General features: G+C 44.9%; 1 protein-coding gene across 2 annotated transcripts; it reads right to left on the bottom strand.

Annotated features, from left to right (window-relative positions):
- Nucleotides 1–15630: 15630 nt before the first annotated feature.
- LOC147424887 (GTP-binding protein At2g22870-like) lies at nucleotides 15631–70742 on the bottom strand. Of its 2 annotated transcripts, none has more exons than XM_086500528.1 (5): nucleotides 69785–70741; nucleotides 35328–35397; nucleotides 17541–17703; nucleotides 17230–17461; nucleotides 15631–16145 (listed from the first exon to the last, which is right to left on the bottom strand). In XM_086500528.1, exons 1-4 carry the CDS (start codon nucleotides 70329–70331, stop codon nucleotides 17249–17251), a joined length of 993 nt encoding a protein of 330 aa, XP_086356654.1. In that variant the 5' UTR covers nucleotides 70332–70741; the 3' UTR covers nucleotides 15631–16145; nucleotides 17230–17248. The 2 variants fall into 2 exon arrangements, with proteins under 2 accessions (XP_086356654.1, XP_086356655.1); XM_086500529.1 differs by lacking the exon at nucleotides 15631–16145 and adding an exon at nucleotides 16172–16290 and having other exon boundaries at nucleotides 69785–70742.
- Nucleotides 70743–72089: the final 1347 nt, after the last annotated feature.

Here is a 72089-nt window from a genome sequence, read left to right as displayed (position 1 = left end):
CACACGGTACAAATTGTATGGCCCTGATTTCACCCGTGGGTGTCAATCTCATGGCCCCCATTGATCCCCTCCCAATCATGCATGTGTCAACCTGAGCACTAAAGACAACAGGGTCTCATTGAAGCTAGATTGGTGGGATCTACAATGAGAAGTGCTAGCATGAATAGCAAGCAAATCGTGGGCGTACAATTACATTGAAATAGACAAAAAACATTTCAACTCTGACAACAAGGCCATGTTCAAGTTAACTATTATATGCATGTGTTTCTGCACACTTACCATGTAAGTATGTGGGCATACTGGTAGCATGCTAGGCTCTCACGACAATGGTCTGGGTTTGAGACCCAATCTAGGCAAGGGAGCTGCATTTTTTTGGGCCCTTAAGAATCTTCAAGATTCATGCAGGTACCCAGATGTTGTTGATCCCACCACCCACGGGTCCTAGGGTAGAGGAGCTAGTTTAGAGATACTTGGTTAAAAAATAGTAATTTTGTGGGGGAGGGATTTTGCAAATACAATCATTTTTTAATGTGAAAATTATGTTGGATGTGTCATCAAAAGGCAAATCGAAGATTGATATTTTTTAGAGTTCATATCCATGCTCTATTTTAATAAATTTGATTTTTAGGATTCTTGTGGCATTAATGACACTTTTTAGCAAATTACAAAGTGACACATAGGAAATATTCCAAGAATATTCCAAATTTGTGTCTCTAAATTGGGTGTGGGTATGTTTCCACTATTATAGCATGTCTCATAATTGGCTCCTCTACCTTAAATACACCACGGGCTTTGGAAGATGAGGGGTGGAGAGGGCCTAAAGTCCTATTATTTGATTATTTTCCTCAAAATTTTCATTGGAAGGAGTAATCCTAATGTTGGGGAACCTTTTAAGGAGAGTTTTTACCTGCTCCCATGTAGACCTCTTTATAGAAGAATCTTTCCATTTGACGAAACACTCTTTATATATTACATGTCTAGTTCTCTTTTCTTTTCTTGAGTGTTTTCTCTGGCTCGTGAGAAGAGACTATCTATGAGTTCCACAATTTGATCATCTAGGACCAAATTATCACAATTCCCAAGTATTTTCTTAAGCATGCTAACGTGAGAAACTAAGTGGATTCCACTTGTCTCTGGTAATTGGAGCTTGTAAGCTCTCTGTGCTATCTTCTTAAGTATTGTGCATGGTCCATAATACCTAGGAGATAACTTTGGACATAGTCCACTTTTCATAGTTTTTAGTTTTTTAGGAACTTTAAGGTAAACTTGTTCTCCTTCCTGAAGGTGAGAGGTCTTTGATCAGATTTAGCATAAGCTCTAGCTCTATGTTGAGCCTTTCTGAAAATTGTTCATCAAGTTTAATCATTTCATTTATATCTTCTAGGAAGTCCTTTGCTGTCTAAATTTTCTCTTTTTGCAGTCCATACATCAACATGAATGGACTGTAGCCCTTGGAAGAGTGCTTGGCACTGTTATATGCAAAATTTGCTATAGGTAAGTACTCTTCCCAATTATTTGGCCTTTTACTTATAAATACTCTTAGCTTATCTTCTAGGATTTGGTGAACCTTTTCAGTCTGACCATCTGTTTGTGGATGATCAATTGTACTCATGCTAAGCTTGGTCTCAAGTCTAGCAAAGATAGTTCTCCAGAAGTGGCTATTAAATTTTCTATCATGATCTAAAACAATGTCTATAGGCAGACCTTAAAGTCGGTATAGATGCTCAAAAAATAATCTATCCAATTCATGAGCCTTAACATCTAGTGTGATAGGAATACTCTTCCCAATTAGATGGACTTTTACTTATAAAGACTCTTAGCATATCTTCTAGGATTTGGTGAACCCTTTCAGTCTGACCATTTGTTTGTGGATGATCAGTTGTACTCATGCTAAGCTTGGTCTCAAGTCTGGCAAAGATAGTTCTCCGGAAGTGGCTATTAAATTTTCTATCATGATCTAAAACAATGTCTATAGGCAGACCTTAAAGTCGGTATAGATGCTCAACAAATAATCTATCCAATTCATGAGCCTTAACATCTAGTGTGATAGGAATAAACCTTTCCATTTTGGTCAACCTATCAATGCTTACCCACACAGAGTTGTGCCCCTTTGTGTCCTAGGTAATCTAATAATAAAATGCATAGAGATACTTGCCCATTTCCCTAAAGAAATGTCTAATGCGTGGAGAAGACCTCTAATCTTTGACCGTTCATCTTTATTGATTTGACACTTTGTCAAAATTTGTAGCATAGTCAAGGGTGTCCTTAAGTACTCTTGACTAATAAAGTTGTCTTTCAATAGCACGTGGGTGTCCCGCACTAGGGCTACCATGACACTCGTAGAGTATTTGATGCCTTAATTCTTGATCCATTGGAACACATACTCTACCCTTGTAGAGTAAATAGCCACATCATCTATGGCAAGATTATTCCACTTGAATCCATTATGAGCATCCATGCTTCAATCTCATCGGAAACCTCTTCATTTCGATCCATTTTAACAATGGTTTCCCATACTTAGAATATGCAGGATCATCGTGACATTTTCCCTCGATTGATTCAAGTAATTCATTTGCAAAATAAGTGAAAATTAACTCATTTACCATAGGCATTCTACTAAGGGAATCTACTATTGTGTTGTATTTCCCTTTTTGATATATAAGATCGTAATCAAACTCTTTGAAGATTTTAGCACATCTGGCCTTGTGGCCTTTGAGCTCTATCTGATTAGAGAACCACTAGGGAACCACTTAATGCTCTCTTGATCAAAACCTAACATTACTTTGGTGCCATATGAATAGTGTCTCCACTTCTTCAAAGCATACACAATAGCATACAATTTCCTTTCATAGATTGAGTAGTTTGTTGTGTACAATCTAGCTTTTTGCTTTCAAAGGCAATGGACGACCCTCTTGAGAGAGAACCACACTCATAGCAAAATTTTCAGCATCTGTCTCCACCATATATGATTTATTGGGATCCAAAATAAATAAAATTGGAGCTAGCTATAGCTACTTTTAATTGTTGCATGCTTCTTTTTTGGTCTTCACCCCACTCAAGTATTTTCCCTTTATCATTGAGTTAGTTAGTCATGGGAACTGCTACCATGGCATAATCTCTAATGAAGATCGATAGAAACCAAACATTTCTAAGACGATCTATAGCTTTTCTAATTTTTTTGGATCTGACCAATTTAGGATAGCCTTCACCTTGTGTGGATCCACTCAAATCCCATCACAAGAGATAATATGTCCGAGATATTTCAGTTCTTGTGTAATGAATTCACATTTTGATTCTTTACCATAGAGTAAATTATCTCTTAGCAATTGGGAAATTTTCCTTACATGTCAATCTTACTATAGATGAGGATATCATTAAAAGAAACCACTAAAAATTTACCTAGATATGGTCTTAAAACATCATTCATTGATTTCATGAAGGTGGTTGGATCATTGGTAAGGCTAACGGACATTACCAAAATTTCATAAATGACCATATCTACTTCTAAATGTTGTTTTAAAAACATCTTTGATTCTAACTTGATGATATCTCAACCTAAGATCAATTTTAGAGAATTATTTAGCTCTTCTCCATTGATCAAAAATATCCTTCATGCATGGCATAAGAAATCTTTTTCTAATTGTGAGATTATTTAATGCTTTATAGTCAACACATAGTCGCATAGAGCCATCTCTTTTCTTTACTAACAAAAGTTGGGGATTCCCGTGGTGAGTTTCTTGTCTTAATGAAGCCCTTATCAATGTAATCTTTTAGTTTTTTTTCTACCTCTAGATGTTGTGCTTCTCCTAGTCTATAAGGTGGTTTACAAATAGATTTAGCATCACTTATTGAAATCAATAACATGATTAATGTCATCTATTTTTGGAGACAAACCACAAGGTAGATCAACAGGAAAAATATCTTCAAACTCGTCTAACTTTTGCTTATACTCGCAATCATTGGAAACAAACGAAAAGGAAAGATCTTTCTTCATTTCAAAAACACTAGAAGATTGTATGAAACACTAAAAGACAAGGATGACACCAAACCATGTACAACTCACAAGACTCTCTTTTTACAAGCTTTTGAAGTTTCAAAGAACATATCAAAGGAGAGATAGGCACATCATGTTCACCTTTAATAACATAGGTCTTGCCTTTATATTCCAATGAGTTTTGTTGATTAATGGAACTCCACATATTGCCTAAAAGATTGCCAGTATGAGTACCGTCATCATGCAAAACCTCTATTGGTTTATACTTTTCATTACATGGTAAAGAAAGGGTTCAAATAACATGGATTTGATTATCTTTTTTACCCTTGTCAAGGTTTTTTTCCTAATCTTTATCCCTTTTTTTGTTTTTGGGGCAGTTCCATGATGCAGAGTGGTTTGGAGACATATGAAACAAAGGTTTTCTTTCTTTGTTCTCTCAAAGTATTCTTGACTAAGCTTAGGGACTTGATCATCTTCCGAAAAGGTGGTTTCTTGTCCTTTGAAAAAGAAAATTTTCTTTTTCCCTTCAAACATGGCCTTGAAGTGCCAGTTTTCTTACCTTTTGGGCTCACCAAATTAGTGGGGTCTAAAGTGCCTCCTAAACGAGTGTGGCGTTCATAAGTTTGGGAAAATTTAATTGCATCTTCTAGTCTTAAGAGCACTCCTTTTTACTTCTCTTTTAAAATGTTTATCCAATCCCTTGATGAAACCTCCCGTCTTATGAAATTTGTCAATACCCTTAAGTTTAAGGATGATTTCACAATTTTCAGCTATGTAAGTGAGCAATAGCCTGCCCCTTTACAAAGCCTTAAAATGTTTTATTTATCTTTTAAAATGTTTATTCAACCCCATGATGAAACCTCTTGTCTTATTAAATTTGTCAATGCCCTAAAGTTATAAGGATGATTTCACGACATTCAGCTATGTAAGTGAACAGTAGCCTGCCCCTTTACACAGCCTTATCCCAATCATCCAAGTTTCCTTTTTGCAAAAATATATTTTCAATTTGAGTCCAATCTTAAGGAATTTTACTAATTTCTTGAGGCTAGTCCCACCATTTATAGGCTTTCAGGCCTAAGTGTAAGGTGTGAGCTTTGTCCTAGAGTCATAGAGTATGATTCAAGGAGAGAAAAGGTGGAATTATCCCACATGTATTGATGCAAGGCTGTAGAGCTACTTAAAGCTCATTTCATGAATGAATAAACCAATTCCATTCTGCAACACATCTCTCTTGTTTTTGGTGATCTTGTGATGGCTTAGCAACAACTCGAGACCATGTTTACGAGTCCAAGTTCATTGATCTTGGAGTCTAATTCGCTTGAGTGATAATCTAGCCAACACACACTCACTTGTGTGCACGATGTTTGTCTTTCATCCATCCTAGCTTATGATCCCATTTTCATCAAGTGGTATCAGAGCATGATTATGCTAGCTAGGTTCATTATTATGTATTTGCATGTTAGTATGATTAGAATTTCTTAATCATCATTAGCTAGATCCATTAGGTTTGCTCTTATGTTGCATATCACATGCCTAATTAGTATTCCATTGGCTAGCATGAGCATGTTCTTGAGTTAAAGACTCTTGGGCCACTACTCACTGGCTAATTGGAAGCCTAATTAGCATTAGAGTTCATTAATTTTCCATTAAGAACTTGCATTTACATTCAATAGTTGTTCCTCACTTTAGCAAAATTGGTGTTTTCAGTTGGTGTGTGTGTATGTACCCCGTCTCGAGAGCTTTCAATCAAGCCCATCCACACCAACTTCGAGCTAGGCTTCGTCAATTAATGCTTTGAACAAACCTCAAGCTTGCCAAGCTCCATTCTCTGTTTTTCCAGCACATCTGAAGCTCCAAAACGTGTGTGTGTGTGTGTGTGTGTGTGTGTGTGTGTGTGTGTGTGTGTGTGTGTGTGTGTGTGTGTGTGTGTGTGTGTGTGTGTGTGTGTGTGTGTGTGTGTGTGTGTGTGTGTGTGTGTGCGCGCGCGCGCGCGTGTGCGTGTGCGTGTGCGTGTGCGTGTGCGCATGCATCGAAAGGAGCATTCAATGCTCACCATACCCTTGTGGAGAAGAAGTTTCAAATTAACCCCAAAGATAGCCTTACCCGTGGTGGGAACACCCTATTCTTAGGTTCCTTGATCACTTTTTTGAGGGGCCACACAAAAATCCAATCGGGCACCCATTGGGTGGATCTGACAAACACGGCCAAGCATATTGCATACCATTTCTAGTCCAAACGACTACTCTCACCGGCCGCAACTCGCCCGACTATCGTCCGGTGGTTTTCTGTTGCTGCCTGCCAACCGACCTGACCACATGCTTTTCCTGCTTTCGGCCCGCCTGATGGACCTCTTCTTGGCGGTAAGTCAAACTAAACAAGATTTTTTAGTCCGCTCATATAGGGCCTTCCTTCCCATGGTAGTGCTGCTTGCTCAAACTACATGCGTTGGGCTAGTTCCCACGCCCTTTGCCCATTCTCTCAAGGCATTTTAGGTCCATTCCCGTGGCCAATGCTCAGCTCCTTATAAGGCCCTGATCTCGCAAAACTTATGCAAACATCTCTAGAGCCCTAAGCCATTCAAGGCCAAGGCAACCTCAAAGCTCCAAGTTTGCTCCTAGATTGGAGTGCGGCTCCTGGATTGGAGTGTTATGTTTTTTGTCTCTTGGATTGGGGATGTATGTTGTATGTGCTTCTGGATTGGAGTATTGTCTTTCTTCATCAAGTTGTAGCCGAAAATTCAAGGGGAGGATTCATGTGTCATCCTTAGTGGAAAAAGAACCTTCATTGTATCTTCCTAATCCAAACCTCAAGGGGAGGATTGTAAGGTGTGAGCTTTGTCCTAAAGTCGTAGAGTATGAGTCAAGGAGAGAAAAGGTGGAATTATCCCACATGTATTGGTGCAAGTTGTAGAGCTACTTAAAGCTCATTTCATCAATGAATAAACCAATCCCATTTTTCATTACATATCTCATGTATATGGTGAGCTTGTGATGGCTTAGCAACAACTCAAGATCGTGTTTATGAGTCCAAGCTAATTGATCTTGGAACCTTATTCTCTTGAGTGATAATCTAACCAACACACACTCACTTGTGTGCACAATGTTTCTCTTTCATCCACCCTAGCTAGAACAATCCCATTCCCATCACTAAGGTGAGACATGCCTCAAGTACTTGGTACTCTAGAAAAGTATTTTTAAGCCTATGTAAGTCTTGCCGAGGAATCCTAAACCTCGATCAAGTCCTTACGAGTGATCTCAAATCCGAACAAAACTGAGGAAGTTAAAACTTAGGAAATTACAAAGCACTGAGAGTATTTTTCAACACTTGTGCACATTATAATAAGAGTGTGAAAGTATGTGTTTCTATATAGTTCAAACGTCGTAATATCATGTTATACTTTCAATCGTGCCATTACAGTGTGTATGAAGCTTTGCTACAATTTATGCATTATATCTAAACTTTTATTCGTGTTCGATATGGCTTCTCTACCTTTAAAGCACTCGCCATGTGAAGAGAAAAATATTTTTTTTTTAATGAACAAAACGTGCACACCCACATCACCAATATCTTATATACTCATGCATTAGCTCAAGTTGTACATGTAGACAACCTACATCACCATTATCTTACATACTCATGCATCAGCTCAAGCTTTACATGCCTTGTCTTTGCTATATAACACGCTCCTTGTGCACTTGCATACCTACTCAACCTATTGAGATCCACAATTGGCATACATATAGACTACAGCATCCATGAACAATGCCATTCTTACTCAAGGAGGTGAGATACCATCACCACAACATCCGCACATAGGTCACTTCATCTGGAAGGATTCCTTTACATGACCTATTGTAGATAGTAAAGACCTTGCAAGGCTTGTGATTCTAGTGGTAGTTAAAGAGTTTAGAAAGGCTTTAGATTTTGGTGGTAGTTAAGGGGTCACTTTATTTGCAGGTCCGGGCTAGGGCGGGGCAATGCAAGGCATGAAATCCTCCCCTATCATCTACAGTGGCTACACCCATCAAGAAGATGGTCCATCCGGTCGTAGGCCCAATTAATTGTTGATCCTCTTATGGAATGATGAGATGAGCAACATGCTCCTCTATTAAGGGACGTGGTTCCCCTATGCCTTAGATTAGGAAGGGCATCGATGGGGTGTAGAAGGGTCTCTTTATTTCCATGAGCTTATATAGGTGATTAAAATTTTGACGAATAGGTGTATGCCATGTGTGCAAGAATGGTGGGTGCGTAAGAGATGTGTAAGAGTGGTCAAAGGATGCACTTTTTTCCCCAAAAAGGAGGTGGACAATTTTATGTTTTTCGGCCTTCTATAACTCCCACATATGATCTTTGGTTTGAGTGAAGATCATAGATCTGCAATCTACATGTTGAGCTCTTTCCATAGATATGCTAGATGATATGGTTTTACCCACTAGATTTTAAATTCAATTTTGGGGGGAAACTTTAAATTCAAATAAACTAGCCGTTTTTGCCTATTTGAATTCAAAATTTGTCCTTTGATTACTTTCTTAATACTAAAGGTTTGACTTCCTTAAACTGTCAAATAAAGAGGCCCTCCTAGACCCCATTCTCTTCCTAATGAACATAAGCTACTTCCCCTCTCAATGCATCCTCCCTCTCATAAAGCTCCTGCTCTCATTTTGGTCGTAGACCAACGTGCTCCTCTACGAAGAAACGTGGTCTCATCTGCACCTCCATATGATCTACTCCACCGCTTGTATGCATCCTCTTACTCCTACTTTCATAAAACTCTTGTTCTTGCTTATGTGTGATCGTGCAACCGATAGGCAGTCATAGGAGGTGACATGCGGTTTGGTTCGTTCTCTTGCTCTCATAACGCTCTTGCTCTTGCATGCTTATATTACGTGTGGTCGTGCTTGGCTCCTACTCGCTGGGCATTACTGCTGCCTTTGCGCTCCTATGAGAAAATCTTTTACACATCGTGGTTGGCTTCTGCTCGTCAACTTTCAAAGAAATAGAACCCTTGCTTTTTGCTACTATTAAAATTCTAACAAGCCAATTGGCACGGAATGTTCTGGATCCATTTTTAGCCAAAAGGCTCCTAAGTTGCGATGACAGGCGAAAAGTTCATCAATAGTCAAAACCTCACAAGACTGGGAAATTTGGTAGTTAGTAGATGTCAAGTGATGAAATTTTGAGCTATGACTTGAAAGGTCATGAGAAATGTAATACATGCGCTCATGCTTGTGTTCCAGGAAAAGAAAAAAATTGTACATAAGTATGACAGGAAGGTGGCACCATCCTCACCCATGTATTATAACTGGTAGGGAATTTGTCCTTCTCCCATATGCTTGTTTTCTCCTCAAGCATTGAAGGGTTACAATATGCTCCTCCTTCAATGTTGGAGGGTTATGTTTGCTTCTCTTCCTGTACAAGAAGGCCACTTTTTTTTGCATTTGCAATGCATTGGGAGAAATTCATTACCTTCAAGTTTCAAAAATAGTGATGTCATGATTATCATGTTGCAAAATGGTACACCCTACGAGAACCCAAAAGTGTGATAGGTACAATCTGCAATGCCTCTTATGTCCATGCTCTTGTCCCCGACTTCGCCCCTTGCTTTTCCAATGAAAACCTAGTGCCTTTTCTATCCATGCTCTTGTCTAAGCCGGTCCCTTGCTTTCCCAATGCAAAGTTGGCTACTTGTTCACTTGAAGTACACTATATTTCCTTCATATTTTGACATGAATATTCCACAAGAACCTCAACTCTTCCATGCATTTTTATCAGGCAATCAAGAAAACTCATTGGATGTTCCTGCAAACAGGTCCACACAACCAATCAGCTTATGTTTTCCTAGTTTCCCTACATAAACATCGCACATGAAGACTTGTGCATTTTTAGTGTTTTCTCTATAATCTAACACAGATATTCCATAAGTAAACCACATTTTCCATACAATACATTTACGAGTAGGCAACTATGCACTCATTAATAAATAATAAAACCTTATAGCAAGTATGCTTTCTTTCTTTCCACTCTCTCATTGTATTTTTCAACAATAGATAAAGAGATACAAACGACAAGAAACTTATAGGTTTCATACATGGTTGTTGTCACATAAATCAAAGGCCATATGAAGATGTATAGTCTGTGTGTAGCTTTTCCTTCATGACGTTGCCCAAATTCACCTAAGCTAAATCCTGATTCTTGGTCATGAAACATTCTTATAGTTCCTTCATAGTCGGGAGTCGAGGGGCACGCACCTTGGGCCGTACATCTACTTCTTCTTCTAGAGCAAAAATTTTGCTACACTTGACGAATGCCAACCACGCCGGCAGTCAAAAGAAATTGCAGACGGCGTTCTGGCTCCTCCAAACATCACGCGCCAACTCAGCAACAGGAACGCTGCCAACTCAACACCCATAATTTATGTGCAGTGGCTCACTGTCACCGCAGCATGTCCTCAATGATGTCTGTTGACCCCCCTCCTCCCGACTGTGGAGGTCGGGAATGCTCCCTGAGTGACCATTCCCTGTAATACTACGACCACATGGCTTGTTCCAGTATTCATGGGAATGGTCACTCAATGACCATTCCCTACACCGTCAATAACATGATATCGTCCATCAAAATGCAACGTCACCCCTAATTAACCATTCATTTGTTGTATCTTTGTAAACTTTACTATCATCTCAATCTTCAACTGCAACTTCATCAAAATTCTTTTCGAGTCTCAATACTAGAGGTTACTTTCTTTTCAACCGTCAACAATTGTTGCTCGATGAACATGCAATACCTTTGTGGTTTCCAGCACACATAGGTGCTTGCGTTATATACTACTATGTTCTTCTTCATAATCACTTTCTCAACTATTCCAAAACCACTTATAGGGTCACTTGTTTGACCTTTAGAACAAACACAGTTTAGAGCTTGCTTGGCCAGCCATGCTCCAATGTTGACCGTCATTGTCATATTTGTTAGCACATCCATTGTATCTATGCATGCGATCATGATGTTTTTTGTGAGTTCTTCAATCACCATCTGTGTGGCTACGATCTCTTTTATAGTCATCCTCTCTGTTATGGTTTCTTCGTCGTTCATACCTTCTCTCATGTTGATCTCTTGCTTCCACGTGTTGTTTCCTCTTGCGCGCAAGAGGACGCTCCTACTCACTCATTGAACACTTCTCCTACATTGCTCTTACTCGGGTGGCTTCCACCCGTGCAACATCATCATTGTCGTCACTGCCAACATATCCATCGAATCATGAGTGGGATCTTCATGCTCTTTGTGAGTGTTTGGATCACCATCCTTGTGGCTAAGATCCTTTCTATATTCATCCTCTTTGTCATAGTATTTCCTTCATACCCTCATGTGCTAGACCCAAGTGACTACATGCATTGATTATATTAGCAAAAGCAAATGCAATTGGGGATCTGATGCCGTCTTATTGCAACAATAAACACAATCTAGAGCTTGCTCTGCTAGCCTTCCTCTAGTCTTCGCATATATCATTGTCATCATTGTGATGTATCCATTCTATCTACGCATGCATCATCATGCTCTCTGTGAATCCTTTGATTACCATCCCTATGGCTATGATCCCTATTAGGGTAAAGGTGCTACACCTCTACCCACAGCTGGCAGTCTCTTACTTGTGGTCGAGGGCAACCGGTCGTCCGCCCATTGTGTGTACACCCTTTTTCCTTAGTCTTCATATACCAAAAATAATAAAGAGCTTCTCTTCTACTTGAGGGAAGCTCCACCCACACACTGTTTTCTTTACTCCATCTCCCCTTTCCCACACCCACCCATCCGTGCACTTTCAACTTGTATTAGAGCCTTGGTGACGACGACGGTCGGATAATTTTTTGGGAGCTTCACGATAACTCTTTGCACACGATCGATGGCCACGGAGCTTGATGTTTTAGCTTGCAAATTTGGATGAGATCAAAGCGGGGAGAACTTGGCTTGACCTGCCTTTCCAGTGCATGCACGGATTTCTTGAGGCTTAGAACTTAGAGGAGGTGAATCTCCATATAGAAAGCAGGCAAAGGAAGGTGATGAACAAGCAGTAGAGAATTGAGTAGCAAAGCTTTGTAGATCTTGGGGGAGTGGATATTGTGAGCACTAAGGCTCTCTAGAAGCCTTTACAATAGTCAGCTATGGAGGATTGTAGCTTTGAAGGTGGGTTGTAGATCTGAAGCTTGTTTTGGGCCTGGCCATGGCAATATCTGAAGCAAGTATTGATGTGACCAGGGAGAAGCCTTACGGCCATTGAAGAAATAATGCCACTATGGAATCTTGTAAGATCATTAGAAGTTTAAAGATTTCATATTGAACGAGTCCAAGCCCAAGGCCTCCACTATTAGAAAACCCTCTATTTCACGTGCGTTCAAGCAACACTTATATAGCTCTTCTTCACATACATATTTTCATGAATTAAATGATCACTCCTAGTTAAGATGTTATACTACAAAGACCATCTCATTAGCATCTCAATGGATGGAATTTTGCAAAGACCTGGATACATGGACATATGTGTGATGTACCATGCTAGAGTAGATGTTGGTTAGCTTAGAGAATCATCACAATCATACCATGGAGAATTCCTGACAACACTTGCTAAAGTGGAGGCTTATGTGACAACGGAGCTTTGAGAACAATGGATCCAAAAAGAGAACGCCTTGAAGGTCCGCATTGGAGGGCTACATGTGACATAATCAAAGACGACTTTGTAGGGTGATCTCAATAAGTCCATACCAAGTGGGCATGTCATTCTCAAGTTCAGGAATATCTCAAATTACTCCAACAAACACGTCTTTTCAAAGACACCAAGTTTTTGATTGCAGAGGAACTACTTCGATACAACTAAAATGCAAATGCGAAGAGCTCAAGAAAGTACGCATAGCATGTGCCCAAGGAAATCAAGCGGTATATCACGACGGGAAGGCAATTTTACAGGAGTTTTGTTCTCCTAAGCCTTCTAGAACGCTATCAAACACCACCGCTTAGCTTGTAGTTTTTATTTTCCTTGTTTTGTAATTCTAAGGTTGTTTCCATTCAATCACTAGGATCTTTCTAATCATACCAACTTTCAAGTTTTGGGTCTTGGACCCTATTTAACAACCATTTCCCTCTTCATGATAACAGGAGATACTGTGTATGCATGTTTTGGTCCCATGGGTCATATGTGACCTCCCGAGGACGATAATTTAATATCTCTCTCTCTCTCTCTCTCTCTCTCTCTCTCTCTCTCTCTCTCTCTTCCGAAAACACGCATTTTGCAACAAAATTGTTTCTTTCAAAAGATGCCTTTAATTAGGATCTTTACAATACTCCAATATGACATAGCCATCAAGAGAAGCATGGGCTCTAGGAGGTCCATGTAATTATTGGGGTTATAAAACTTGGGGCAAATTGGAAAGCAAAGGTGGATGTTTTTTGTTAAAAGCAGCATAACGTCGCTATACATGCTCCTCAATTTGAAGTCTGCATGCAAGATGTTTTGGTTGATATGTTACATGAAATAGCTTTTGCGGAAGAATACAAATGATACACATAGCATGCATGCTTGACCACCCCTTTATATCGATATGCAAAATCTTTTGACTTTTTCAATTTCATGAAGCTTTTCATTTCCTAGACTTGCCTTTCACTTATGCATTTGAGATTTTTTCAAGGGATTTTTCTTCTTTTGAAATTGTGGAGACGTGATACTTTAATCTAAAAATCTCTCAGTGTAACATCAAAAGCATCCTCTACTTGGGTTAATCACATGGAGAAACTTAACATGTGGGAATTCTTCCACTGCAGGACCGCCATTTGGATGTTGCTAATATAAATAGGTTTTCGGAGTTGCATGGTGGGTTATTTTCATGCTTTTTCTTAAGATGACAGAGATCTATAATTGTCATGTTAAACTTTTGGAAGTAAATATAATAAATAACCCCATAGCAAGTTGTGATGTATAAAAGATGTCTAGATGAGGTATTGAGGAGAATCTTGCTCCCTTAGGCTATAGATCTTTTGGGACTTTGAATGTTCATACTTTAAAACTTCTTCATTCTTTTGTTTGGACATAGTTATTTTGTGCTTTTATATGTTCTTTTCCTTAGGAATTGAATTTATAGACATAATTTTTGGCATGTTAGAGCATTCTTTATAAGAAGAGGGAGAATGGTGTAGATGTTTTTTTGGTGTGCCTTTGTTTAGGTAGTGAATGGCCCCTTCATTAAAGGGCCACAATGACCTTTACATTATGTTTTGAAATGCATATGTGAGCTTTACCTTGTTTTATACATATAAATGAATCTCCTTCATAAGCATGCATGAATTTTCTTCTATTATGGCCCAAATAGTGACCTTATTATCTTAGGTTCAACGCAACACTCATCAGAAATACACTAAAATTATTTTCTTATAAGGCCTAGGCATTGACTTGTTACACATCAAGTAATGCTTGTCTTATAAGTTGACTATTGGATGTTTTAATTCTCCACTATTTAAAGTTAAGGTAAGCTTGTATATTTACCTTATCTTGAATGGGGAATCATGAGTTATCTACTTTAAAAAGTGTATGATGTGAGTGCTACATTTAAAGCATATATGTAGGATGATCTAGTGTTTCATTGTAGTTGCTTGAGATACATGTATGCAATGAGATACATGTATGCAAGAAACATGATGAGTTTCTGATTTGCCTTAATGTGGATAAATACACAGATGCCTCAATTTCACGATTATAAGTCGAGGTGTCTGTTTTAGGCTGTGTTCAAGATTACAAAGGCATATTTGGTTAAACTTAAAAGCCTATTTAAAGGCACCATGAAAGGAAACGTGTCTGAGAAAAGGAGAGAGAGAGAGTTTTGCTTCCATCTGATCATTGCCAACTTCTCTTAGCATGCCCGGTGGTTGCTTTTTGCAAATTAACTCTCAAACGAGATTTTAGGTAGGGAAGGATGGGGCCTTGCAGGGCCACTGGATTTTGCAATTTGAGGAGTCAGAGGATTTGTTCTAAGAAAGCATGATAGCTTCTGAATTTGAACAAGCATAAGCTGGCTATTTTTTTGAATTCTTTACCATTCTCTTTTTAACACTTTCTTTTCTTTAAGTTTCCTTGCACTATCTTTGTGCTGAATGTTTTCTTTGTTGAAGCCATTAGTACTAAGAACACATATCATGAATTGTGAAAGGGCTAAACAAGGGAGATAAATGTGATAACTAGTAGAATACTAAATAATATACATTCAAAAGTCACAAAAGTCTAACCTTATGAATTGTAAGACAGGCTAAAAACTCACTTAAAAACACAAAAAGCAAGGCACACAATAAAATGATCACCATACATGTTTTTAAACAACTAGGTGAGAGAGAGAGAGAGAGAGAGAGAGAGAGAGAGAGAGAGAGAGAGAGACAGAGACGTCCATCCTAAAATTTAAAAAAAAAGCAGGCTGTCATGAGGACACCCCGTGGATAGTTTAGATGAGCTTTGTTGCAAAAATTGCTCTTACGCTTCCCATGTTAGAAATATATAAAAACTCGCTGTCACTAGCTTCAAAATATAAAATAGTATGTTTTTAAAAGTAAAAATGTAACTAGGCTCACATTGGTTTGCCCCCGCTATCAAACTACATAAGCCATTGCACTAAACAATAACATCACACTCCATTGCAAAAGGTTACAAGAAGAAAAAGGCAGCCAGGCCCCTTCCTTTACAACATTAGCATTGAAAAAATTGAAGACGCATTTTAGCTTCAAAATCTTACATGGGCTGATAGATGGTTGGCACACGGGTCTGATAAATTCCCAACGCTATATATGATACACGTGGTGCTTTTTGCCTCCAAACTGTTTCTCATATTGATAGGCCTTCAACCTGATATACTAATCGACCACTTAATTACATAGCTCTTGAAAATAAAAATTCATCATGGCCCTCCTAGTTACCATGTCTGCAAACCAATATATTCATCCGCCACTTCATTAAATCAATCATGCAGCCCTTGACAAAACAACACAGTAGCTCAACTCTCATGATGTAGAACGCTCAAGACCGTATACTGCTTGTAGCATGCTAGAAAATCGTCGATTCATTTGTGCAGCTCTTGGAGCCATACAAATACCGAACCCAAAGTTTCTCTGATCTTAATGATGTCATAACCTGATAACAGAACATTTTAGCTTTCAAACTAGAAGTATCAAGTATGTCAACAATATCCATGATGCATTTCATATAACGTCCATACATGCATGCATGCATCATTCGTATATGAGCCTATACATGTGTAGCCCCTCGGGGAGTTCACCTACAAAAATGTACGTATACCACATGAGTTCAAAATAAGGGGTATTTCATGCTGCAAAATATTTAAAAATTTATACGATTGCATTTACAAAAGGTGGTTCTTATAACATTTTGAAAAAAAAAAACTTAACAAAAAGGGGTCATTTATCACCTCATAACATGTTACGTTTAGATGTTTTTCTGATATCCTTTGAATCCACGTGATATAGACAAGTTCATATATGTGAACCCCCCAAGTGTATCCCATCCATGCAGACATGAACATATGCAAATCTAAGGATGTTGTTGGCCTTGCCCTCATGTAAATTTGTGATAGGGTATAACTTGTTTAAGTAAAACCTTAATGTGCACCACTCCTAAAGCATCCTTCAGCAAGTGCTAGTACACTGTCGAAGTATCCTCAAACACGGTCACGGTATCATGGATGCATTAGACTAGATTCAACCAATCCTTATAGACCCAACAAAAAAGAAAGAAAGAAATAAAGAGTGCAGCTGTACATGGTCCCTAGAAAACATATTACTAATAATCTTACATTGGTCCCTGAGAAAAATATTACTATTCATACACTATGACATTAGTATAGTATGAACCATTATATATATATATATATATATATATATCGCGATTGATATTTCATCTAGGGATACTAGCACTTGATCATTGCTCTGTTTGTGTTAGCCGTTTTGAATGCGTATGATACTAGGATGGGATACTAGCACTTGAACATTGCTCTGTTTGTGTTAACCGTTTTGAATGCGTATGATACTAGGATATTCGTTACTGGTGGGAGACCAGTACTTTAGCCATTCCATTAGTCCTAAATTACTTTTATTTCTATTGATAATTCCTATTTTAGAATGCAAGAACTTTGATTGCTGATGAGCCTATATCCTTATGTAAGTTTGAAACAAACAGCCTTGTATAGAAAAAAATCTACCTTTCTTTAGCATTTGTAACTATTCACTCCAGTAGTTCCGCAAGGTATGCAAGTGCTGCAGAAGGGAATCTTTTCCATGATTTGTAACTGTGCTTGTCATTATCCATGGCGGCATCTGATCATAAGACTTCCTCAATAATCTTAAAAACTCTCTCACATTGTCCTCAAGTTTCTTGCCATCGATCTTTTTGCGAGTTTTGTCGCACTTTGTGAAGACCACAGTTATGGGAACCTGTTTGATAGAGTTCCACTGAGGGTCAAAAAACAAATAACATACCAATCATCCTCTGCAAATATATTTCTGGTTATACCTTGTTTTGACCAAGCCAATCAGCACAATCAAGATCGATCGATTGTGGCGGAATACTTGCATCAATGAGAAGAAGAACACAGACAAGGCTATCTGAGCGAAGAAAGTATCCCTTCGTGAATGTATTCCAAGTACTTCGAACATCCGTGGGAACGTTTGCAAAGCTAGACAAAAATGAGAGCCAAATATCTATTTTTAATCAGCTCTCAAGAATGCAGTCGGAAAGCACCCACACTTCATTAGGTACTAAAAAAATCGCCTCTGTTGATCAAGAAGTAAGCCAAATACAGAACCCATGCAAAAATGTTTGTGATTTACATACCTAGATGAATCCAGAATACGCCCAGATTCACCTTTAAAGGAAAGTGCAAGGTATAGACTCATGGTAGTCATCCACAAGACAACATAGCCATCAGCTCGATCATGCATAGTATTTACTAAATACTACAACATCCACACTAACGTCGTCAATGCCCAATAGTGGGGGTAGAACTAGGTACCAATATATGCTACCACACACCAACACCACACACACGCGCGCACGCAAGGAAAGCACTCACACTTTATTAGGTGCTTAATTACAAAATGCCTCCTTTGATTGAGAAGTATTAAGGCATGAATTGATGAAAAAAATATAGTAGCCATGCAAAAATATTTGTGATACTCTAATCACCATTTTCTGATCTACATGATGTACTTACAGTTGAGGCTATTCAACACCAACAAATACCTTGTGAAATATTCTTATGATCCGAGAGCGAATACATCTGTGGGTAGCTGCAATCACACCCTCATCCTTACCTGCAGCAGATCGACGCCTACATGCAGAGAACTTGATCACCTCTGTAACTACTTTATGTTCTTAATGAGATGTCTCGTTATTCGTGGCCTGTGGGTAACATCTGCCACCTCTATATGCAGAAATTCAGTTAAAGCCATACATTTCGAGTCAATTCTCCCTACCTGCCATCCCCCTCACGCTGCCCCCCCCCCCCCCCCCTTCTTCACATGTTGTCTGCCCACCCCACTCCTTCCTTGCTTCGCTTTGCCCCCTCCCCACATCGCAACTCCCTTCCCCTACGGCCCCCGTACTCCCTTCACCCCCGTGTTATCTGTGGGCTGAATTCAGCCTCCTGGTGGCCTTCGCCGACCATTTTGCCTTCTTTTTTCAGCAGTAGACACAGAGTGGCGGCCCCTACTTCACCTCAAATGGACTCTACTAAAGCCCCCTCGTCCGACAACACGGAGCCGACCCTTCGACTTGCTCTTTCGCCAAAAGAGCAAGCGAACTTGATGGCCAAGGTAGAACGGCTTCAAGCCACCTCGGTCATATGCAAGATCGTTGGCACACGGGCACTAGAGCAAAGTTCGGGACTTGCTCCAGGCCCGACTCCTCACCGAAGTGGGCAAGATCATTGATGTGCGGGTTCTCGGGGGAGGATACCATCATATAGAGTTTAAGTCTTCAATGATGGCAGCCAAAGTGATTTTGATGAGCCCGCTCGGCATTCGGGCGGCTCGAGCTTATTTCAGACAGTGGCACCACGGCTTCGGCCCGACACTAGATGTGCTAGAGGAGGAAGCAGATCTTCCTATCTCAGTATGGCTGCCATTCTTTCTTCGTATTCACACTCTATGGCTGCCCTTCTTTCTGTGGATTCACGATCTATGGCCGCCATTCTTTCTGCTTTTCTTGCTTTGCGGTCTAACTCCCTATCCATCATCATCTTGTCGAAAGCCTCCATAGGAGTTAGTGCAATCCTTGTCGTAGATGGGGAAGGGGGAGGGTAGGAAAAAACTCATGGTGGGAAAAATTCTTAAATTCTTCTTTGCCACCTCCATGCTCATCACCTTCATGCAAAGTATCCATACCGCTTTGGGCGATGACCATCCACTGAAGTCGTGGGTTCTTGTGGTCTTGGGTTCTTAAGTTCACGAGGAACTTGGATTCTTGGGGGTCTTGGTTCTTGGGGTTCTTGAGGGTCTTGAGGTTCTTGAGGTTCTTGCGGTTCTTGAGGATCTTGAGGTTCTTGCGGTTCTTCTTTCGCTTGCAATCTGTGTTAGAGAAGGATCTTCTCTTCACCCGAGTTCTCCTCTTTTCCACGGGTGCACCCCTTGGCGGCCTTGCGCTCACACCAAGGTTGCGTTTTCCCACCTCACGTCGATTGGCCGGCCGCTAAGTACACGGTTCGCTCTGAATGAGTGAAAAGGGACAAGGGGAGGCTGGACAAGCCCTTCTTTCTTGGGTTTCTTGTCACTCTTCAAAAACACGATTAGGAATCGACACGCCCTAGAAGACTTGGGTTACGTGAGACCGCAACAAGCAAAAAAAAATATGTGGTTCTTGTGGTTCTTTCCTTGAGTGATACAGAACATTGTCAAAGCTCTGATACCAATGTAAGGTGCAACGGACGTGAATGTTGAACTTTGCTCAAGATAAATGCTTCGAACTGTGCTCAAGGGTTCCTTTTACTTACGGAAGGGAGAGCCTTCCGTTCCTTTAGTGAGAGAGTGCAATGGACACAAACAAAGTGGTGAACACTGTGAATGAAAGTACTGAGACTGAGAGATAGAGAGAGAAGAATACGACACCAGAATGTTGTCAAACCCTCCTCCGAAGGCCCCACTCTCTACGGCGAGAGCGGTCTACTATTGATTGCACAAATCTCTACAATGCTTGTTGGGGTATAAAGCCCAATGTGGTCGCCCAGGTAAGTGGGCGGGCCGCCAGGTATGTACACATATTCTTTTGTAAAAACCTAATAAGAACTCACTATGCTCTACACATTACAGTAGAGCGAGTTCACCATATCGTCGTGCTCTTCTTCTCGCACTCTCTCTCGCGTCGCACTTCCGCTCGTACTCCTTCAACTGGTATCAGAGCTCAGATCGAGGCTCGGGACAGCACTGCAGGAGGCTAGAGTCACCAGCTCAGATTGAAGTGAAATTCGACAGGCGAAGACACGGCCCCAAATCCTGTGGGATAGCCTGAAGGGCTTGGTGTTGTCAGAATTTCATTCTAAGGTCATCTCGGCCACCGTTCGGCTTCGACAAAGGTCTGCGCAGGCCATTTTCGACTACGTGGTCTCGATGGGTGCAGATCCGACTCTGCAAATTTGGGGTTTTCGGCCTACGACTGCAGGTGCTGAGGATATCGACACTCCCAGAGTGTTGATTTGTGGCTGTCTACACATCGAAGGACGGCTCACAGTTCTTGGAGGTGTGTCACATACGACACGGGCGCATCTACACAGAGACTGTAGGCGACATCCACTAGTTCATCAGGTAGCTTGTGTTTGCTGCTTGATATTCCAGATTTCATCCTGACATTGCAGGTACTTCCACATGGGATGTATTGTCAGAGATGATGTATGTCTGTTGAGGGTTTGCTGGCTGTGAGTCACGCAACAAACAACCGCCGCAGCGGTTACAGCATACAGTGGGAAATTTGTGGATGTATGACTTTGTGGGAAGTCTATGTACTGTCAAACTTACTGCAGCCTTTGTTGAGGGTCGAGTGAGGTTTTATTGAGCTGGGGGATTCTCGAATGTTGAGATCCTTTCGGTGATTCAGGTCTTGGAGCGATCCCTCGAGCACCCTTAGATAGGCAGCTAGGATGTATTGACTGTGAGTTAGACAGTTGGGATTGCATCTTTGCTTTACTGCCATTGAGGCATTGTCGCAGTCTATGCTTATACGACAGTGACAGGACAGTGAGAGATAGTACAGGTGCAGGACAGGTTTACCCGCAGCTTACAGTGTCAGAGAGACAGTGTTTTTTGAGCTGTTTTTTGGTCTGTTTTTAGTACACCGGAGCCATTTTACAAACGAGACTCTGCCCAAATTTATGCAGAATCTGAAGCTTTCTTGGTTCATTTGACAAGTTGATATTGGTTCAGAAGTCAGTTTACAGGGGAAACTCTGCCGAATTTTTCCCAGGAAAGTAAACCACTGTGAAGCGTAGCTATGGCTGGATCACAGGACACTGCTCTTTACAATATCAAGAAGCTGGATGGAACCAATTTCCCATTGTGGAAGAAGCAGATTTGGCACGTGTTGGTACAAAAGAAGCAGATAAAACCTATAAAGCTCAAGGGGATAAAACCAGAAGATATGGACGAAGATGAATGGAGCGAAATGGATGAATTGGCACTTTCTACCATTATGCTGACTTTGGCAGAAAGCGTTTACTTCAATGTAGCAGACGAGATGTCGGCTTATCAAGCATGGTTAAAGCTGAGTGATCTTTATGAGAAGCAGAGTGCAGCTTCACAGGTATACTGGCTTAAGAAGCTTGTTGACTTGAAGATGAAAGAAGGGACACCTATGTCCAATCATCTGAATGAATTCAACACAATCTACAATCAGTTGTCAGCTCAAGGTGTCAAGTTTGATGAACCTGATAGAGCTATGTTCCTGTTGATCACATTGCCGGAAAGTTGGGACACTTTTCGCACAGCTTTGAGTAATTCTGCACCTCCAGATGGTTTGAACATAGCAGGTGTAGAAGGAAGTCTGCTTACTGAAGAAACCAATAGAAAGACAATGGACAAAGGCAAAGCAACAGCCTTAGTTGTCAGGGGAAGGACCAAAGAAAAGTACAAAGGTGGAAAGAGGAATCAGTCTCGTAGCAAGTCCCGCAGTGCTAAAGGCAAGAGTGACATAGAATGCTACCATTGTGGCAAGAAGGGTCACATGAAAAGAGACTGCAGAGAATGGAAAGCAGAAAAAGGCAAAGAGAAAGCTGAAGACCATCGTGAGAAGAACAAGTCCTCAGCGAAGATTCAAGAAATAAATGTGACAAACACTGTTGCAGAGGATGACAGTCTAGTGTCAGGAGACATCTACTTCTTGAAGAATACAATGGACTCAGCTCTTCTTACAGCATCTGATGGAAATGCACTGAGTGACTGGATTATAGACTCAGGGGCATCACTTCATGTGTCTCCAAACAAGGAGTGGTTTACCTCTTATGTGACCACTAAAGATCATGTTCGGCTAGGCAATGGGCAGACATGTGAGATCTTAGGTGTTGGAGATGTTCAATTGAAGTTTCAGAATGGCTCTTCTTTCACGCTGAAGAATGTGAGACATGTTCCCGCAATTACAAAGAGCTTGCGTCACCACTTTTGGACAGAACATGTGGAAGATATCCAAGGGTTCTATGACAGTAGCACATGGAGTAAAGTCTGGAGGACTTTACATGATTTATGTATCAAATGTCTCTAAAAATGTAATCAATGTAACCGAGCAGCCGAACGTTTCTTTGTGGCATAGCCGGGTAGGACATATGTCCAAGAAGGGAATGGAAATCTTGTCTCGTTCTGGTTATTTGCCTGGCTTTTCATTTAATGATTTTGAATTCTGTGAACATTGTCTGTATGGTAAGCAAACACAGCAGCCACATAAGCATAGAAGCAGTAGAAGAGATACACAGTTGGCACTTGTTCATAGTGATTCGTGTGGACCTATGCCTAACCTATCTCTAGGGGGAGCTTCTTACTTTATGACATTTATAGATGATTACTCGAGGAAAGTATGGGTTTACTTTCTCAAGCACGAGGATGAAGCGTTTAGTGTTTTCAAAACGTTTGTGACACTTGTGGAGAATCAGAGTGGCAAGAAGCTTAAATGCTTACGCACTGACAATGGTGGAGAGTATGTTTCAAAGGCCTTTCAGGACTTTTGTGAGTCAAAAGGTATAAAACGTGAACTTACTGCTCCTTACAATCCTCCTCAAAATGGTGTTGCTGAGAGGATGAATAGGACCATACAAGAGAAGGTCAGAAGTATGTTGTCTAATGCACAGCTGCCAAATGGGTTTTGGGCTGAAGCTGTATCAACAGCTGTTCATCTTGTAAATAGATCTCCTAGCAAGGTTTTGCAGAAGGATTCAGTACCAGAGATGGTATGGTCAGGCAAAATGCCCTCATACAAGCATCTCAGAGTCTTTGGCTGTGAGACATATACTCACGTTCCAAAGGAATTTAGGAACAAACTTGAGCCAAAGAGTAGAAAGTGCATCTTTCTAGGCTATGGTAATTCTGGTGAAATGGGGTACAGACTTTGGGATCCCGAATCCAGAAAGGTTGTCCGCAGCAATGATGTTCACTTTAATGAATCCAAATATCATTCTAAACCAGAGAGGGTTGAGGAGATTAGAAGAGTTGTCTTCCAAGAAGATGGACCTGCACGTGCAAGACAAAATGTCAGGGCTCAAGAGGAGCAAGGACAGGATAGAGTGGAACCACAGGTTGTGACTGAGCCTGAGCCACCTATTGTGCGTAGATCTGGACGTATCACGCGACCTCCTGATAGGTTTGTTCCATCTATGAACTATGTCATGTTAACTGATTGCAATGAGCCTTCATGTTACAAGGAAGCAGTGCAAATGAAGGACTCCGGGAATTGGCAATTGGCCATGCAGTCAGAGATGACAGCTCTGCATAAAAACCAGACATGGAAGCTAGTTAAATTACCACGGGGCAAAAAGGCTCTACCCTGTAAATGGGTTTACAGGTATAAGATCACCGCTCATGATAGTCAGCCAAAGTACAAAGCAAGACTTGTTGCCAAGGGCTTTAAGCAAGAACACGGCATTGACTTTGATGAAGTCTTCTTTCCGGTGGTCAAGATGACTACATTGAGATGCTTTCTTGCATTGGTTGCCATATTAGATTTGGTGTTGCACCAAATGGATGTCAAGACAACGTTCTTGCATGGTGATTTAGATGTGGAAATTTACATGCAGCAGCCAGAAGGGTTTGTTGAGAAAGGCAAGGAAGATTGGGTATGCCAGTTGTTAAAGAGTCTTTATGGCTTAAAACAATCACCGAGGGCATAGTACCATAAATTCCACAAGTTTATGCTTTCTCAAGGCTACAAACGTAGTGAGTTCGATCACTGTCTATATACAAAGAAGGCTAAGGATGGCAGTTGGCTGATCCTTATTTTGTATGTGGATGACATGTTGATTGCTGGCAAGCACTTGGAAGAAATTTCAGCTTTGAAGTCAAAGATGGCAAAATCGTTTGACATGAAAGACATGGGTGAGGCAAGTCATATACTTGGTATGCGCATTGAGAGAGACAGATCAAAGAAGTTGATTTGGTTATCTCAAACAGAGTATATTGACAAGGTTTTGCAAAGTTCCAATATGGAGAAGGGAAAGGCATTGAGTGTTCCATTGCCACCATATGTGAAACTTAGCAAACAAGATTGTCCTGTGTCTAAGGAAGAACAGGCTGAAATGGATAAGATTCCATATGCGTCTGCAGTGGGTAGTTTGATGTATGCAATGATTGCTACTCGCCTAGACATTGCATTTGCAGTGGGAGTAGTAAGTCGATACATGTCAAACCCAGGCAAGAAACATTGGGAGGCAGTGAAAGGAATATTGAGATACCTGAAAGCTACAAAGAGTATGCGTATATGCTATGGGAGTCAGGAGCTAAGTGTAAAGGGTTTTACAGACTCAGATTATGCAGGTGACTTAGACAACCGAAGGTCTACGTCAGGGTATGTCTTTACATTGGCTGGTGGAGCAGTATCATGGCGTTCTAGATTACAAGATTGTGTTACTCAGTCTACTACAGAGGCTGAATATGTTGCAGCATCAGAGGCATGCAAAGAATCAATTTGGCTTAATCGACTAGTAACAGATTTGGGAATCAAAGAAGAGATGCCTGTGTTATATTGTGATAGTCAAAGTGCTATACAATTGGCTCGCAATCCAGTTTATCACTCAAAGACAAAGCATGTGGATGTGAAGTATCATTTCATCAGGGAAATGCTCGAGGATAAGCAACTTCAGCTTGTCAAAGTTCACACCACAGAAAATCCTGCTGATCTACTTACAAAAGGACTTCCCTCAGAGAGCTTTGCGCATTTTCGCAAGCAGTTAGGTGTAGGGTAGTACATCACTTCTCTACATCTCTTGTATATTAGCTTGTATAGTAGCTTCTCTCACACTTAAAGTACCACATTGGACTTTAAGTGGGAGGTTGTTGAGGTATAAAGCCCAATGTGGTCGCCCAGGTAAGTGGGCGGGCCGCCAGGTATGTACACATATTCTTTTGTAAAAACCTAATAAGAACTCACTATGCTCTACACATTACAGTAGAGCGAGTTCACCATATCGTCGTGCTCTTCTTCTCGCACTCTCTCTCGGGTCGCACTTCCGCTCGTACTCCTTCAATGCTATGGACTTGCCGACGATGTCGACGACAATGAGGACGACGACGAGACGGGCTGAAATCTGAAAACGCTAATGGATGAAATCTGCAAATCTTTATCTGCTGAATTCTGACTCTATGTCGATGATGATGTCGATGGCGACGATGCGACGACGACGCGCTAAAAACGCAGATGCTGAAATCTGCGAATAGCGGGCTGAATCTCCAAACACTTGCTGATCTGACTGCGCGACGAGGATCTGCAATGGGAAGGTGAGATCTGCAAGGTTCGGGACTTGTTCTACAGTGTGTATATGCTGAAAACTGAAAACGCTGATCTATTTGCTGGTTCTGAAATCGCTGAAATGGCTTGCTTGAAAACGCTGGTACAGGGGCTGCAATAGCGCTGACCAAGGGCTGAAAAACGCTGATGCCCCAATGCTGAAAACGCTGTGGACTTGGTGGGGTGGTTCTTGCTTGCGAAGGTGCTCGAGAGGGCCTACTGCACTGGGTGCCTGTTGCTCTCCTTCCTCTTTTGCCAGAAAGTGCTAGCGCTAGGTTTCTTATATACAAGCTTAGCAAAATTGCCCTACCTGGTTTCCAACAAAAGTCACTTAAAAATAATAATTGAAAAATGTCAAAAATAGGGAAAATAGGTCTATGCACTGTAAAAATGCTCCTGATGGGTTCTGATTGGAATCTGATGATCATGCTGTGTGCAACTAGAGGATATGCATCTAATCTATGTGTCTGGACATGCACGGTCTGCGAACAGACTCACAAAAGTGCTAGATCACTTCCTATTCTAGACTGACTTGACTGAACTGAACTCATGTCATGAAGTAGCATGTTCACGTACGCATAGGGTTAGATGTGCACGTGACATCCCCTCCTTTTCAAAGTGAGGTACTGGTACCGAACTGTATGGCGTCGAGGGAGATCGCCAATAGCGTCTGGAATCCTTGGAAGGACTCTTCGCCGGCCCACTCTGATGCGTGGGTCATGAGATACTTGAACTTCATAAAGGTCTGCAACGCTTGCTTCCTTGGGCCGCGCAGAAAGCGACACAAAGTCTTCTGTGGCTCCTTCAATGCTTCAACTTCGTCTATAGTCATGCATCTACCTTCTTCAAGAATCTCCGAGGCTGAAAATTCATGAAACCACTTTCAACACAAAAACATGAACATACCCATTCCATGTAAAGTGACTGGAAAAATACTATTCTGCTTTAAAGACTGTGCATGCAATGCAGATGAACAAAGAGACGAAGTGTCAAACCATTCACCAAAAACACCCAAACAATGGGGTTGAATCTTGACTTTCTTATCTAAATCAATCAACTATGGCAAATCACAATGAAAATGCCCATGCTTGATGCTCAATCCTTCTTGTGCTCTTTCTGATACTGTTTCATACCAAGGAAGAGACATGGGATGTGAATTCCTTGAATGCAAACATTTCTTCTTTTCTTAAATCATCCGCATACATCCGTGCTCATTCATGAGTGAATCGTGCTCAACGTACAATATGGCATGCCTTTGGAAAGGGATCACATAAAGACGCGGACTAAAATACAAGAAACGATAATGAAATAAACACTCGAACAACGCGTGTTGACTACTCATACGAACACATAGTACTTCTTGTGAGGGTTCTTTGGACCATGCTTGAGAGCCAAGATCAGTTCTTCAAGATTGATCGAATCTTCCTCTGGGGGTGCTTTGGACCACGACTGGAGAGCCAAGATCGGTTCTTGGTGATTGATCGAATCTGCAATGAGGTTAGCTTCACTAGAAAAAGCATCAATTAACCCATCATTCTTGTGAACAATTCCTGCAGATCATCATGCTCGTGAGAAATCATATCTTGATCATGCAAATCATCATGCTTATCAATATCATGCAATTTATCATGCTTGTCATTATCATTCAATTCTTCATGCTTATGATCATGCAAATCATGTGTGTCATGCTTTGGAGAAGAAGAGACTGAGAGAGTCTCCTTTTCCGGAATCTCTTGCATCTGTGCCTGCACTTAAGAAAAGAGTCGCAACATCTCTTGCATGTGTCGGTCGTTCATTGCTTGTCTTGATTTGTTCTCGCGATCAAATGCTGCTTGTCTTTCTTTGTTCTCGCGATCAAATTCTGCTTCTCTTTCTTTGTTCTCGCGATCCAACTTGCTTCTCGTGCTTTGGCTTCCAAGCGTGCTTGCTCATGCTCACGCTCTATGGCTGCCCATTCTTTCTTCATATTCACACTCTATGGCTGCCCTTCTTTCTGCGGATTCACGATCTATGGCCGCCATTCTTTCTGCTTTTCTTGCTTGGCGGTCTAACTCCCTGTCCGTCATCATCTTGTCGAAAGCCTCCATAAGAGTTAGTACAATCCTTGTCGTAGATGGGGAAGAGGGAGGGTCGGAAAAACCTCCTGGTGGGGAAAATTCTTCTTCGCCACCTCCATGCTCATCACCTTCAAGCAAAGTATCCATACCGCTTCGGGTGATGACCATCCACTGAAGTCGTGGGTTCTTGTGGGTTCTTGTGGTCCTGGGTTCTTGAATTCACGAGGAACTTGGATTCTTGGGGTCTTGGTTCTTGGGGTTCTTGAGGGTCTTGAGGTTCTTGAGGTTCTTGAGGGTCTTGAGGTTCTTGCGGTTCTTCTTTCCCTTGCAATCTATGTTAGAGAAGGATCTTCTCTTCACCCGAGTTCTACTCTTTTCCACGGGCGCACCTCTTGGCGACCTTGCGCTCACACCAAGGTTGCTTTTTCCCACCTCATGTCGATTGGCCGGCCGCTAAGTGCAAGGTCCGCTCTGAATGAGTGAAAAGAGACACAAAGGGAGGCTGGACAAGCCCTTCTTTCTTGGGTTTCTTGTCACTCTTCAAAAACACGATTAGGAATCGACACGCCCAAGAAGACTTGGGTTACGTGCGACCACAACAAGCAAAAAAAAAATTGTGGTTCTTGTGCTTCTTTCCTTGAGTGATACAGAACACTGTCAAAGCTCTAACAATGTAAGGTGCAGCGGAAGTGAATGTTGAACTTTGCTCAAGATAAATGCTCCGAACTATGCTCAAGGGTTCCTTTTACTAACGGAAGGGAGAGCCTTCCGTTCCTTTAGTGAGAGAGTGCAATGGACACAAACAAAGTGGTGAACACTATGAATAAAAGTACTGAGACTGAGAGATAGAGAGAGAAGAATACGACACCAGAATGTTGTCAAACCCTCCTCCGAAGGCCCCACTCTCTATGGCGAGAGCGGTCTACTATTGATTGCACAAATCTCTACAATGCTATGGACTTGCCGACGATGAGGACGACGACGAGACGGGCTGAAATCTGAAAACACTAATGGCTGAAATCTACAAATCTTTATCTGTTGAATTCTGACTCTATGTCGATGACGATGTCGATGGCGACGATGCGACGACGACGCGCTAAAAACGCAGATGCTGAAATCTGCGAATAGCGTGCTGAATCTGTAAACACTTGCTGATCTGACTGTGCGGTGAGGATCTGCTGCGGGAAGGTGAGATCTGCACGGTTCGGGGCTTGTTATGCGGTGTCTATATGCTGAAAACTGAAAACGCTGATCCATCTGCTGGTTCTGAAATCGCTGAAATGGCTTGCTTGAAAACACTGGTACAGGGACTGCAATAGCGCTGACCAAGGGCTGAAAACCGCTGATGCCCCAATGCTGAAAATGCTGTGGACTTGGTGGGGTGGTTCTTGCTTGAGAAGGTGCTCCAGAGGGCCTGCTGCACTGGGTGCCTGTTGCTCTCCTTCCTCTTTTGCCAGAAAGTGCTAGCGCTAGGTTTCTTATATACAAGCTTAGCAAAATTGCCCTACCTAGTTTCCAACAAAAGTCACTTAAAAATAATAAGTGAAAAATGTCAAAAATAGGGAAAATAGGTCTATGCACTGCAAAAATGCTCCTGATGGGTTCTGACTGGAATCTGATGATCATGTTGTGTGCAACCCGGTCTGCGAACAGACTCACAAAAGTGCCAGATCACTTCCTATTCTAGATTGACTTGACTGAACTGAACCCATGTCATGAAGTAGCTTGTTCACGTATGCATAGGGTTAGATGTGCACGTGACATAGACGGGTACCTCTTCTGAGATAGGTGCTCAGGGTTGGCAGCACGTTCGTGGCCGGTGCTGTCGGGGACAGGCACGCCAATCTGGCGCCCCAGGTGGTCGGCCTGCACCAGGCCAGCAGCAATGGATTCCCACAAGAAACCGTTTTGATCCTCTACAGCACGATGAGCCGGCCGATGCCCCTTCCACTTTATCTTCGCCACCCGCCTACCATCCCCACTTCTCCGCCTCCACCTTCACCTCCTCCACTAGCCCCCTCCGCCTCTCCCATCCCTTCTGCTAGTCCTTCCGCCCCGTCACCTACTAACCCCTTCTACGCCCTACCGTTGGCCCACGTAACAAGCCACTCTTCGGCAGATCGAGGTCTCTTGGTAGTGCATTTGCCACGAGCCGCTTGGCACGAGAGGAGCCCCCCTACCGACAGACGCCCTTATCGGTGCAGGCATCGCCTTTTGCAGCAATCCCTCTTGGGCTGACCAGTCTTGATATTCCTCGCCGTTGGGACTTCTTCGACTACAACTTTACACGTTTTCTCAGCGACTCTTCTCCTGACCTTGAAGCGGCTTGTTTTAGAGTAAATGTTCTCTTTCTAATAGCCAAAGGGCAGAGGCCCTGGACATGGCGGTTGGTTTTTCCTTCCCATTGTGTGGCAAGGATCACATTGAGTGCACTATGCATACAATGTTGGACTGGCTCCATGTTCATGCTCTCGAGTTCTCTCACCACACAGGAGACTTGGGGGTGACACACAAACTCTGTGGCCGTTGCCAAGTCTTTTGTGACAACACCAAATGCAACTGGATGTAGACACATTGTGGTATACTTTTTTGCAAACATTCAGAGTACACCTTGCTATGTATATGTTTATGAGGACTCTTAGAAAGAGGATGTAGCTCTACTAATTATATGACCTGCTTGGATATGGGTCCGACAGACACTCCAAACACGGCTCTCTCGAGGTCACTCGAATTACTCCCCATCCAAGCCTGCCTCGAAGATTGCGAGATTGGTTGCAATGGGAGCATCGGTGCCCAACCATGCGAGTGCATGGGCTTACTTTTGGTCACATCTGGTGGAGTCCCTACCTCATGTAGAGTAGTGGTGCATTTTGGGGGGGGGGGGGGGGTGTTCAACATGCTTGATGACCGTGTCACAAACTGCTGACGTGTCAAAGCCCTGAAGAATGGAGCCAACTTGCAGATCCTCGCCGAGGGGCCTAAACCCTAATGAAGTCCTACCAGCTTATGGGGACCCCCATCCGATGGGGCCCCAGTGACATAAAGGAAGTAAAATAAAGCAAGACCCACACACAAACTCACGCAAAAACTGATGACGTGGCAACTGTACGGACGCTCTGCGTTTTGCGCTGACTGCTGACGTGGCAATTGTACGGAATTCCGCAAAACGCACTGGCAGCTTTTTGGCATTGCTTTTGGACGTGAAGCTTTTGAGTTTTGAATGCTTTTCACTGTAACTGCTTTTCAGGCCAAGGGCCTTTAAATATGAGGCTAGGGCTCATTCCTCGCATGCTTCCTCGAGAAGGTGCAGAGTTTGGAGTACCAGCTTGTACTGTGTTGATGCAATATAAAGAAATATCGAAAGGGGAGCCAAGGTTTGGGGCCAATACTCTCTGAGGTGGAATTCCGCCACTCCTTGTCGCGTGTCGTCTCTCTCTCTCTCTCAGTTCATTTGTTATTGAAGTGCTTAAAATCTGTTCAGTTTGTTCTTTCTATTGGCACCTGGTGCCCGTCTTGTGACAGACCCTTTGGACAAGATTGGGGGCAGCCATGCTACTAAATATGGGGCTGAGTTAGCTGCTTGGGGACAGCTATGTATGGCTTTGCACGGCCCTCAAACAGCCTCTCGTTTGCCTGGTCTGACCGCAGAGAGTAGGAGGAGTGAATCTATCCACGATAAATTGTTTCTATGCTAGTGATCACTTATGTGACTTGGGTGGTGCAATATGCATTTTGGTATGAACTACTTTCTCTAGTCACGCGCCAGTGATCCTTACTCTGTCCGACATGTAGAGGTGTGACAGTGTTAGGTTACGCATTCCTAAGAGGATTTTGCTAGATACAGAGCTCAGAGAGAAGGTTGTTGCGCTCTGGACCGACAGTATAGATACACGGGGGGGACGGCTGCTAGAGTGGCCAATGGCCTTAGGGAGCTTAGTCGCCTCTTTCTCAAGGAGTCGACAGCGCGATTGGCTACGGCCCAAGAGGAGGAGAAGCGGCTACGTCGGGGCATTGCCTCCTTATTGAGGATGCAAGAGCGGCACCCAAGTAGTCCCGGAATGGAGGACCAGATGCAGCAAGCTCAACAGGAGCTGATCACCATCAAGGAGCAGCGCCATGAGTTTGCCTACCACCGTCAGGCATCTCAGTGGACCCAAGTGGGCGACAGAGTTACTAGAGAGTTTTTTGAGATGGTGGGTCCTCGCCATGCGCATACCAATGTTCGCCGATTGAGGAGATAGGATGGCTCGGTTTCCACAGAGCCAGAGGACATACGGGCAGCTACTGACTTTTACCGTGAGCTGCTCTCAGCTGAGCCGCACTCAAAAGTGCAGGGATGTATGCAGAGAGCAGGTGTGGGCGTAGATGCCTGGCCTTGTCACTAAGGAGATGCAATAGATGCTTGAGCCCCCTCTTGCCAGAAGAGCTTCAGGAGCACATTTTGTGCACTGGGGAGATGCCTAACCATCCCCAAGGAAAGGGGATCTCCATATCAGATTCGGCAATGGCTGCCCATCACTATTCTAAACTCAGCCTATGGCTCTGAGTGCGAGAATTCAGCCACTACTTGAGAGCCTCATACATGAGACTCAGACGGTCTTTCTCAAGGAGTGCAGTATCCTTGACAACATCTTCACCTTTTGGGAGGCGACTGCCCTCGCCCGCCTGTGAGGAGAGGATCTTGTGGTGCTTCTTCTCGACTTTGAGAAGGCCTGCGACAGAGTTGACTGGGACTTCCTTGAGGGCACTATGCGCAAATGGATTTTTCAAATGCATGGATCAGAGGGGAGACTGCTCTCTACAAGTGTGCTCACAGTCGGGTGTTGCTGGGAAGAGGTCGAGGAGAACGATCCATGCTTACACACTTAGTACGGCAAGGCTGCCCTCTTGCCCCCTTCCTGTTTCTTTTCTACGCAAAGGCGATGAATGGATTTCTGGCCTCACAAGAGGTTGGTTTGCGTGGCCTATAGTTACCCATTCGGGGAGAGGAGCTATTGGACACTGAGTTTGTTGATGACTCGGGCATGTTTTTGGAGTGCTCTGAGACCAATTTGCACAACTGTGAGCAGGCCCAGGAGATGTTTTGCTATGCGTCAGGAGAATAACTGGCAAAAGACATTGGCTTTTTGGGTTGGTGATGCTCCCACGCCTGGTTGGATGCCTGGAGAGGCCTTTTCATTGGATCTCTCCAGGGACGCCCGTTCACTACTTGGGCTGCCAAGTTGGCTTGGACTTGTCACCAAAGCAGCACACTGCTCCTCTCCTCCTAGCAATCAGGAGGAAGCTCTTGCATTGGAACTCGGGGTGGCTATCTCTTGCTGGCAGGGTTGTTGTGGCCAACTAGGTACTCTTGGCCACCATGTGGTACATCACATCTTGTTGGATTTTCTCGAGTTCTTGCATCAGCCAGCTTGAGAGGCTGATCAGGAACTTGCTGTGGACAGGGAGAGACACGCACTTGGCTTGAGCCAAAGTCTCCTGGCAGGTCATCACCCTACCTTGCTCTCAGGGGGGGTTGGGTATCATCAATCCAGCACGGCAGAGTAGAGCCATCCTTGGGAAGCTCATTGTCAGAGGTCGTCTTCCAAGGGAGCAGCCCTTGAGAGAGCTTTTGCTACACCGGATTAGAGGCCGAGTTCCACAGATAGGTGGGCCCTTGGAGCCCCTCTACTCGTTGGATTTTCACAGAGATGCACAAAGCGGGCTTGAGCAGGAGATGGAAGGACCGTTTCGTTTTGAGCATACTTCGGTCTTGGGAGGAGCGGATGGGGGGGACTTGAGCAGCATCAGCCCACATGCATTGAGGAGTGCTTGAGGCAGCCTCTTATAGGGAACCCGTTGGTCAGTACACAACAAGGTCACATGGTTGGCAGTAGACTCCATCGTCGAGGCTCTACCAGCAGAGTGGCACACGCCTCTCAATCCAAAGGCTCCCAGTTGGATGGGGGCCTTCACTCGCCTTGATGTCCTCATCGCAGTTAGGGCCTGCTCACACTCGGAGCTTTTCATGTTCTTTGAGATTCAACGAGAGGGTAGCCTCCACAGTCATTATTGAGGCACCAAAGGTAGCAGAGGGTTGTTTCCAGCGGATTCGAGTTGTGGGCATCAGAGGGAGGATCTGTGTGCTAATTCCTGACCCGATACATCTTGAGACTGGACATTGGAGGCTTTGGGCTTGGGAGAGTCACCCTTTGGCATGAGTGCAGTGGGACCCTTGGGAGTGGTTTTGGCGGGACCCTTTTGCTTCAGCTGATCACCCAAGGATCCCTTTCTTCCAGTACACAGCACGACTGGAGTGTCACATAGTGACTGCTCGGAGAGAGGCCCGTCCTGCTGCAGCAGGTCACTGGCAGGAGAAGGGTCTCACAGCTGAGTTCCTGACAGGAATTTGGGAGCGCTTGTGGGACAACAGACAGCCGAGGAGAGTCACATGTTCCAGTGGCTAGTCACCCATCAAGCTACTGCAGTTGGGAGTTGCTTGGTCTCTAGTGGCCACCCGGCAGGGTGTGCTGCTTGTGACCACCCACTTGAGTCACAGAGGCATTGTCTATGGGATTGCCCCATGGCGTAGTAGGATGGGCTTTGGATTCTACAGCTGATGCCAGCCTTGTCGTAAGCTAGGCAGTGCACATGGGGTGCTGCTGCTTGGTCCATCCTCACAGGCTCAGCACTTCGTTTTGAGCTGTCCTCAGATAGCAGGATGATTGTGATACAGGAGGCCCGGCCTACACTCCAGCCTGCCACAGAGCTTACGCCTCAGGAGTGGAGAAGTGATAAGAGAGCTTTGTTGGGAGCTTATCTGCAGCCTGACTCTCTGGTTTATATGGAGAGCCTATTGCTTCCGCATCTTCGACGCCCGCCCCATCCCACCGGTGGAGACTGTACAAGATATATGGTTGGAGCTGATCCATACACTTCGGGTCAGTTCGAGAGGCTGCAGGGCAGCTCCGACAGTTCTGTGGTTCTTAACTATTTTGTCCCAGCTTCCCAATGTAGGAAAGTGTTACATGCTATCAATCATGGTGGACGACTGCCTTTTCTCTTGCAATATTGTCAATTTAGACCCCAATTCCGAATTATGTTAGTGTATATTGCAGGTCAAACCACTTCAAAAACAAAGCTAGATACTTATGCTGAGCAAGCCAATCCAATGTAAACAGCATCAACGTTCAAGAAAAGGTCATGAAGCGCTTTTATCAGTGTAGGAAGCTCACTCTGTTGAAGGAACAACCAACAAGCATTGATTTTGTCTATTACCGGTCAAAAACCTTACCCATAACCAGGAAGATCAACAAGGTACCAGCTTTTATTGACTAAATAATGGTTGATGACTTGTGTTTTTCCTGCAAAATTTAGAAAGAAGATACTTAGCTTTGGATTGCTGACACTAAATCTCAATAAATTTGCAACTGTGTGAGAATCATAGACATGGGACTTTTTTGGAGCCTAAGCTCAAAGGCTATTGTAAATGTTCTTTTTGGTCAATGAACTGCGGCAAAAGCCTGCCTAAATATGCAATCACAACTGAATGTGAAAATTTTCAAATGAACTATTACTACACTGAAAAAAGCTTACTTAAGCGAAGTATTTCCTGTACCAATAATAAAACAAAGGTAACAATCTACACATCCTCAGAAATGTTGTAAAGCCGCACTTACACTCATGAGGAAGGAAGAGACCAGGTACTGGAAAGGAACGGCTAGACATTAGTCTCTAGGGCTTGGGCCAAAATAACCATTGGATTGGAATAGCCAGGAATCTCAGCAACAAGGGCTTTGGCACCTTGGATTCTTTTTGAGATTATCAGAAAGGGGATTGGCAATCCCTATAGCATCTAAAGTTGTGCAGTAATCTCTCACTCCAGGAGGAGATCCTGATCCGGAGAGAACCGGGAAAAGTCTCAAACCTAACCCTTCCTCTTGCTCCACACCATTGGATTGGAAAGCTTGGAAGTGGCTTGGAGAAAGGCTTTTTAGTTCGCACATGACTAAAACAATTAATGAGAAGCTTTGCTCTACAGAGTATTGAGTGGAACACCTCAACAAGATCTGGTCCAGAAAGTGGTTGCAAGCAAATGGAGTCAAGTACTTGGAAACATTTGGAAGGCCAAATGTGAAGAGAGGGACAAAGTTTTCCTATGGAAAGTGCTTTTTGGTTTCATGCCAACTGGAGATAAGGCAATAGCGAGAGGCTTAGGCGAAGACTCCTGTGTCAGATGCAAGCACCTGAATGAGACCCTCACACACCTGTTCTCGGGATGTCCGGTAATTCAAAGTCTTCACGAGCACAGTCTGCAAGTGGGCGTTCACACATTTGGACACTCCCTTCTTTAGGCACCACCTTGCAATGGGCTCTAGATGCATCCATAATGAGGATCTCCTGACTGACATTTGTATAGTAAGAGCTACGGTATTGAGAGCAGTTTGGTAGTCCAAAAATGCGATACTCTTTCAGAAGAAGTGTGAGCCTCTGGACACAAACCTGGTTCAAGAAACTTCCTAGTGGCAACTCCTTGGTAGAAGGAATCAACATTGCAAGCTTCACAAGAAAGAATAATCAGAGAGGTGCGACCCCTTTGATGTATTTTTTTTGGAGCAACATGTGCAAAGGATATGCCAAGGTTGTTTGTAACATTCTGTGATTAATGCAAATCAAGATCATCCGAGCACTTTTATAGACAAAAAAAGTCACTTACGATCGGCATAAGACGCTTGGGTTACTCCAACCTTTGTCTGTGCCAGATCTACCCCAGGAGAGTGTTGCCATGGATTTTATTATGCATCTCCCTAAGACTCGGATCGGAAATGATGCGATATGGACCATTGTGGATAGATTTAGCAAGCAAGTTCACTTTATTCCAATCACGAAAACCTTCAAAGCAGATCATATGGATAGGATTTTCTAGCACAGATTTTCAAGCATCATGGGATGTTGTCACGTGCACATCTAGCCCTATGTGCATGTGGACAAGCTGTAACTCCTATTTCTAGGGTTTAGGACAGCCTAGGAAGTGTTTTGGCAACCTTGTGAGCCTGTACGCAAGACGTGCATGTCGAGGCGCTTAAGAGTAGTTGCATACCCTTTGATTGCACAACCCATTAGCATTAGCATCACTACCTAGCACCAAGCATAAGCATTTTCACTACATGTGACCATTTGCTAAACTACGGGTGAACCAACTCTTAGCAAGGCATTTTTATTGATTAAATGACTCTTCAATTCCAGAATCATGGGATTTTCAGCATGCTGCTCGACCCAGCCTTATGCAACTATATATGCAAGCCTTGGGCCACCAAGATCAGCCAGAGGAGCGGAGAAGTAGAGCCTCTCAAGTACCGGCAGTACCAGCATTTTTGCAGCCCTTGCATCAGCGTTTTTTTAGCCAGCAACATCAGCGATTTTGCATCAGCATTCAGCCCTACCCTCCCCGTCGATCTCAGCCCCATCGTCAGCAGATCCCCAGCGTTTTTGCATTCAGCCTGCTGGCGCTTTTGCATTCAGCCATAGTCTCGCCATACAAGCACCTCTACCAAGCATCCTCATCGCCGTCGCCGTCGTTGCAGCAAGTACAGATTTCAGCCTAAGTTCAGCGATTCAGTTTCAGCCCTCAAGCATCACGAGCGTTTTCAGATTTCAGCCTTTAGCCTCGCAGTACTCCAGATCCGCAAGCGTCGTCATCGTCGTCGTTGCCGTCGTCATTACACATCTCAGCATTTAGAACCATTGTACCAGACTTTGTGCAATCTAAAGCAAATACCTCAAACAAGTTAGCCGAGTGCCGAAGCTCGCTGCTGCCCTCAGCCCCCTCCCCTGCGCACGCACCTGCATCCCCCCTCTCACCATCGCTCTCTCCTCTCCCATCTCCCTCGCGCTGGCCTGCCCTGCCCAGCCCGCTGCCAGCTCAGCGCGCAGCCCACCCGCCTCAGCCTCGCGCTCCCGCTGACATACCCTTCCCCCTCCCCCCCCCCCATCATCCCACTTCTCAGCTCGCAGGAAGTTGTTTTTTCAGCCTACTAGGAGTTTCACGTCACCATCGCCCTTCTCAATTCAGCAGCAGACACAAAATGGCGGCTTCTGCTCCACCTCAGAGGGACTCTACAGAAGTCACCTCGCCCGACACCGCGGAGCCGACCCTTCAATTTGCTCTCTCGCCAGAAGAGCAAGCGAGCTTGATGGCCGAAGTGGAACGCTTGCAAGCCACTTCGGTTATCTGCAAGATCATAGGCACTAGGCCTAGTCGGGGCGAGGTTCAGGATCTACTTCAAGCCCGCCTTCTCTGCGATGTGGGCAAGATCACTGATGTCCAGATCCTCACGAGAGGGTACTACCAGATAGAGTTCGAGTCTCCAAAGATGTCAGCCAAGGTGATTTTGATAAGCCCACTCGGCATCCAAGCAGCTTGAGCTTACTTCAAACGATGGCATCATGGTTTTGACCCTACTACAGATGTGTTTGAGGAGGAGGCTGACTTGCCGATCTCGGTCTGTTTCCCAGGCCCGAGGCAAGAGTACCTCCCTCATCTCCCCAGGATTGGTTCCATGTTCGGGACAGCTCTATAGTCTCCGCACACTACAGCTTCAGTTGTGGCCAAGGCCGCAGGTTTACCTACTGTGCCAGTTCTTGTTCGAGACACACACTCCTTCCCCAAGGTGGTACTGCTGCCTCGGGTAAGTGGGGGATGGATCAGACAGAGTGTGGAGTATTCGGATCTCCCGTATCAGTGTTTCATTTGCAGACATATGGGTCATTTGGCAAAGGCCTATCCTTGCTTGCAGGAGACCTCGACCCACAGCACATGCGCAGCCTCCCAAGGTTGAGCATACCCAACAGCCAGATACACGGGACGCACAGGCTGGTACCTTGACTGAGACCAGCGATCAGACAGCTGACGGTTGGCAACAGGTGTCTGGCAGCTGCCAATAGGGACGGGCTCGCCCCACTGCTCCCCCTAGTGGCCGACATTCTGCAGCTCAGCAACACTGGGTTCCGAGAAGGAACCGTTTTGACCCCCTTCAACAGGACCCGCTTGAGGATGCCCCGTCCACTTCAGCTCCTCCGCCTCCACCTCCTCCTCCCTCATACGCTGCCGCTCCGCCTCGCCCACCTCCTTCCCTCCCCCGCCTCCCGTCCCTCCTCTCTCCCCAGTTGGACCCACAGCCTCATCTCCCGACCCCTGCTCCACTCCTCCTCAAACGCAGGGCACTCGGCACGTGTCTGCCACGAGGCGATCTCTTTGTAGTGCTTTCGCTACGAGCCGTGTGGCTCGAGAGGGACAGCCCCATCTGAGGCCGCCTTTTTTGGTGCATACTTCTTTTTTGCAGCAGTCCCTAGAGGTTTGACTAGCTTTGACATTCGCAGACGCTGGGACTTCTTCGACTACAACTTCACACGACTCCTGGGTGACTCTTCTCCTGACATGGAGGAGGCTTGCTTTCGAATCCACGTCCTCTTTCTTGCAGCTAGAGGCATTGAGGCTTTGGACACAGCGGTGGGTTTCTCCATCTCGTTGTGCGGTAGGGATCCCACAGAGTGGACCCTGCACGCAGTTCTTGACTGGCTCCAGATTCAGGCTACTCAGTTCTCACACCACACAGGGGACTAGGGGGTGACAGATCTGGTACAGACACTTTGGCCTCTTGCCAAGTTCAGCGTGACGCCTCCGGATGCAGCGGGTTGCAGGCACATTGTTGTGCATCTGTTTACTGACACTCACAGCCCTCCTTGCTATGTATTTGTACATGAGGATTCTTGGACAGAGGATGTAGCCGTTTGGGCTGCACGCTTGGCTTGGGCCTGAGCGGGACACACTCCGCTTGCGCTTGTCTAGAGGTCGTTTGGATGCGGATTACTCCCCATCCAAACCGGCCTCAAAGATAGCGAGGTTGGCTGCTGTTGCAGCATCTGTTTTCTCTCATTGACTCCATGAGGATCATCTCATGGAATGTGCAAGGATTAGGAGGGCCCTAGTTTCAACGTCAGAGGGGTCGGCTGCATCAAGAGCTTCAGAGATGCCTTGTGGGTGGTGAGATTGACATTCGTATGCTACAGGAGCATTATCTTTGTGAGAGCCGCATTAGACAGTGTGGTCAGATTTTGCGTGGTCGCTATGAGACGTTTTAGTCAGCTGCATTTGGACCTGAAGGCATCCAGGGAGAGGTATGTATGACTATTGCGGATTCTTTGCAGCATGCCATTGTGGGCAGAGCTATTATTGTACCAGGCAGAGCTCAGTGGATTACTATGCAGGTTCAGGGTTGCCTTATGGGTTTCCTGAACATTTATGCGCCAAATGTGACAAGTGCACGTGAAGAGTTCTGGTCTCAGGTTGTGGAGTCTTTGCCGCATACAGAGCAATGGTGTGTTTGGGGGGATTTCAACATATTGGAGGACCCCTCTCATCGGATTGGAGGTGGCCATGTCACGGTACACGGGGCTGAGCTGGCAGCTTGGGAGCGGTTTTGTATGACTATGACGGTTTCTGATATTTGGCAGCACTCGGGTTTTGTACAACCCCCTGACAGCCTCGTTTTCTCCCATTCTGATCGTAGAGTTGGAGGAGTGAATCTATCTTCTATGCTAGTGACCGCATTTGTGACTGGGGTGGATCAGTTTGCATCTTGGCTCGGACATCCTTTTCGGACCATGCACCAGTGATCCTCACAGAGACAAATAGACAAAGGAGGGGCAGCACGATGCTACGCATCCTTGAGAGGATCTTGCTGGACTCTGAGCTCACAAAGCGACTGGTAGCTCTTTGGACAGAGGGCTTTGGACACACAGGACTCCCCTGTTGATAGAGTGGCCTCTGGACTTGCTTAGCCGTTTCTTTCTTCAGGTGTCTACGGCTAACCTAGCTGCAGCGAGAGAGGAGGAGCAACGTCTTCGACGAGGTGTTGCTTCCCTACAGAGCACGCAGGAGCAACACTCAGACAGTCCCTGGTTGGAGGAGCAATTGCAGCAGGCTCGCCAGGAGCTTGCCAGCACAAAGGAGAGGCGTCATGAGTTTGCTTTCCATAGACAGGCATCTCAGTGGACCCAGGTGGGTAACAGAGTTACAGGGGCGTTCTTTTCGACAGTGGGACCCCGGCATGCGCATGCTAGTGTCAACCAGTTGAGACGGCCTGACGGGTCAGTTGCTACAAAGCCAGAGGACGTGCGTGTAGTTGCTATTGACTTTTACCGACCTGTTGTCAGCAGAGCCTCAATCGAAGCGTCAGGATGCATGCAGAGAGCAGGTATGGGCACAGATGCCTTGTCTTGTGACTGAGTGTTAGGTGCAGCGGAATGATTGTTTGCGCTTTGCTCAAGATGAGTGCTCCGAACTGTGCTCAAGGTTCCTTTTAGTTTTTATGGAAGGTAGAGCCTTCCGTTCTTAATGAGAGAATGCTATGATCACAAACAAAGTGAATGGACACTATGCGTGCAAGTGTATGAGACTGAGAGATAGAGAGAAGAAAGATACGACACCAGAGACGTTGTAAAACCCTCCTCGGAAGGCCCCACTCTCGTCGGCGAGAGTGGTCTACTTTTGATTGCACAAAGTGGTACAATGCGTATGCAATGGACTGATGCAACCTGGGACTATGCCGATGACGACGACGGTGATGATGACGACGACGACTTTAGGGCTGAAATCTGTGGTCTTCTAACTGTAGAATTTCGGGGCAGTTTCAGAGGCTGAAAAATGACTGTTTTGGCTGCGTTTTCGTGTTAGGTGCAGCGGAATGATTGTTTGCGCTTTGCTCAAGATGAGTGCTCCGAACTGTGATCAAGGTTCCTTTTAATTCTTATGGAAGGGAGAGCCTTCCGTTCTTAATGGAAAGTGCTATGATCACAACAAAGTGAATGGACACTATGCGTGCAAGTGTATGAGACTGAGAGATAGAGAGAGAAGAGAGATACGACACCACAGACGTTGTAAAACCCTCCTCCGAAGGCCCCACTCTCGGCGGCGAGAGTGGTCTACTTTTGATTGCACAAAGTGGTACAATGCGTATGCAATGGACTGATGCAACTTGGTCTATGCCAATGACGACGACGGTGATGACGACGACTTTATGGCTGAAATCTGTGATCTTCTATCTCCTAAATTTCGGCACTGTTTCGGTGGCTGAAAATGACTGTTTTGGCTGCGTTTTTATGGCTGAAATTGGGGGAACTTCTGCAACCGACTTGGGGCTGATCTGCTACTGTCACTTAGGGCTGAAAACGCTGTGGTTCCAATGCAGGTTGGGCTGAAAACCAAAAAAGCTGAGGCACTCTTGCTGCTAGCCAAAAACGCTAGGCTGATCTGGGCCGGAAAGTCAAAAACGCTGATGGGGCTGATTTGGGAAAACGCTAGCAAACTGGAACTTGATGGCGATGATGGGGATCTGCAGTCGCTAGGCAATGCTGGGAGGCAGGCGATCAAGCACTGCTGGAAAACGCCAGGTCTTGGAGGGTAGGCGAGGATTGGGAAATCCAAAAATGTCAGAGTGTTCGAGGGGGTACTGCTGAGAAGTTGCCTGTTGAGCGGGAAGCTCCTGCTGCCTCTTCTGCCAGAAAGTGCTAACTTGGGTTTGCTTATATATTAACTTAGCAAAATTGCCCTACCTACTTTTGTTGGAAAGTCACTTAAAAATAATAAGTGAAAAATACCAAAAATAGGGAAAATAGGCTAAATGCACTGGAAAATTCCCCTGACTGAATCTGATGGATTCTGAAGGGAATACTGATAATAATGTTGTGTGCAACCAGAGGATATGCATCTACACTAAGTGATTGGGCATGCACAGTCTACGAATAGACTCACAAAAGTGCCAGATCACTTCTAAATCTAGACTTGACTGGACTGACTGAACCCTGTTATGTTGTAGCTTGTCCACGAACACATAGGGTTGGATGTGTCACGTAACATCCCCTCCTTTTCAAAGTGAGGTACTGGTACCGAACTGTATGGCGTCGAGGGAGATCGCCAATAGCATCCGGAATCCTGGAAGGGACTCTTCGTCGGCCCACTCTGCTGTGTGGGTCGTGCGGTACTTGAACTTCATAAAGGTCTGCAACGCTTGCTTCTTTGGGCCGCGCCGAAAGCGAAACAAAGTCTTATGTGGCTCCTTCAATGCTTCAACTTGGTTGAGAGTTATGCTTCCTTCTTCTTCAAGAATCTCCATGGCTGAAAATTCCTAAAACCATTTCCAACACACAACCATGAACATACCCATTCCATGTAAAGTGAGTGGAAAACATCTTGTCTTCCTCAAAGACTGTGCATGCAATGTAGATGAACCAATAGACGGTGTGACAACCCGTTCATCAAACACATGCAAACAATGCGATCGAATCTTTCTCTTATGATCTAGAGCAATCAGCTGTGGCAATTTACAACGAAAATGTGGCAATTTACAACGGAAATGCCCATGCTTGGTGCTCAGACTTTCTTGTGCTCGTTCGGAAACTGTGTCATGCCAAGGAAGAGACATGGAATGTGACTTCCTTACATACATACTTTTCAGATTTTCAAGAAAAATCCGCATACATTCGTCCTCATCCATGAGTGAAACGTGCTCAACATACAATATGTCATGCCTAGGAAAAGGGATCACATAAAGACGCCGACTAAAATACAGGAAACGATCACGAATGAAACACTCGAACAATGCGTGCGTATCAATCATGCGAACACATAGTACTTCCTATGAGGGTTCTTTGGACCTAGACTCGAGAGCCAAGATCGGTTCTTCCTGAATGATCGAATCGTCCTGTGGGGGTTCTTTGGACATGGACTCTGAGCTCAGAGAGCGAGTGGTAGCTCTTTCAACAGAGGGCTTGGACACACAGGACTCCCCTGTTGATAGAGTGGCCTGTGGACTTGCTCAGCTTAGCCGTTTCTTTCTTCAGGCGTCTATGGCTCACCTAGCTGCAGCGAGAGAGGAGGAGCAGCGTCTTCGACGAGGCGTTGCTTCCCTGCAGAGCACGCAGGAGCAACACTCAGACAATTCCTGGTTGGAGGAGCAGTTGCAGCAGGCTCGCCAGGAGCTTGCCAGCACAGAGGAGAGGCGTCATGAGTTTGCTTTCCATAGACAGGCATCTCAGTGGACCCAGGTGGGTAACAGAGTTACAGGGGCGTTCTTTTCAACAGTGGGACCCCGGCATGCGCATGCTAGTGTCAACCAGTTGAGGCGGCTTGACGGGTCAGTTGCTTCAGAGCCAGAGGACATGCGTGTAGTTGCTATTGACTTTTACCGTAACCTGTTGTCAGCAGAGCCTCAATCGAAGCGTCAGGATGCATGCAGAGAGCAGGTATGGGCACAGATGCCTTGTCTTGTGACTGAGTGTTAGGTGTAGCGGAATGATTGTTTGCGCTTTGCTCAAGATGAGTGCTCCGAACTGTGATCAAGGTTCCTTTTAATTCTTATGGAAGGGAGAGCCTTCCGTTCTTAATGGAAAGTGCTATGATCACAACAAAGTGAATGGACACTATGCGTGCAAGTGTATGAGACTGAGAGATAGAGAGAGAAGAGAGATACGACACCACAGACGTTGTAAAACCCTCCTCCGAAGGCCCCACTCTCGGCGGCGAGAGTGGTCTACTTTTGATTGCACAAAGTGGTACAATGCGTATGCAATGGACTGATGCAACTTGGTCTATGCCAATGACGACGACGGTGATGACGACGACTTTATGGCTGAAATCTGTGATCTTCTATCTCCTAAATTTCGGCACTGTTTCGGTGGCTGAAAATGACTGTTTTGGCTGCGTTTTTATGGCTGAAATTGGGGGAACTTCTGCAACCGACTTGGGGCTGATCTGCTACTGTCACTTAGGGCTGAAAACGCTGTGGTTCCAATGCAGGTTGGGCTGAAAACCAAAAAAGCTGAGGCACTCTTGCTGCTAGCCAAAAACGCTAGGCTGATCTGGGCCGGAAAGTCAAAAACGCTGATGGGGCTGATTTGGGAAAACGCTAGCAAACTGGAACTTGATGGCGATGATGGGGATCTGCAGTCGCTAGGCAATGCTGGGAGGCAGGCGATCAAGCACTGCTGGAAAACGCCAGGTCTTGGAGGGTAGGCGAGGATTGGGAAATCCAAAAATGTCAGAGTGTTCGAGGGGGTACTGCTGAGAAGTTGCCTGTTGAGCGGGAAGCTCCTGCTGCCTCTTCTGCCAGAAAGTGCTAACTTGGGTTTGCTTATATATTAACTTAGCAAAATTGCCCTACCTACTTTTGTTGGAAAGTCACTTAAAAATAATAAGTGAAAAATACCAAAAATAGGGAAAATAGGCTAAATGCACTGGAAAATTCCCCTGACTGAATCTGATGGATTCTGAAGGGAATACTGATAATAATGTTGTGTGCAACCAGAGGATATGCATCTACACTAAGTGATTGGGCATGCACAGTCTACGAATAGACTCACAAAAGTGCCAGATCACTTCTAAATCTAGACTTGACTGGACTGACTGAACCCTGTTATGTTGTAGCTTGTCCACGAACACATAGGGTTGGATGTGTCACGTAACATCCCCTCCTTTTCAAAGTGAGGTACTGGTACCGAACTGTATGGCGTCGAGGGAGATCGCCAATAGCATCCGGAATCCTGGAAGGGACTCTTCGTCGGCCCACTCTGCTGTGTGGGTCGTGCGGTACTTGAACTTCATAAAGGTCTGCAACGCTTGCTTCTTTGGGCCGCGCCGAAAGCGAAACAAAGTCTTATGTGGCTCCTTCAATGCTTCAACTTGGTTGAGAGTTATGCTTCCTTCTTCTTCAAGAATCTCCATGGCTGAAAATTCCTAAAACCATTTCCAACACACAACCATGAACATACCCATTCCATGTAAAGTGAGTGGAAAACATCTTGTCTTCCTCAAAGACTGTGCATGCAATGTAGATGAACCAATAGACGGTGTGACAACCCGTTCATCAAACACATGCAAACAATGCGATCGAATCTTTCTCTTATGATCTAGAGCAATCAGCTGTGGCAATTTACAACGAAAATGTGGCAATTTACAACGGAAATGCCCATGCTTGGTGCTCAGACTTTCTTGTGCTCGTTCGGAAACTGTGTCATGCCAAGGAAGAGACATGGAATGTGACTTCCTTACATACATACTTTTCAGATTTTCAAGAAAAATCCGCATACATTCGTCCTCATCCATGAGTGAAACGTGCTCAACATACAATATGTCATGCCTAGGAAAAGGGATCACATAAAGACGCCGACTAAAATACAGGAAACGATCACGAATGAAACACTCGAACAATGCGTGCGTATCAATCATGCGAACACATAGTACTTCCTATGAGGGTTCTTTGGACCTAGACTCGAGAGCCAAGATCGGTTCTTCCTGAATGATCGAATCGTCCTGTGGGGGTTCTTTGGACATGGACTCTGAGCTCAGAGAGCGAGTGGTAGCTCTTTCAACAGAGGGCTTGGACACACAGGACTCCCCTGTTGATAGAGTGGCCTGTGGACTTGCTCAGCTTAGCCGTTTCTTTCTTCAGGCGTCTATGGCTCACCTAGCTGCAGCGAGAGAGGAGGAGCAGCGTCTTCGACGAGGCGTTGCTTCCCTGCAGAGCACGCAGGAGCAACACTCAGACAATTCCTGGTTGGAGGAGCAGTTGCAGCAGGCTCGCCAGGAGCTTGCCAGCACAGAGGAGAGGCGTCATGAGTTTGCTTTCCATAGACAGGCATCTCAGTGGACCCAGGTGGGTAACAGAGTTACAGGGGCGTTCTTTTCAACAGTGGGACCCCGGCATGCGCATGCTAGTGTCAACCAGTTGAGGCGGCTTGACGGGTCAGTTGCTTCAGAGCCAGAGGACATGCGTGTAGTTGCTATTGACTTTTACCGTAACCTGTTGTCAGCAGAGCCTCAATCGAAGCGTCAGGATGCATGCAGAGAGCAGGTATGGGCACAGATGCCTTGTCTTGTGACTGAGTGTTAGGTGTAGCGGAATGATTGTTTGCGCTTTGCTCAAGATGAGTGCTCCGAACTGTGATCAAGGTTCCTTTTAATTCTTATGGAAGGGAGAGCCTTCCGTTCTTAATGGAAAGTGCTATGATCACAACAAAGTGAATGGACACTATGCGTGCAAGTGTATGAGACTGAGAGATAGAGAGAGAAGAGAGATACGACACCACAGACGTTGTAAAACCCTCCTCCGAAGGCCCCACTCTCGGCGGCGAGAGTGGTCTACTTTTGATTGCACAAAGTGGTACAATGCGTATGCAATGGACTGATGCAACTTGGTCTATGCCAATGACGACGACGGTGATGACGACGACTTTATGGCTGAAATCTGTGATCTTCTATCTCCTAAATTTCGGCACTGTTTCGGTGGCTGAAAATGACTGTTTTGGCTGCGTTTTTATGGCTGAAATTGGGGGAACTTCTGCAACCGACTTGGGGCTGATCTGCTACTGTCACTTAGGGCTGAAAACGCTGTGGTTCCAATGCAGGTTGGGCTGAAAACCAAAAAAGCTGAGGCACTCTTGCTGCTAGCCAAAAACGCTAGGCTGATCTGGGCCGGAAAGTCAAAAACGCTGATGGGGCTGATTTGGGAAAACGCTAGCAAACTGGAACTTGATGGCGATGATGGGGATCTGCAGTCGCTAGGCAATGCTGGGAGGCAGGCGATCAAGCACTGCTGGAAAACGCCAGGTCTTGGAGGGTAGGCGAGGATTGGGAAATCCAAAAATGTCAGAGTGTTGAGGGGGTACTGCTGAGAAGTTGCCTGTTGAGCGGGAAGCTCCTGCTGCCTCTTCTGCCAGAAAGTGCTAACTTGGGTTTGCTTATATATTAACTTAGCAAAATTGCCCTACCTACTTTTGTTGGAAAGTCACTTAAAAATAATAAGTGAAAAATACCCAAAATAGGGAAAATAGGCTAAATGCACTGGAAAATTCCCCTGACTGAATCTGATGGATTCTGAAGGGAATACTGATGATAATGTTGTGTGCAACCAGAGGATATGCATCTACACTAAGTGATTGGGCATGCACAGTCTACGAATAGACTCACAAAAGTGCCAGATCACTTCTAAATCTAGACTTGACTGGACTGACTGAACCCTGTTATGTTGTAGCTTGTCCACGGACACATAGGGTTGGATGTGTCACGTAACATCCCCTCCTTTTCAAAGTGAGGTACTGGTACCGAACTGTATGGCGTCGAGGGAGATCGCCAATAGCATCCGGAATCCTGGAAGGGACTCTTCGTCGGCCCACTCTGCTGTGTGGGTCGTGCGGTACTTGAACTTCATAAAGGTCTGCAACGCTTGCTTCTTTGGGCCGCGCCGAAAGCGAAACAAAGTCTTATGTGGCTCCTTCAATGCTTCAACTTGGTTGAGAGTTATGCTTCCTTCTTCTTCAAGAATCTCCATGGCTGAAAATTCCTAAAACCATTTCCAACACACAACCATGAACATACCCATTCCATGTAAAGTGAGTGGAAAACATCTTGTCTTCCTCAAAGACTGTGCATGCAATGTAGATGAACCAATAGACGGTGTGACAACCCGTTCATCAAACACATGCAAACAATGCGATCGAATCTTTCTCTTATGATCTAGAGCAATCAGCTGTGGCAATTTACAACGAAAATGTGGCAATTTACAACGGAAATGCCCATGCTTGGTGCTCAGACTTTCTTGTGCTCGTTCGGAAACTGTGTCATGCCAAGGAAGAGACATGGAATGTGACTTCCTTACATACATACTTTTCAGATTTTCAAGAAAAATCCGCATACATTCGTCCTCATCCATGAGTGAAACGTGCTCAACATACAATATGTCATGCCTAGGAAAAGGGATCACATAAAGACGCCGACTAAAATACAGGAAACGATCACGAATGAAACACTCGAACAATGCGTGCGTATCAATCATGCGAACACATAGTACTTCCTATGAGGGTTCTTTGGACCTAGACTCGAGAGCCAAGATCGGTTCTTCCTGAATGATCGAATCGTCCTGTGGGGGTTCTTTGGACATGGACTCTGAGCTCAGAGAGCGAGTGGTAGCTCTTTCAACAGAGGGCTTGGACACACAGGACTCCCCTGTTGATAGAGTGGCCTGTGGACTTGCTCAGCTTAGCCGTTTCTTTCTTCAGGCGTCTATGGCTCACCTAGCTGCAGCGAGAGAGGAGGAGCAGCGTCTTCGACGAGGCGTTGCTTCCCTGCAGAGCACGCAGGAGCAACACTCAGACAATTCCTGGTTGGAGGAGCAGTTGCAGCAGGCTCGCCAGGAGCTTGCCAGCACAGAGGAGAGGCGTCATGAGTTTGCTTTCCATAGACAGGCATCTCAGTGGACCCAGGTGGGTAACAGAGTTACAGGGGCGTTCTTTTCAACAGTGGGACCCCGGCATGCGCATGCTAGTGTCAACCAGTTGAGGCGGCTTGACGGGTCAGTTGCTTCAGAGCCAGAGGACATGCGTGTAGTTGCTATTGACTTTTACCGTAACCTGTTGTCAGCAGAGCCTCAATCGAAGCGTCAGGATGCATGCAGAGAGCAGGTATGGGCACAGATGCCTTGTCTTGTGACTGAGTGTTAGGTGTAGCGGAATGATTGTTTGCGCTTTGCTCAAGATGAGTGCTCCGAACTGTGATCAAGGTTCCTTTTAATTCTTATGGAAGGGAGAGCCTTCCGTTCTTAATGGAAAGTGCTATGATCACAACAAAGTGAATGGACACTATGCGTGCAAGTGTATGAGACTGAGAGATAGAGAGAGAAGAGAGATACGACACCACAGACGTTGTAAAACCCTCCTCCGAAGGCCCCACTCTCGGCGGCGAGAGTGGTCTACTTTTGATTGCACAAAGTGGTACAATGCGTATGCAATGGACTGATGCAACTTGGTCTATGCCAATGACGACGACGGTGATGACGACGACTTTATGGCTGAAATCTGTGATCTTCTATCTCCTAAATTTCGGCACTGTTTCGGTGGCTGAAAATGACTGTTTTGGCTGCGTTTTTATGGCTGAAATTGGGGGAACTTCTGCAACCGACTTGGGGCTGATCTGCTACTGTCACTTAGGGCTGAAAACGCTGTGGTTCCAATGCAGGTTGGGCTGAAAACCAAAAAAGCTGAGGCACTCTTGCTGCTAGCCAAAAACGCTAGGCTGATCTGGGCCGGAAAGTCAAAAACGCTGATGGGGCTGATTTGGGAAAACGCTAGCAAACTGGAACTTGATGGCGATGATGGGGATCTGCAGTCGCTAGGCAATGCTGGGAGGCAGGCGATCAAGCACTGCTGGAAAACGCCAGGTCTTGGAGGGTAGGCGAGGATTGGGAAATCCAAAAATGTCAGAGTGTTCGAGGGGGTACTGCTGAGAAGTTGCCTGTTGAGCGGGAAGCTCCTGCTGCCTCTTCTGCCAGAAAGTGCTAACTTGGGTTTGCTTATATATTTTCTTAGCAAAATTGCCCTACCTACTTTTGTTGGAAAGTCACTTAAAAATAATAACTGAAAAATACCAAAAATAGGGAAAATAGGCTAAATGCACTCGAAAATTCCCCTGACTAAATCTGATGGATTCTGAAGGGAATACTGATGATCATGCTGTGTGCAACCAGAGGATATGCATCTATGCTAAGTGATTGGGCATGCACGGTCTTCGAATAGACTCACAAAAAGTGCCAGATCACTTCTAATCTAGACTGACTGGATTGACTAAACTCTGATCATGCTGTAGCTTGTCCACGGACACATAGGGTTGGATGTGTCACGTGACACTGAGGAGATGCTCCAGAGGCTTGAGCTGCCTCTTTAGCTAGAGGAGCTCCACGTGGCCCTCAGAGCACTTCCCCGTGGTAGCTGCCCAGGTGAGGATGGTTTGAGTCCCAGTTTTTTCTTAGAGTACTCGGACTTACTTGGTGTCACAAACTGGTGACGTGGCACCTTATGGCCAAAGGACGAGGGGCCCTTGAAATGCTGACGTGGCAGCTTGGAAATCCTACCGGAATTTGCGTTGAACTGTCCATACAGTTCTTCCGTAAATTGCATTGATGACGTGGCAGTCCGTATGCTTTGCGTAAATTGCGCTGCCTGTTTTTAGGAAAGACCAATTGCTTTTCGGAAACTTTCCTTTTGAGTTTGAGATTTTTGGGGCTCTGCTTTTGGGCATCTCTTGTACCAATAAATAAATTGGTTGGGCCTCATTACTCAGAGCATCTGGATGTAGAGTCTGAGTGAGAGTCCCCGCCGACTTTCTTTGTACTTTGCACACAAATTAATATAAAAAGAAATACCGAAAGGGGCGCCAGTCTTTGGGGCCGATACCTCTTGGCATGGAACTACGCCGGGCCGTGTCGTCTTTGTGAACTAGTTTGAAGTGAATCTCTGTTGTGTCGCACAGTGGTATCAGACGGCCGATTGCTCTTCTACTGGGAAATCCGATCCTTTTCTCCGCGACACACATGGATTCCAACAAGAATCAATCGACTTCTTCTGCATCTGCGAATGCGGGAGGAGATCACGAAGAAGATTTTTATGATCAAACAGAGGAAGAGTGCGGGCCATCTCGGCCTACTTAGTACGAACTTATAAATGGAACGTCGACAGCAGGTTGACGAGTGCACAAAGCAGATGATTAAAATTGCGAAGGATCCGCAGTTTGCAAATTTTGTCTCTCAGCAATCCATCACAGAAGTGCACACCCAGTGGCAGAAAGCCACAGAACCACCCATCAAATCGGCAATCAAGAAACCTCCTTCTCCGAGGATGTTTACAAAGCAAGAATTACATGAGGTGGTTCAGACACAGATCAGTCGGCTTTTGGACACAAACAACAAATCCAAAAAAAGCAAGAGAAAAAGCACAAGAAGGGGACTGACTTCCCGGGTTATTTGGGGCGTCAATCTTCTTTTGCATCGGCAAGAAAGTAAAAAAAGCGTGTACGATTTGAAGGACTACCCAATTCTTCTTCTTCTTCTTCTTCTTCTTCTTTTGACAGTTCTAGCTCTTCTGCCTCGAGCGAGGAAGACAAAAAAGGCAAAAAGCGAAGCAAAAAGCAAAGCTTTGGAAAGGGCAAGTAAAAGGCAAAGAAGCCCAGATTTCGCCCAGTTTCTGATAGTTCTACAGAGGAGTCATCCTCTGACAGTTCGGACTCCAACAATCACATGTTTTATGCAAAGAAGAAGCATTTTTACAGAGCCAACCAATATGACTTTCTCAAAGACAAAACCAAGAAAGTAAAAGAATTTAAAGAAGGTGGACAGTCCATTAAATTTGAATCCTTTTCTGGGTTCCAAGATGCTCCGAGGGATTTGGCCTTCATTCAGTAGTTTGACATAGCTTTCTCTGGAGGGCATTACTCATAGCACTCCAAGATTAGGAGGGCTACATCTTTCTTCAAAGGAAATGCTCGAACATGGTGGTCCACCTTTCTTCTGAGGAAGGAAGCTCTAGTTAAATGGTTGAAATTCAAAAGGCACTTTATTTCTTCTTAGCTGACTCGGGAGTACGAACAAGATATACGAACCGCTTGAAATCGTCTTCGGATGACCAAGGGAGATTCTTTGAACGCTTATTGCGAGAAATCTTGGAACTCTTTTCTACCAACCTCTTCATTTAAGAAGGTCTCTTTTAAGGAACAGATTGAGCGGTTTTGTTGCGGACTCCCTACAAAGATCCGAGACTACTGCCTGGAACAAAAGTCAAATTGGTCATGTGAAACGGGGTTTTGCGATACATTCGGGAAATTTGACTAACCCCACTGATGAGATCTTGACTCAGAGAACCCAACAGACCTCTCACAATGAAAGTAGAAAGAGAGAGAATTTCCAAGAAAAGAAAGACAAGGATACACGACCCCGGCTCACTCTGTCACAAGACGGGCACCACGTGCCAATACAAAAGAACAGACTCAACAGACGTTTAGCACTTCAATAACAACTGAACTGAGAGACAGAGAGAGAGAGAGAGAGAGAGACGACACACGACATGGAGTGGCGGAATTTGTCACAAAGTGATGACGTGGCGGACAGCAGAAACCCTAATTTCTGGCTGAAACCCTGAAATTCCTGCAAACCCTAAAAACTGCCAAAAACACTAATTTGCAGTAAACCCTAATTTCTGGCTGAAACCCTAAATTCAGCAAACCCTAAAGCTGCCGGCGCATGCTGACGTGGCAGCAGGTACGGATTTCCACTTTTTTGCGGCGTGAATTACGGCAGCCAGAAAAGTTGCTTTTTTTGCGTCAATTTTGGGCTACGCAATGAGAAAGAGAGAGAGATTGCTTTTGCTTTCAAATTGGCTCTCTGTGAGAGAGAGAGAGCACTAGCTTTTGCTTTCAGGCTTTTGATTTTGAAGCTTTTTGGGGCTCTGCTTTTAGGCATCCCTTGTAAACCTTTAAATAAGTGGCTTGGGTCTTCACTTCTCAAAGCATCTGGACGCAGAGTCTGAGAGTGAACCCCGAGTCACTCCCTTGTACTTTGAACTGATTAATATAAAAAGAAATACCGAAAGGGGCGCCAGTCTTTGGGGCCAATATCTCTAGGCACGGAACTCCGCCGGGCCAGTGCAAATCTATTGTGATCTGTGAATTGTTTTGAAGTGGTTATTTGGTGATGTCGCGATTGATACTTGACTTGAGTGTCCAAGTGTGTTACAGTGGTATCAGAGCACGGCCGATTTCTCTTCTACGGGAAATCCGATCCCCAATTTTTTTTTTCCATGGCACCTATGGCTTCACGCAAGGATCAGTCGACTCCCTCTGCATCTGGAGATGCGAGCAGGGATCACAACGAAGATTCCGACAGAGAGTATGGCCCGCCTCGGCCTACTCAGGCAGAGCAAAGAGAGATGAAGCGTTGTCAATTGATCGGCGATGCAACAAAGATGATGCTCAGTTTTGCGAAGGATCCGAAATTGGCAAAATATATGAGCGAGACTTCTTTTCAGGAAGTGCATGCGCTTGCAGTGGCAGAAAACCACTACACCCTTAAAACCCGCTCTCAAGAAACCTTCTGATCACAAACAGTATACAAAGAAGAAATTATAAGAGGTGGTTGATGCACGGATTGCTCAGCTTTTTGACGCGCAAAAGAAAGCCAAAAAGCACGGCAAAAAACAGAAGAAAGGCACTGACTTCCCGGGATATTTGGGTCATCACTGGACTTTTGACAAGGCAAAGAAACAGAAGAAGCATGTTCGATTTGAAGGAGTACCGAGTTCTTCTTCTTCTTCTTCTTCTTCTTCTTCTTCTTCTTCTTCTTCCAGCTCTTCAGATTCGAGCGAAGAAGACAGAAAAGGTAAAAAGCGAAGCAAGAAACAAAGCTTCGGAAAGGGCAAGAAAAAGGCAAAGAAGGCTAAATCTCACCCAGAGACTGACAGTTCTACTGAGGACTCGTCTACAGACAGCTCAGATTCGGATGACGGAAACTTTTATGCGATTAAGAAGAATTTTTACAAAGCCAACCAGTATGACTTTCTCGAAGATAAAAGCAAGAAAGTCCGAAAGTTTAAGGAAGGTGGCCACTCGATCAAGTTTGATACTTTTTCAGGATACTCAGATGCCTCGAAGGCTTTGTCTTATATACAGTAGTTTGACATTGCTTTCGCGAGAGGACGCTATTCAGAGCACTCCAAGATTCGGAGAGCTACCTCTTACCTTAAGGGGAATGCTCGTACTTGGTGGTCCACGCTTCTTTTAAACAAGACTGCGCCAGTTAAATGGCTGAAATTCAAAAAGCTTTTTATTTCTTCTTGGTTGACGCAAGAATATGAACGAGATATACGAGCTGCTCGGAACCATCTTCGGATGACCAAGAAAGATACAATCAATGCTTATTGTGAAAGATTCTGGAGCTCTTTTCTACCCGCCTCTTCATTCAAGAAGATCACGTTCAGAGAACGGATTGAGCGGTTCACCTTGGCTCTACCTACAGAGATCCGAGATCACCGCTTGGAACAGAAGTCAACTTCTATTCAGGAGTTGATGAGTCATGCGAAGCGGGGCTTTGCCATTCACTCTGGCAGTCTAACTTACCCCACAAATGAGAACATGACACAACGAGCTGAACAGACTTCTGGGAATGAAAGTAGAAAGAAAAAGAGCAACCCAGAGAAAAAGGATGCACGACCCAAGCTTACTCCTCAGGAGCGAGCTCGATTCATCAAAGAGGGGAAGTGCTTTGGATGCGGGGAACCGGGACACATCTCCGCGAAGTGCCCCAAAAAGGCACAGAAAGAACAGAATGATAAGAACGACGACAGGCCTGAGAGTTCGAGAGCAGCTGAGGAACGTGGACGAAAAGGCAAGATGAAAACAAAACTGGTTCCAGATTGTGTGGGTACTGATCCCGACACCATGGATGAGAGTATAGAACTTTGCCAAGCTTGGGGCAAAGTGAAAGATCAAGAGGCCCTGATTTTCTTTGATGGAGGAGCCGAGGCCAACTTCATTTCAGCGGAATTGGCGGCGAGGCTCGAGATTACTCCCAATCGGATGGGACAACTTGCAGAGGCACTTCTAGCGGCACCCGGCAAGGACGTAGCCATTACACCTGTCATTGGCAAACTTCGGTTGCATTGTCAAGGGTATTTGGGGCATGAGGACTTCTTCATAATGCCTTTGGAGGGTTGTGATGTTCTCTTAGGGATTCCCTGGTACCACAAGAACAACGCCGTGGTCGATTATCAGGCGAGAAAAGCGACTTTGACTACAGAAAAGGGCAGAACAATTGTACTTGACATTAAATTAAAGGGCGAGTCTGTCCCTATTGTATCGGCTTCGGCCATTTCAAAATCAATGAAATCCACTCTGTTTGTTTACTCGATCTTTATGAAAGAATTGAGCGATAAGGATAGGACAAATATCTCTAAACTTGATAAAGAACGCCAAGATTTTCTCCACTCTCACGCCGGCTGCTTCTCAGAGGGCCTACCAGGAGAGTTACCACCTGCTCGTCCTGAAGATCATACCATTGATCTGATACCTGGAAGCACACCACCGAACCGGCCACCTTACCGTGTGAGCCGAGCACAGAATGAAGAGATTATGAACCAAGGGTCTTGTCCAGCCTACTACTTCACCGTATTGCTCTCCAGTGTTGTTGGTTTTGAAGAAAGACGGATCTTGGAGGATGTGCATCAATTATAGAGCTCTCAACAAAATCACCATCAAGAACAGACTTCGGATTCCTAGGATCGATGATATACTCGACAGGTTACAGGGATCCTCGTGCTTTAGCAGGATTGACTTGAAGAGTGGATATCATCATATCCGAATTGCGCCGGGAGACGTCTACAAGCCAACTTTTCGTACGACTTTTGGGTTATTTGAGTTTTTTTTTGTGATGCCTTTTGGCTTAACCAATACTCCAGCGGATCGCCATCGTCGCGACTTGAAATTGAAGGAGGATGATTGGGTGCTCTTACGTTTTGAGGAGGCACGCCTACAAAAGAAAAAGGGAAAGGAGAGGCTTTTTCCAAAGCTTAGTATGCGATACTATAGACCTTTCCAGTTAACTGAAAAGATAAATGATGTCTCCTTCCGATTGAAACTTGGAGGATTCACAATACATTGCATGTGAGTCTCTTGAAACCTGTTAAGGGTGATGTGCCTAATGATGGGGAGCCTGATGACCAACCCGCAGTGGAAGAAAACGAGGAGATCCTTGTTCCTTAACAGATTTGGCACATAAGGATACAAAGACTAAAGGTAAAGTCCGAAGGCCGTTCTTGGTTAAGTTCAAGAACTTTCCTGCATTTGATGCGAAGTGGATGGAGGAGGAGGACCTAGCAGATACTCCTCGGATTGTGAAACTTTACCTCGATGTTTTGGTTTAGCATAGTCTACTCCAAACGGAACCCAGAAATTCAGCTTGGCCGAAGATCTGGTGCAGTGGGATGCACAAGAGGGGAGTTACTCCGCTCCTTTGTCAACAGATGCCTTTTGATACTAAAGTCACTGATGTCTCTTTGAGCTTCAGGGATACTGAGAGCTGACAGTATTATGTTGAATGACTTTATGAAATGGAATCCTGATAATGATACTGATTTGTTTCTTCACTTCTTTTGAGTGCAGGAACTGATAGACGAAATGATTGCAGCATTTTGGTCTACTTGATCTCGAATAGACATGGTTGCAATAGGGGTTAGTCAATCGGACATCGATGAGGTCCAGATTGGACCTAGATGTGATTGCTAGCTACATTGCCGATAAATCATGCTCTAAGATCCGAATGAATGTTGAATGTCATGTGATGTCTTGTGATGTGACTGTCGATTTGGTACATGTGCTAGATGTGTGTTCCTAGTACGTAGGTACTAACAGTCAGTGTCTGCTAAGACGGTTTATGGCTTTTGTCCGTTTTGCAAGCGTAATCGAGGTCGATTACAATGCTTTCAAGAGGGGGGTATGTCACAAAGTGATGACGTGGCGGACAGCAGAAACCCTAATTTCTGACTGAAACCCTAAAATTCCTACAAACCCTAAAAACTGCCAAAAACCCTAATTTGCAGTAAACCGTAATTTCTGGCTGAAACCCTAAATTCAGCAAACCCTAAAGTTGCCGGCGCATGCTGACGTGGCAGAGCAAGTATGGATTTCCGCTTTTTGCGGAGTGAATTACGACAGCCAAAAAAGTTGCTTTTTTGCGTCAATTTTGGGCTACGCAATGAGAAAGAGAGAGAGAGATTGCTTTTGCTTTGAAATTGGCTCTCTGTGAGAGAGAGAGAGAGAGAGAGAGAGAGAGAGAGAGAGAGAGAGAGAGAGAGAGCACTAGCTTTTGATTTTGAAGCTTTTTGGGGCTCTGCTTTTAGGCATCCCTTGTAAACCTTTAAATAAGTGGCTTGGGCCTTCACTTATCAGAGCATCTGGACGTAGAGTCTGAGAGTGAACCATGAGTCACTCCCTTGTACTTTGAACTGATTAATATAAAAAGAAATACCGAAAGGGGCACCAGTCTTTGGGGCCAATATCTCTAGGCACGGAACTCCGCCGAGCCAGTGCAAATCTATTGTGATCTGTGAATTGTTTTGAAGTGGTTATTTGGTGCTGTCGCGATTGATTCTTGACTTGGAGTGTCCAAGTCTGTTACAGGAATTCCGCCCCAGAGAGTATTGGCCCCAAACATTGGCGCCCCTTTCGGTATTTCTTTATATTGCATCAACACAGTACAAGCCGGTACTCCAGGACTCTGTACCTTCTCCAGGAAGCATGCCAGAGAATGAGCCCTTAGCACATATTTAGAGGCCCTTGGCCTATGAAAAGCAGTTTACATGAAAGCCTGCAAACTCAAAAGCTTTTGGTCTAAAAGCAATGCCAAAAAGCTGTGAGCGTAAATCACGGAATTCCGTACAACTGCCACGTCAATAGTCAGCACAAAACGCGAATATCCGTACAGCCTGCCACGTCAGCACTGTCAACGTAATTTTCAAAAATTTGCCACGTCGTCAGTTCCACGCTGTGTGTGAGGGTCCAGCTTTATTCTAATCCTTTATGTCACTTGGGGACCCATCGGACGGGGTCCCCATAAGTTGGTAGGACTTCTTCTTCTGTTACTTGTTCTTCTTAGGGTTTAGGCCCCTCGACCGCATCTGTAAGTTGGCTCCATTCTTCATGCTTTGACATGTCAGCAGTTAGTGACATCTCCCCTTCTTGAAAGAGAGTAATCGTCCGCGATTACAACATATCGCAAAACAACCCAGTTAGCTCAAAAATTTCCGAGGGTCATTCCGAAGGACAATCAGTTTGCTCTTTTTGTTAAGGAGTTAGCTTCTCCTTTTGGCTCTTTTGATCAAGGAGTTGGCTTCTCCTTTTGGCTCTTTTAATCAAGGAATTGGCTTCTCCTTTCGTCCAGATCAGAACCTCTTGATATTCCGGCGTAGTAAAATTAGCCATCACACCCAGACCGCACTGATCTTCCACGGGTGTCTTGTTGCACTAAAATTACATACCCACGCAATCTCATCCAATTAGGAATATTCAGTAGTTGGCACATCACAATGCAACACAAATGCTCACATATGCATGTTACAAGACATAGAAACATAAAGCCGCCGATGAACACTCCTCCCACAACCTAACAAGGTCCGGGCCGGGAGATATTCAACGACTCCCCCATCACTCCTCCCACATAACCTAAAAAGGTCCAAGCCCGGAAATATAAAGGCCTTTTACAACCAAACGCCCCCCAAACCGCAGCCTGCGTCGTTTGGAGGTGCTGAGAGTAACCACTGCTCAGACTTCTTAATACTCCTCCCGCATAACCATCCAGGTCCGGGCCGGGAGTCACAACAACAATACTCCCCCCGTAAATAACCACAAGGGTCCGGGCCATGAGTAAAAACAGCACTTTTCAATCATTCAATAATCCCCTCCCCCTTCAAATAACCACAAGGGTCCGGGCCATGAGTATGAACAAGCATTCTCGAACATCATTTCTCACTCCTCCACCCAGGAGTAAAATCACCAATCATTGAAACCAATATTAAAACCAAAGTCAAACAATTCAAATCAGCACCAAGACAGATTCAAAACAAATACTATCCATTTCAAACAAATTCCAAACAAGTTCTCAAACAGATTTCAAACTCAAAAAGCAATCTCGACATCAGTCGAGTTCGAAAAGTCAATTGACTTTCCATCTTGAAACCTGCACCAAAAAATTAGGGCTAGGTTCATTCCATAGGGTCGTAGCCGAGCACAGCATGGTCCATTAGCTCTTGGACAAACAATGTTTCTTTGGCGGCGATGGTAGTCCCAAGATAGCAATCGCATTGGACCTCCAAGGTCATCTGCTCGTGAAGAGACATCTGGGAGATGTCAAGAAATTTCAAGTTATAATCTACTAGGGTTTCCATGGCAAGCATTTCAAAATACCCCACTCTGCCAGAAGTTGCACTCCAAAGGAAGATGTCAGAAACCATATAACTTCGGGCAAAAAAATTCTTGAAAGCTTGCGAAGTCCTTGGAGTGTGCTGCTTGGTAGCTATAGACATCAACATCTACATGGCATTGCTTTTGAGAAAAACAGTGACTCGAAACAAATCTTGGATCCTTCTCTTGCAAGTGATCTTTATGTCTTATGCCCTGTAAGACATGAGCAGTAAAGACGGGAGCGCGCCCGATGCGCGATGAAGTAAGGGTGGGAGTGGCTAATAAGTCTTGGGTCAGAGCCCAAACCTAAAATTTCCAATGAGCTTTGGAAGTGCGATCTTGCTCTGTCTGCTCTTTGGTGGGACTGGTATGCTTTCAGAAAAGCACACAACTGATGCTCTGATACCACTGTCACAAGACGGGCACCACGTGCCAATAGAAAAGAACAGACTGAACAGACTTTTAGCACTTCAATGACAACTGAACTGAGACAGAGAGAGAGAGAGAGAGAGAGAGACGACACACGACATGAGGTGGCGGAATTCCACCCTAGAGAGTATTGGCCCCAAACCTTGGCGCCCCTTTCGTATTTCTTTATATTGCATCAACACAGTACAAGCCGATACTCCAAACTCTGCACCTTCTCCAAGAAGCATGACACAGAATAAGCCCTTAGCACATATTTAAAGGCCCTTGGCCTATGAAAAGCAGTTTACATGAAAAGCCTTCAAACTCAAAAGCTTCTAATCTAAAAGCAATGCCAAAAATCTGCGAGCGTAAATCACGGAATTCCGTACAACTGCCACGTCAGCAGTCAGTTCAAAACGCGAAAATCCGTACAGCCTGCCACATCAACATTGTTAGCGTAATTTTCGAAAATCTACCATGTCATCAGTTCCACCCTGTGTGTGTGTGAGGGTCCAGCTTTATTCTAATCCTTTATGTCACTTGGGGCCCCATTGAACGGGGTCCCCATAAGTTGGTAGGACTTCTTCTTTTGTTACTTGTTGTTCTTAGGGTTTAGGCCCCTCGGCCGACATCTGTCAGTTGGCTCCATTCTTCAGGGCTTTGACATGTCAGCAGTTTGTGACACTCTTCGAGAGAGGGCCAATTACATCAAAGAAGGGAAGTGTTTTGGATGCGGGGAACATGGGCACGTCTCCGCGAAGTGCCCCAAAAAGGCACAGCAAGAACAACATGAAGACAGGCCAGAGAGTTCGAGAGCAACTGAGGAACGTGGCAGAAAAGGCAAGATGAAAACAGGACTGGTTCTAGATTGCATGGGTACTGACCTAAGCATGATTGATGAAGTACAGAGCTTTGCCGAGCTTGGGGCAAAGTGAAGGATCAAGAAGCCCTGATTTTCTCTGATGGAGGAGCTAAGGCCAACTTCATTTCACCCGAATTGGCCGCGCGGCTAGAGATTACACCCGATCGGATGGGATCACCAGTAGAGGCAGTTCTAGCGGCACCCGGACGGGACATAGCCATTACACCTGTCATTGGCAAACTTCGGTTGCATTGTCAGGGGTATTTGGGACACGAGGACTTTTACATAATGCCCTTGGAGGGTTGTGACGTCCTCCTAGGAGTCCCTTGGTATAAGAACAATGCCATGGTCGATTATCAGGGAAAAGGGCCAAAAATTGTACTTGATATTAAACTGAAGCGCGAGTCTATCCCTATTGTATCAACTTCCGCCATTTCCAAATTAATGAAATCCACTCTCTTTGCTTACTCGATCTACTTGAAAGAGTTAACTGTGAACACAAAACGAACATGTTTGAACTTGATAAAGGACGCCAAGATTTTCTGTAACAAACTTGGACACCCCAAGTATAGATTCTACCACGACACAGCAGAGATTCACTTTAAAAAAGTTCACAAAAGACGACACGGCCCGGCGTAGTTCTGTGCCCAGAGGTATTGGCCCCAAAGACTGGCACCTCTTTTGGTATTTCTTTTTATATTAATCTGTGTGCAAAGTACAAGCAAGTCCCTGGGAACTCACACTCGGACTCTGCGTCCAGATGCTCTGAGTAATGAGGCCCAAAAGACCAATTTATTGTTACAAGGGTTGCCCCAAAAGTTTAACTCAAAAGCTTTGCTCCAAAATCTCAAACTCAAAATTAAAGCATATTGCCCAAAAGATGGCCAACGTAATTTCCAGAAATCCGTACGGGCTGTCAGCACAAAAAGCGGAGCGTCCGTACTCCTATTCGTACGGCCTGCCACGTCAACATGTCAGCGCGTCCTGCGGGATTCCGTACGCTGCTGCCACATCAGCCTGTCGGTGCATTTTCTCAAAATTCCGTACACTCAACCGTGTGTGTGTCTGTGTGTGTCCGAGGGACTGCCACATCACAAGTTTGTGACATTTTCTCCACACTCATGCCGATTGCTTTTCTTAGGGCTTGGCAGGCGAGTTGCCACCATCTCGTCCTTAGGATCACACTATCAATCTGATACCTAGAAGCACACCACCGAACCGGCCACCTTACCGTGTTAGCCGAGCCCAGAATGAAGAGATTATGAACCAAGTAAAAGACCTTTTGGAAAAGGGTCTTATCCAGACGAGTACTTCACCTTATTGCTCTCCGGTGTTGTTTGTTTTAAAGAAAGACGGATCTTGGAGAATGTGCATTGATTGCAGAGCTCTCAATAAAATCACCATCAAAAACAAACTTCCGATTCCGAGGATCGATGATATTCATGACCGACTACAGGGATCCTCTTGTTTCAGCAAGATTGATTTGAAAAGCGGATATTATCATAACAGAATCGCGTCGGGAGATGTCTGCAATACAGCCTTTCAGACGAGCTTCGGTTTATATGAATTTTTGGTCATGCCTTTTGGCCTTAACCATGCTCCAGTGACTTCAATCGAATGATGGATAGGATTTTCAGAGAGTACAAATCTTTTGTCATCACTTTCTTTGATGACATTAAAGTCTTCTCCAAGGATGAGGCCAAACATAGACACCATCTGCTTCAGGTCTTTCAGGCATTGCGAGATCACAAGTTAGTTATCAATGCCAAGAAGAGTGAATTTTTCTTGCCGAAATACACTTTTTGGGACACATCGTCTCAACAGCAGGCCAAGATTGACACTATACGTGATTGGCCCGATTTGAAGAATGTTCATGAAGTTAGAAGCTTCTTGAGCTTATGTTCTTACTATCGGCGGTTCATTCAAAAGTTTGCAAAGGTAGCTTCCCCTTTGCACATTCTGACACAGGAAGGAGTCCCTTTCTTGAGGGGACCCACAGAGGTGACTGCCTTTCAGACATTAAAGCAGAAATTGACTACGGGACCACTATTGACTTTGCCGGATTTGCAAAAGTCATTCGAAGTGTATTGTGCTGCTTGTGGTTGTAGTTTGGGTGCGGTCTTAATGTAAGAAGGCCATGTCATTGCCTATGAGAGCCGATTGTTTTCAAGGCCGGAATTGACAGCACAGATTTATGAGAGAGAGCTTTTGGCGGTTATCCCATGCTCTTACTCAGTGGCGACATTACCTACTCGGAGCCGATTTTACGGTCTTTACTGATCATCAGAGTTTACGCTACTTGTCACAGAAGCAGCTTTCGGAAAAGCAAATGCGGTGGGCTAACATCTTGTCAAAGTTTCACTTCCAGATTGTCCATGTACAGGGACAAAAGAACTTGGTGGTAGATGCTTTGTCCCCGAAGCCGTTAGTCTTGGCTATTTCCGCGATTCATCATAGAAGCTTCGAGGACATGGTCGATCAGTACGCCACAGATCCAAATTTTTCTGATGTATTCACTCGAATACAGAATGGGGAGGTAGTAGCGGGATATTCCATACGGGATGGCTACTTGATAAAGAAAACGATGTTGTGTGTTACACAGCAATTGAGGTAAAGGGTTCTAACTGAATGCCATTGTCCACCTTTTTGTCAAAGTCGACGATGAACGCACTTTAGGTGACTGGCTACAGTTCTCAGGTTTGTTAGAGGAGCTTTAGAGCATCCAGCTTCAGGGCATGAGAGGGGTGCAGAGCATGTGCCAGGACATCACAGAGGCAGTACCACCTCTTTAGTCAACAGCGCCTAGATGGATGGGGGGCTTCACGCAACTGGAGGTCCTCATCGCAGTTCGGGCTTGCTCAGAGACTGTACCCTCCATGTTTTTCGAGCTACAGGGTGAGGGTCGGTTACACAGAGTCTCAATAGAGGGCCCACAGGTTGCAAAAAAGTGTTGTTTTCAGAGGATCAGAGTTGTGGGCATCTGTGGGAGGACTTATGTCAAAGATCCTGACCCAGCAGCTCTTGAGACAAGCCACTGGAGGCTGTGGGCTTGGGAGAGTTGTCCACTGGCACGAGTGCAATGGAATCCTGGAGAGTGGTTTTGGAGGGACCCTTTCTCCTCAGCCAACCATCCAGGCGTCCCTTTCTTCCAGTACACTATTCGACTGGGACGTCAGATACTAGCAGCACGAAGAGAGGCTCGTCCTGCTGCAGCACCTCATTGGCAGGAGGAGGGTGTCACAACTGAGTTCTTGTCAGCTTTTTGGGCGAGGTTGTAGGATGCCAGACAGCCACGAGTCACTTTGTTCCAGTGGCTAGTTGCACATAGAGCTACAGTAGTGGGGAGCTGGCTTGTACATAGTGGTCTCTCAGCAGCATGTGCAGCTTGTGACCATCCTTTAGAGAGTCAGTCACTATCTTTGGGACTGCCCTATGGCATAGCAGGTTTGGCTTCGTGTCCTTCAGCTGATGCTAGCTCTTTCCACACCACGGCAGTACACTTGGAGGCAGCTGCTTGGTCCACTCTCACGGGCCTGGCACTACAGTTTGAGCTATACACTCCAGCTGGCTACAGAGCTTACTCCACAAGAATGGTGCAGTGAGAGAGGAGTGTTGGGAGCTCATCTGTGGCCTCACTCTGGTTCATCTGGCGGGCCCGCTGCTTCAACATCTTTGAGGCTCGCCATGTACCGCCAGCAGAGACAGTTAGAGAACTTTGGCAAGAGCAGATTCATACTCTCAAGGGGCAGTTCGAGAGACTCCAAGGCAGCTCATACCAGATGCTAGAGCATAGAGAGGCGTTCCTTCGACACTGGCACCATGGGCCTTTCTTCACCATGGTCCAGGGTGTGCTCATATGGCACTATTGTCCACCTGTGTGGCTTTTCCCTCCTCCCATCTCCTAATTTAGCCTCATCTACATATGCTGTTTTTTCATTGGGAGAGTCTCCCCTTATGATTGTTGTAGCCCTCTCTAGTAGAGGTGGTTGTAGCCCTAAGGGCAGTTTCATTAACTAATAGAAGGATCTCTTTCTCGGACAAAGAAAAGAAGCAAATACCTCTCTAGCAATAGAGAGGGGGTCCCTTGGAGGGGGGTTTCCCCATCTGGTGTCGATACTCTCTCTCTCTCTCTCTCTCTCTCTCTCTCTCTCTCTCTCTCTCTCTCTCTCTCTCTCTCTCTCTCTCTCTCTCTCTCTCTCTCTTTTTTTTTGGAAAAATCAGGGCTGTATATTACTGAGTACAAGATAATCCCCAGCGGATGCCAAAATAGCCTATCACGTGGGGTGTACAAGCTGAATGTAAGGTTGAGAGCCACTATAGTGACAACTCGACTAGAATAATCTCATGGTGGTCTGTATGATGAGTGGAGGAGGAACCACTGAGGAGGCGCATAATGCCATGTAATCTGTCCACCTGTAAGTGTGAAGAAGAGTGGAGATCTTGCCCAACGCCGAAGGAAATCAAATCGACGAGCCTCGGCTGCTCTAGATGTACCTGAGGAAGAATCCCACTGCCAAATGAGGGTGTGAATGATGTCCAGCCAAATGGCAGTGAGGATATCCGGAAGGAGCTGAGGTGCCGCATTGAGAATATGAAGACAACGAGCTCTCCAAACATTCCAGAGTGCAATGCTAGTGAAGACTGAGAAGATTTCATCACGTGTCTGAGGATCCCCCTGCCAAGCAATCTATGGTAACATAGCCAAAGTCCCTCGTCAGTAACCAGTCGTGGTAAGCATAAGAGCTGGATCTGTGTCTGAGCCCTCGTAGAAAAGATGCGGTCCGGGCATCGGCATCAACCAGGAAACAGATCCCCAAGTGAGAAATCCATGTTGAACACCAGCTCTGCTAAGTAAAAAGCAAACTACTAGCCAAACTGCATGAGAAGACGAGCATGACCAAAGGCAGTGCGCAGGTGACTCAGGTAGACGCAAAGAACAGCGAGTACATAACGGATCGTGACCCATAGAAGCTAACCAAGTCCCAACTGGAAGTCCTGCATGTGCAGTCATCCAGAGGAAAAAGGAAATACGACGAGCCACATGTAAATCCCATATGGCTGACCAAAATTGCCGTAGATAGGCATGTGAGAGACCTGAATGTAACCAGAAACGCATACGAGTGGGCTGCTCTGGGTGCTGTCTCATCAATGCGAATCTTCCAATTCTGACTGTGTACTCAAAGAATGATACATGTGCGCCGGTGGGGTTAGAGTGAGGCCAATGCCACTCTCCTGGGTCCCAATAAAGCTGAGATAGGGCACGACCCTCCCACACCCAAAGCCTCCAAAGTGCAGCATCAGCGGAAGCGAAACGGGGGTCAACGCATCGGCGCTTCCCGCGGGAGCCAACTACTCGTATGGCCTCCCAGCGAGCATCGGGGTAGACAAGGCGCGGAGAAGTAGTAGCATATGTCAGCCTAGCATGCATCCCCGAAGAGTCTCTCTCTCTCTCTCTCTCTCTCTCTCTCTCTCTCTCTCTCTCTCTCTCTCTCTCTCTCTCTCTCTCTCTCTCTCTCTCTCTCTCTCACACACACACACACACACACACACACATACACACACAAAGTTTTCCATTCTCTCTTGTTTTGGTCCATTGCACAATCTCCCATTAAGTTAAAGGGGGCTCTCTCTCCCCTTCAGTAAAAGGAACTTTGAGTACACACTGGAACTTTGAGTACACACTGATCACTCATCATGAGCATACACCATCATTCACTTCCGTTGCGCATTACATTGGTATCAGAGCTCTTTGGCAATGTTCACTATCATCACTTAAGGAAAGAAGCATAAAGAACCACAGAATTTTTTTGCTTATTGTGATTGCACGTAACCTAAGACCACCTGGGTGAGTCGATCCCTAATCTATGTTTTTGAAGAGTGGCAGGTAGCCCAGAAAAGAAGGGCTTGTCCAGCCTCCCCTCGTTCCTCTTTTCGACTCATCGAGAGCGGACGTTGTACTTAGCGACAGACCAATCGACGTGAGGTGGGGAAAAACAACCTTGGTGTGAGCGCAAGGTCGCTAAGGGGTGCACCTACAAGAAGGAGTTGAGCTTGGATAAGAGAGAAGCCTTCTTAAACGCAGATTGCAAGCCGTACCAAGTACCAAGAACCCAAGTACCCAAGTACCTAAGTACCCCAAGACCCCAAGTACCCAAGTACTCAGTGCATGGTCATCACCAGAAGCGGAATGGATACTTTGCGTGAAGGTGATGAGAGTGGAGTTGGATAAAACAGAGTCTCTACACCAGGAGGATTGTTCCCCGATCATCCCCCATCCCCATCTACGCCACGGATCGCACCAAGCTCTATGGAGACTTTGGTCAAGTCTATGATGGAGATGATGCTACAACAAGAGGCTCACTGCCGCCATGGATAGAGACCATGAAGAACGAAGGGCAGCTATGGAGCTCAAGCATGAGCAAGCACGTGAAGCTCAACGCATAGCGGCTGAAGAAACAAGGGCAGCTATGGAGCTCGAGCGTGAGCAAGCACGCGAGGCTCAACGCATAGTGGCTGAAGAAAAGCGGGACCAACGCCTGCAAGAGTTGATCCTACAAGTACTCTCCCCGAAGACTGAGCCACTCAAGGAGGCCGGCGAGTCATCCCGCAGCACAAGTAGAGACGACGATCTCAATAATCCCGTCACTGAGAAGTTGACATTGAGTAAGTATGATGGTAGGATAGATGCTTCTATGATTCATTCTTGGTTGCATCAATTGAATGCTTACTTTGCGACTAACGTGAAAACTAGCAACAGTAAAGTTTTGATTGTTGTTATGTATCTAACGGATGATGCCATAATTGTTATCAAGCTTGGCAGGAGTCACAATTTGTTGAGCATCTTGAGCATGCCGAGGATGGCGTACCCCTCTCTCTCAATTGGGCCGACTTCCAAGACAAGCTCAAGGCTCGTTTTATGCCACCGCAGTACCTTGATCGGTTAAAAAAAGATTAGCATGGCCTTAAGCAAAATGGAACTCCTGCTACAGCTCCACTCTCAACCCAGACTTGCCAGTGCTAGCACAAGGAGAGATTGCCGCCGGGAAGCTTTTTGCAAGGACTCCATTGTGAAGGAGCACCAAGGAGATCTCAACCTACGCTCGAGAATTTCGAAAACGGAATCCACAACGGTCTGCGGAACTTTGCACTCCAAGTGCAAATAGAAAAGGAATTGAGAGCTCGCCTCTCGGAATTTCCCTCACAGGAAGGAAACGACCATCAAGTCTAAGATCTAGAACCGAGGGTTTTGTCCGGTTCTTATGCTTGTAAAAAAATATTCTTCCTCAATAAAGACACTCTTTGGGGGGGGGGCATCAAGCATTGGAAGAGAGATATAGATGGATACAACTATGTGGAACACATGGAATCTACCTTAGGCACACACACAATAAAATAGGCATGATGACTTACATTGAGTGCTATTTTAAAAATGCTTGAGCATTAGGTATTCCACTAGAAAAGAGCTTTCATTTGATTCCCATATTGATGTTATGTTATCAGTTTTCCGCCAACTCTAGAAGATTCTAGAATGTTCTAGAAGTTTCTAGTCAAGGGCTAAAAGAATCTAAAAGGAGTACTCGAAAAGAAACACCAGTGTCAAGACACTTGTTACATGTGTAAGGACACTTGTCAAGGACAAAAGACAATTCACTTTTTTTTCCTCTTTTTACAAAAAGCAAGACACTTGTGCCACGCTTGAGACATGTAAGGACACTCGTCAAAATGCCACCACATAACCTCCTTATTCAAGAGGCAAGTTCATCTATAAAAGAAGCCCCTTTTCTCTCATTTTGGGGATAAAGCAAGCAGTGCTCCTGGATTCTCATAGGTAAGTATGTCAACCGACCAGATATCAGCAATGTCGAGCCCAAAGATTGATCCAACAGTATGGAATCAAGAATGTGAGCTCCACACTTCATAGCTAAAGACATTTTAAAGTCCCCGCCTACAATCCATGAATCCACACTAGGTAATACACTCGTAAGCTGCTGCCAAAACCAAGCTTGAGCGCATGCATTAGTAGACACATACACTTAGCATAATCCCACTCAACGTCTCTCGTATTTGCAAGGACACCCAAAGAGCTCTGCCACAATTCGGTGAGGAATGATCACTAATATAAGGCATCCATTCAACCCATTAAACACACCATCTACGCAAAGCGGATACAAACTGACAAAACCTCCTCTAATAGACTTGTCCAAACATGTAGGTCTTTAAATAGGAGGTTGTTTTCCCTTTGCATTGTATATACACCAGGGAAAACTTTTTTATGTACATGCACGTTAATCGATATATAGTTTTGTGTACTCTTGAGGTCACCTTATCCTTGTTATTTGTGTGTTCCTTACAACCCTAAGCCTAACAAAAACAAACATAATGGTTGCAACATGTCTACAAACGTTACTTCGAGGTCAAGTAGCATTCAGATTCAAGTCACTGAGAACAATCGCGCAGATGCCTTAGTGCCAGAATTTGTTGGCTCAAATAATGCCATCCACACCGAGATGGCCTTGTTTAATAAAATTATTTGATGAAGTCTAATGACTTGAATCTTACATGAGTAATACTTCGCTCTACACAGAAGAATAGGCTACAAGAAAAAAATCATTTTTGCAGGAAAACTGATAGATGCAATTGAGCACTATGCGGGTACCTGGTTTCTTCGAAGTTTCTGCAAACTCTTTTTTCTGGGCAAGAGCATTGATCAAAGAAGATTTGCCGACGTTAGAACGGCCAACAAAGGCAAATTCTGGAAGGCCATCCTTTGGGCAGTCTGCAACTCGGGTGCTTGCTTGCACGAACAGGCTCTGCTTGATGCGAAAGTCGACTGGATTTGGGCCGACAAGGATGTTGGAGCTAGGAAGGCGCTTAAGAGAGGGCAAGTCTGCGATGGAAGCAGAAGGCGGAACGAACATATCTTTGAAGGCATCGAGATGGGCTTTATTATCTGCAAGGTTCTTCTTCAACTCGGTCATGGGCTCATGTGTGACTATGTCCGGCTTCTCGAGAGGGCTCGGCTTGCCCTTGTGGGCAGACTTTGCTGTGGAGGTGAGGTTGGAGTTGCAATGAGGAAAGGCAAGCAAATGAGGCCGGACTAAGCGCAAGGAATTTCTTTTCAGCAGCGGCCAAAGCACTGGTGGTCGCCTGCCTAACTTGCTTATCTGCTGCATGCTACCGCTACTCCCAGTGACCCGTAGCATCGCTGCTGAGCTAGTGCAAGGCAACTAAAAGAATTGCGCGGAGACTCTTAGAATTGAGCGGAAACTACATCATTTTATTAGGAGAATCTTATGGAGATTCTTTCTCAGCAACGTCCCTCACCCATTTTACAAAACATAGCTGCAGATTAGAACCCATGCCATGAAAGGATCGGTGTGGCTGCGATGATGTAAGCCAACTAGCCAGCAAACGCCCATGCGATGCTGCTGCTCAACATTGCATATAAAAAAAAAGAGGCTCCAGATCCATGCACGTCGGGCTTCCTTCCACTGCACAAAGGTTTACCGAAAATGATGTTGTCATCCTCAATCCCCTCTCTGCTCTGAAAACCCTAGCACACTACCTCTCATCAGCTTTCAGTTAAGCCTCTCTCTAATGTCCACTCTCACGCACCCCCAATCAAAATCTCGTTAGAATCTGGCTAAGAATACTTTTGAAATGCTCATCTATCCTATGGCTCCTCTAAAAATAAATTCATTAATTGGAAGATGCCTTCGAATCTTTCAACGCAACCGTCTCCTTCGACCGCAATTGTAGAACACAAGCAAGCATGCGACTTGAGAGAGAGAGAGAGAGAGAGAGAGAGAGAGAGAGATTCTCGTGCAGGGGCTACCCCTCCTCTTCCCTCACATCTGAAGGCTCTGACCCGTTCATTGGTTAAGTCCCACCTGCGAGAGTTACGAGATAGAGAGAGACATGGGCGGAGAGAGAGAGAGAGAGAGAGAGAGAGACAGACCCAGCATGCAGCTTGTCGAATGGAGAGTCATATCAGAGTCACTGCAGCTCGTCATGGGTTGAACCTGGAGAGAGAGAGAGAGAGAGAGAGAGAGAGAGAGAGAGAGAGAGAGAGAGAGAGAGCGAGGCCCAGTCGTCATGGGCTTTTGCATGCGCATGTGCCACCATCCACCGCTGAGGGTGAGCAGCTTAGACCTTTTTTCGAGCGTGAGGAGAATCTGTGTTATTCTTCTCTTCTTTTTATTTTCGAAAAGTGTATCACCTACTTGATCAATAGTTGGCATCTTTGTTATTTAACAACATAGGCAGCAAAAAATGTATTAGTGATTACTCTTAGCTCGTTGTTCCATTATCATGCATATCGATAACTAAACATGTTTTACACCTTCTATTCTATTTAACTCAGTTGGAACATAATGTACAAGTGATCAGGGATAAATGTGTGTGTGTGTGCGCGCGCGCGTGTGCCTCCTCTCCCCCCCCCCAAAAAAAGGGTGAGACTCTGTTCCCCCCTATTAGAAAAATCACAAAAAGATGTGCTCTTCTTTTCGTTAGCGCATCGGACTCCTGCTATTAGAAGCCATGTTTGTGCTTTTGATGCTGGAAGTGCAAGATTTGGAAAACACTTAGAGCATATTTTGATTTGATATCACAAAACTCCTCATTTTGTAAAATACTTGTATTAGCAAATATGTTCACTTTACTAGAAGGAAAAATCTTTATAAATTAGACTCAAAATGACTAGTTAATAATATCATCTAATAAAAAACCACCATCTTAATATTTATATAGAATGCCTCATCAATGCAAGAATAAAAAGATGTGAGAGGTGGAGCTTCTAAACTCAAAGACTCTCTATAAAACATAGTGCACGGACCAAACCCAAAAAAAAACATCGAGTGGAGATGTGATGATCCCTTTTACATCTTATTTAGGGACTCTTTAGGGAGATGGAGGGTTGAGAAGCATGTTATTGATAAAGAATGTATCTGTAACATTTAATG

This window comes from Adiantum capillus-veneris, chromosome 25, assembly GCF_014529385.1.
Source record: "Adiantum capillus-veneris isolate H3 chromosome 25, ASM1452938v2, whole genome shotgun sequence".
Lineage (NCBI taxonomy): Eukaryota > Viridiplantae > Streptophyta > Polypodiopsida > Polypodiales > Pteridaceae > Adiantum > Adiantum capillus-veneris.
The sequence above is the reverse complement of the archived record's forward strand: the minus strand, read 5'-3'. Positions and strand labels throughout refer to the sequence as shown.

What these genes read in the sequence shown, in the direction of transcription:
- LOC147424887 (XM_086500529.1), bottom strand. Translation starts at nt 70,331, where the DNA reads ATGCTACGGGTCACTGGGAGTAGCGGTAGCATGCAGCAGATAAGCAAG. An exon ending in AGAAACTTCGAAGAAACCAG is followed by an intron (nt 35,398 to 69,784) that starts GTACCCGCATAG and finishes TAAATTTTGCAG; the next exon opens with GAAAAACACAAGTCATCAAC. An exon ending in GTTGATCTTCCTGGTTATGG is followed by an intron (nt 17,704 to 35,327) that starts GTAAGGTTTTTG and finishes ATTTTTGTCTAG; the next exon opens with CTTTGCAAACGTTCCCACGG.